This window comes from Elephas maximus, chromosome 19 (genome assembly GCF_024166365.1).
Source record: "Elephas maximus indicus isolate mEleMax1 chromosome 19, mEleMax1 primary haplotype, whole genome shotgun sequence".
NCBI classification, from domain to species: domain Eukaryota; kingdom Metazoa; phylum Chordata; class Mammalia; order Proboscidea; family Elephantidae; genus Elephas; species Elephas maximus.
Genome location: NC_064837.1, coordinates 2,454,899 through 2,511,611, shown reverse-complemented (window position 1 = coordinate 2,511,611; position 56,713 = coordinate 2,454,899). Strand labels below are relative to the sequence as shown.

The window sequence follows — 56,713 nt, the reverse complement described above, 5'->3', positions numbered from 1 at the left end:
TCTGTTCCGCAGTCGGCCCTTGGCCTTGTTCTGACTGATGATATTGAGCTTTCCCACTGTCTCTTCCCACAGATGTAGTCGATTTGAATCCTGTCCATCTGGCGAGGTTCGCCTGTATAGTCACCGTTTATGCTGGTTAAAAAAAAAATGTATTTGCAATGAAGTCGTTGGTCTTGCAAAATTCTATCATGCGATTTCTGGCATCATTTCTATCACCAAGGCCATATTTTCCAGCTACCAATCCTTCTTTGTTTCCAACTTTCACATTCCAATCTCCAGTAACTATCAGTGCATCCTGATTGCACATTCAATCAATTTCAGACCACAGAAGGTGGTAAAAATCTTCAATTTCTTCATCTTTGCCCTTAATGGTCAGTGTGTAAATTTGAATAACAGTTGTATTAACTGGACTTCCTTGTAGGCAAATGGATATTATACTATCACTGACAGTGTTGTACTTCAGGACAGACCTTGAAATGTTCTTTTTGATGATGAACCCAATGCCATTCCTCTTTAAGCTGTCATTCCTGGCATAGTAGACAATATGACTGTCCAATTCAAAATGGCCAATGCCAGTCCATTTCCGCTCACTAACGCCTAGGATATCAACGTTTATGCATTCCATTTCATTTTTGATGACTTCCAATTTTCCTGGATTCATACTTCATACATGCCATGTTCCAATTATTAATGGATGTTTGCAGCTGTTTCTTCTCATTTTGAGTCATGCTACATCAGCAAATGAAGGACGCAAAAGCTTGACACCATCCACGCCATTAAGGTTGACTCTACTTTGAGGAGATAGCTCTTCCTTTTGAGTGCCTTCCAACTTGAGGGGCTCATCTGCCGGCACTATATCAAACAATGTTCTGCTGCAGTTCATAAGGTTTTCACTGGCTAAATCTTTTCAGAAGTAGACTGCCAGGTCCTTCTTCCTAGTCTGTCTTAGTCTGGAAGCTCAGTTGGAACCTGTCTGCCATGGATGACCCTGCTGGTATTTGAATACCGGTGACATAGCTTCCAGCATCACAGCAATACGCAAGCCCCCACAGTACAACAAACTGACAGGCATGGGGGGGGGTATGTATACATATATGTGTGTGTATATATATGCCCACATACACACACACACACAGAGTGTAAATGTAATAAAATGTTAATAATTGGTAGCTGTGGGTGAAGAGTATATGAGTGTCTGTTGTTCTATTCTTTCAGTATTTCTATAGGTTTGAAATTTTGCAAAATAGCTAATTAAGGTATACTGCTAAATTGGAAAAAAAATGTTTAAGAGACTGTTACCTACAACAGCAACCCTACTTGCCACACACGGCAGCCAAAATGCCCATGCAAATGTCGGACAGCTTGGGAAAGAGTTTTGAAGACATACTGAAACAATCCTACCTCAGATAAGACTAAGTTCAAACACTGATTCTGATACTTAGGAGCTATAGGATCTTGAGCAAGCTACTTGGCCTCTCTGAGTCTCAATTCTCCATTTTACTGAAGAGGATGGAAGAGATAAGGTGGGTAATAAAGATAATAACACCCTTTCTAAGGTTAAGACAGCAGTCCTCAGGCTGCGGAAAATTCCCCTCCTCGAGCAACTTGCTTGGCAGGCCCTGTACCTTTAAGTTAACATCTTGGTTCCCTTACTTGACAAGCCCCATAGTTTTACATTAACATCCTCGCTCCCCTTTCCTTAACTGCTGCCCAGAACTAGAGGAAATCAGTGGAAACTGGTTTAGAAACCATGTTGACATTCTGGATAACCTTTTAGCTCATTAAGTACCTCTTACATAGTAACTTCCCTGCCTTCGGGTGGAGTTTAACGGCCATTTTCTGAACATGAAATGCATGAAGTTATATGTAAACCCCATCGCATGATTAAGAATGTTGCTGATGTAACTTGTATGAACTTCCTGCTTACCAATCCCATAAAAGTAACCTTCCCTCTCGCCCTTGCTGAGCAGTCTTGGCAGCAGCAGTCCCATCTGTTCCTTTCCATGCACGACACAAAAGCACCTTTCTGATCTCCGACCTCGATCTCTCGTTTATCGGCTGAGACGTGTCCCGCCGAGCAGAACCTAGGGTTTCCACCCAGCAACAGAGTTGTAGTGGAGCCCTGGTGGCACAGTGTTAAGATCTTGGCTGCTAACGGAAAGTTCAGCAGTTCAAATCCACCAGCTGCTCTATGGAAACCCATGCGGGCAGTTTTACTCTGTCCTATAGGGTTGCAATGCATCAGAATCGACTCGACAACAATGGGTTTGGTGAGGTTTTTTGTTGTTTTTTTTTAGGGTTGTTGTAAGATTAGATATAATGTATGAGACCAGTTGTCGCTGCTATTGTTATTGTTATAATTGTTACTACCCTAGAGGAAACCAAATGGTTTGTCATGCTGTGTGCATGTCTAGTGCCCCATCTGGAGACCAGGCCAAGTTAGAGAAAAGCAATGGATTGATCAGGGGGTTGGTTGGCAGAGGTAGTTGTACAAAGGGATTGGGAGCATGTTGAATCAGGTTTGAGGCATGAGATCAATTCTAACAACTCAACTTCTATCTGAAGAAGTATTTGGAGAAAAGGTGAGATGGGATTAACATCTAATCTCTCAGATAGGCCAGGCAAAGGAAAGTGGCAAGGAGGAGCATTTGTATATATAAGGGGGAACACTTTACCCCCACAAGTGCTCTAGGCTAAAATAGCTTGTTTTACAAAATCAGATAAATCAGGATATTAATCTTTGAGTCTGACATAGGTCAATGACATAATTTTTCCCACCCAACTCAGTCTTTATTCCACCTCGAAGGCAGACTATGTCACGCAGGGGAGGGAAAAGACTTGAGAGTCAGAAAGGCTAGCTCTAATCCCATGTCTACTTCTTAATAGTTGTGTAGTGTTGGACAATCTCCTCAAAACTTTCTGAGCCCCATACCCTACACAGTGTTGTAGTGTACAGATTACATTCATTAATATAGGTGAGCTCCCTCTCCTTCCCACTTCCACCACTGCCCTCCCACAGACACATGTATGCACACACTCGGCATCTCACCTGGGCCTTTGAGAGTAGTAAATAGACTGGACTACAGACATCATTCAGGGTTCATTTTCCAAGCCCTTCCCCCCACCCCCCGCAAGTGATCCCCCTCAAACAGCAGGGAGCCGTAGGATGTCTTTCCCATACCCAGCCCCTCCTTTTCTGTTGGCAAGGGGTAGTCTCCTGGAATAGAAGAGTGAGGAGTGCTCCAGAGGGGCCGAGAACAGCAGCTCTGACTCCTACCATCCCCGTGACCTCTTCACTGGAACTATGGGCTCGCGGAGGGCTGAGCCTTGTGCTAGACACAGCCTAGAAAGTTGAAACCATTGGAAATCTGGTGTTAGAGTTGTCCAGGTGGTGCAAATGGTTAACACACTGGGCTGCTAATGAGAGGGTTCAGTTTCAAGTCCATCCAGAGGTGGCTCAGAAGAAAGGTCTAGTAATCTACTTCCGAAAAATCAGCCACTGAAAGCCCTGCGGAGCCCAGTTCTACTCTGACACATGTGGAGTTACAATGGATTAGAGTTGACTTGGCCACAACTAGTTTGGTTTTAGAATGTGGCCTGGGTGGTGGGCAGGACACTGCGCAGAGGGTAAAAATGCCAGGTGGGACAGGCCAATGGGGAGAAGTGACCCTGGTGGTACCCAAAAAGGCAGGCAAGTCTTTCTGAGTGAGGGACGCAAGTCCAGTAGAGATAAACATCTCCCAGGGGAAGGCTTGGGGCAGAGATGTCTGGAGATTTCTTAAATATCCAGGCTACAAGTAGCCTGAGGCATTCATGCCAGTCCCCTAAGTTTGTTTCTGCCCTTTCCTGTTTTATTGACATCAAGGACATCATACAGGAAGAAAGCAAGAGGTCATTAAAAAGACAGGAAAGAAAGAAAAGACCAAAATGGATGTCAGACGAGACTCTGAAACTTGCTCTTGAAAATACAGTAGCTAAAGCAAATAGAAGAAATGATGAAGTAAAAGAGCTAAACAGAAAATTCCAAAGGGCGGCCCAAGAAGACAAAGTATTATAATGACACATGCAAAGAACTGGAGATAGAAAACCAAAGGGAAGAACACACTTGGCATTTCTCAAGCTGAAAGAACTGAAGAAAAAATTTGAGCCTCGAGTTGCAATATTAAAGATTCTATGGTCAAAACACCTAACAACTCAGGAAGCATCAAAAGAAGATGGAAGGAATACATATCACTGTATCAGAGAGATGTGGTCAACATTTAACCATTTAAGGAGGTACCATATGATCAAGAACCGATAGTACTGAAGGAAGAAGTACAAGCTACACTGAAGGCATTGGTGAAAAACAAGGCTCCAGGAATTGAAGGAATACCAACTGAGGTGTTTTCAACAAACGGATGCAACGCTGGAACCTCTCACTCATCTATGCCAAGAAATTTGAAATACAGCTACCTGGCCAACTGAATGGAAGAGATCCATATTTGTGTCCATTCCAAACAAAAATGATCCAACAGAATGCAGAAATTATTGAACAATATCATTAATATCACGCACCAGTAAAATTTTGCTGAAGACCATTCAAAAGCGGCTGCAGCGGTACATTTACTGGGAACTGCCAGAAATTCAAGCCAGATTCAGAAGAGGATGTGGAACAAGGGATATCATTGCTGATGTCAGATGGATCCTGGCTGAAAACAGACAGTATCAGAAAGATGTTTACCTGTGTTTTATTGAGTATGCAAAGGCATTTGACTGTGTGGATCATAATAAATTATGGATAACATAACAAGGGGATATTATGTGGTTTAAAATCAGGAAAGGTGTGCGTCAAGGTTGTATCCTTTCATCATACTTATTCAATATGTATGTTGAGCAAATAATCCAAAAGCTGGACTATATGAAGAATGTGGCATCAGGATTAGAGGAAGACTCATTAACAACCTGTGACATGCAGGAAGTGTGCACACCACCTTTTCTACAGGCTTCTGTCTGAGGCAAATGAGGCTGGAGTGGGGCTCTGGACTGTGAGGCTATAGAGAAGGTGAGCAATCAGAGATTGGTCTGTCAGTGATACCAGACAAGAGTCAGTCACTGAAGGTGACCCGAGAAAGAGTTAATTTAGAAGCAGCACACCAGGACATGGGAATAAGGAATCCATTTCAAGCACTGCCTCATCTATTATTGTTTTGAAAAGTAGATTCCTATTTAGCTCTTCACATGTGATTTTTTTCACTTGACCTTAAGTCAACTTTTTGTGGGTCACTATATCTTAGCACCTAGCAATAGTACATTACACATTATACCACATATTGAGTTGCTTCAATTTGAGGAGAGTCTTTCCAAAAACACGCGGGAGAGAGCAATAAGAGCTCTATGATTGGGCCAGTGTACATACCTATCTCATCATTTCATCATCAATCTTAGGAGAATGTGGGAATTTACTCAAATGTCTGCGAGAGAATCCAATATGTATTTGTATTTCAAAAAGTTGAGACAAGAATCAGTTAGGCAGTGGCTAAAATACATTTGGACTGTGCAGTCACAAACGGTCTAGGGATGGAATAAAACAGTCTGGCACCAGAGGGAGCTCTTGATGAGTTTTTTTTTTTTTTTTTCAAAATGAGTGTACACAATGGCAGAGGAGGTAAAAAATAAGGATGGGTAAATAAGGAAGAGAGGAGCACATTTACACAGCTTGGGGAATATGCCGGGGAATATAAAACGGACCTTTGTTCTCTTTTTCACTTTTCTTATTTTTTTGTATTTGTTTATTTAGGGTATTTTCAGTTTTCAAGCTAAGAAAAAGAAAAATATAGGCCCATTGCTTGAAGCAACAACTAAAGCAAAGCAAATATACCCAACTCTTATTTTGCTTCTCTCTTTTATATCTAGAACAAAGGTTTTGAAACTGGAAGATTAATGGACATAAAGAGCCAACAGGGACATGAAGTTCAAGATCAGTAAGGAGACACCTAATGAGTCTGTTTTATGAGTTCAAGTATTCTGCCCTAACAAATTACATCTTAGGACTTTGACACAATTTACCAATGTGACTGCAAGCCAGGCAGTGATCTTTGAGAAATTAGGGAGAATGGCAGAGGACAGGGAAGAGAAAGAACTATCTTGATTTTCAAAAAGAGAAGTAAGATATTCTGGAAACAACAAACTAGTAAACTTGACATTAACCCAAGGCGGAATTCTGTAATAGTTCATCAAACATCTCTTGAGCATTTAGAAAAGAACTTGTCCAGCACCCACACACGGGTTCAGTAAAACAAGGCAGGCCAAGTTGACCTCATTTTCTCTTTTGAGAGCATTATTAGACATTTAGATCAAGGACATGCAGACATAACGTATCTTGATTTCCACCACATACTGGCAAAGTCCTTCATCATGTCCTGTGGATAAAGGGACATTATTGTACAAATCTACCAATGCAGAAGGTTAAGTGCTCAGCTACTAACTGAAAGGTTGGCTGTTCAAATTCACCTAGAGGCACTGTCTTAGTCATCTAGTGCTGGTATAACACAAATACCACAAGTGGGTGGCTTTAACAGAAATTTATTTTCCCACAGTTTAGAAGGCTAGAAGTCCAAATTCAGGGTGCTGGCTCTAGGGGAAGGCTTGTTTTCTCTGCTGGATCTGGGGAAGATCCTTGTCTCCTTGAGCTTCTGCTCCTGTGCAATCTTCATGTGGCTTGGCATCTCTTTTCCCCCAACTCTACTAGCTTGCTTGCTTGTTTAATCTCTTTTATTTCTCAAAAGAGATTGACTCAAGACACATCCTACACTAATCCTGCCTCATTAACACAAAAAAGACGATCCATTCTCAAGTGAGATTATATCCTAGGCATAGAGGTTAAGAATTACAACAAATATTTTTGGCAGAAACAATTCAGTCCATAACAGGAAACTTCAAAGAAAGGCCTGGTGATCTACTTCCAAAAGGTCATAGCCATAAAAACCCTATGGAGCACAGTTCTACTCTGAAACACACAGAGTTACCCTGAGCTGAAATCAATTCAATGGCAACTGGCTTTACCAATGCAGAACTTACTGAATAATTAAACCCAAAGAGCTTAGGCTCTGTATTTGGTCCTAAACCAAAAACCAAACCCATTGACGTAGAGTTGATTTCAACTCACAACGACCCTATAGGACAGAGCAGAACTGGCCCACAGGTCTTCCAAGGCTGTAACTTTACAGAAACAGACTGCCACATCCTTCTTCTGCAGAGCAGCTGGTAGATTCAAACCACCAACTTTTCAGTTAGCAGCTGAACACTTAAACCAATGAGCCACCAGGGCTCCCTTCGGCAAAGTCTAATACAAAGTTTTCTGAGAGTTTTGCAGAGAAACTTGGTGGTCCCAAATAAAAACAGATATAACTGTGTATTTTGTGTATACTTAAAAGAAGCAAGTAAAATTAAAACCATTTCTCTTCACCTCATTCTCTTTTTAACCACTGCGCCACCAGGGCTCCTGTATTTGGCCCTACCCTACTCAGTATTTTTATCAAGAAGATTAAGATTTAAGAAGAACTTACTCCAGTTCTGCACATAACACCCAGCCTGTATGGACAGCTAATAAATTGGATGCAGAACTATGAGTCTAAACTCTCTCAGCAAGCAGCAATGATGGGATGAAATTAAGGTAAAAATACATTTAAATCCTACACTCTATGTCATCAGACAGGATGGGAACTCTGGAAGCAAGTCAAGTGATGCTAAAGAAACACACTATTGATGTAGGATTATCATACTGGCAGAAGAGGGACAGACAGGGCTGACACAGGTTGTAGGAAAAGATCTGGAAGTTGTATTTCTGCTGATGTCCCACCAGAAACTTCAGTTATGTCCTCAGGAACCCATTTAAAGACAGTTTGTATTTTGGTTTGTAATTTGACGAAACCTTGAAGAATCCTAGCTATTTATCTATCGAAAGAGAGTATGAAATGATCAGGGGACGAAAAGTCTGGAAATCATGAAAGAAAGTGGAAAATGGAGTGTGAAAAGAAGATAACCTCCAGGGAGGATGTGAGGGCTGCCCTCCAAGGCTTGAAGAGCTGTCCTGTGCAGGAGAAGCCAGACAAGTCCTCGCGGTCCTCGTGACTTCAGGAGAGAACTGAGGCCCCTCCCCAGAGGTCAAAGGGACTAAGATTGGAATCAGATAAGAAGTTTCTTATAGTCCTTGCTGTTCAAAAACAGAATGAGCTGATCTGTGCAGTAGTGAAAAGGTCCCTGGGTGGTGCAAGCGGTTTGCAATTGGCTACTAACCTAATGTCGGTGGTTTAAACCCACCCAGCAGCACTGCAGAAGAAAGGCCTGGTGATATGTTTCTGTAAAAATTACAGCCAAGAAAACCCTATGGAGCATTTCTACTCCGTAACACATGGGGTCGCCACGAGTCAGAATAGATGCCACAGCAAAGGGTTTGGTTTTGGGTTTGGGTGGTCATGAGCTCTCGGCCACTGCACAGAAGGATGGCTCTGTCAGACGAGGTGCAGGCACAGGGACTTGCAAGCCGTCAGAGGCAGGCTTGCGCTCCGTTTCTAAGACATATACTTTTCATGTGGTTCATTGCCTTACACACAATATCCACGACCGGACGGTAGTATGGCCAAGAGGTTCAACCCGAAGCCCAGATCTGCCATTAACTGACCACGTGACCTTAGTTTGCTACCAACCCTGGACCACGATTTCCCCTGCAAAATGGGGTGATGTAAGTGTCTACACATGGGGTTGCTGGGATGAGTAAACGAGCTGATGCATAGGAAGCCTTAAACAGTATCTGACACATAGGAGGTACCCAGTGAAGTCAGGAGTTTATTATGATTACTCTGAAAACTCTGGAGTCGTGCTGAAGATTCCTCACTACCAGTGCTGGGCACAGTGTGATGTCTACCTCGGCAGACAAGGGAATGTCACTGGAAGATGAGGAGGGGACTTCCTGGAGGAGGCGCCTGAGGCTAACTATGAAGGTACAGAGTAGTACTGCATGGAGCAGAAGGGAGCAGCTGAGACCCTTCTCTTGGTTCACAGACCCCTGTGGTTTGAAAAGCCAGCTCTCACTGCTGGCTGACTGATTAACACCCTTGGTTATTAATACCCTCAAGTCCCCTGTCAAATGCAAGCTGCTGCCCCATCTTGGTGGCTAGCAAAGGTATGGGACATGGATCCTGGAGTCTAGGGAGTGGCCTCCACTGAGGGTGGTGCCGCCTTCTCGGGTTCTTCTCCTAGATCCACAATCCGGATGCTGTTTTCCTTCTTGGAAAGCCAGAAGGCAGGGTAGACTGGCTCGGAAAAATTGCAGTCAAACTTGTGAACCAGAGTCATGGCACCAGGCTCTATGCCATAGAAGGAGAGGGTCTTTCCTGGGAAGTCGATGTACATCCCCAGCCTCTGGAATGGGCTGGCTTTGAGGGGGGTCTCTGTGTCACTGTGCCAGGCCTGGAACTCCTTCCCATTCCAACAGAGGCTCCAGGAGAAGCTGTTTCCAGAAATGCAGCTGTTGCGCTCCTCCCCTTTCCTGTCGATGCCTTTGTAGGTCAGGCCAACGTAGATGCCTGGCCCAGAGATCTCTACCTCGAAATAGTACCTGTGCAGGTACAGACTCTGTTCGGACAGCACCTGCCGCCAGTGCACGAACCTGCTGGGGTGGTCGGGGTAGGGCTGCTCCCAGGGCGTGGTGTTAGTGACCTTGCGGTTGTCCTCCTGGAGCCGGAGATACCTGTGTGCCGTCTCCGGGTCAAATGTGATGTTCCAGGCATCTGAGGAGATATAGAAGGCAGGGAGGGGGGTTAGGAACTGACTGCTGAATCACAGAGAACACTAGAAACCCAGCCATCTCCAAAGTGTGAGACAACACCAATTCTCCCTGTTCTCTGTTGGCCCAGGCTGTTGTTCCTTGTCCAAACCAGATGGGCAAAAACCAGAAAATGAAGAACAACGGTCACTCCACTTTCTTCCTTTCTGAAGCTCAAACTGCTTGGCAATAACTGCATTGTTTGCTGAACTGAATTAAGAAATAACATTCATCAATTCATCCAACAAATATGTATTGAAGGCCAGGCACTATTTTATCCAGTGTTGGGAAGGGTTTGGGGAAATAGGCACATATACACTCATGTCTGATGTATTCATTTTTTTAAATACTTGACGCATATTTAGCATGGTGTACTCTTGAACGTTCCCCCAAACATTTTTCTCTTCCGTGTTCCCTCATCCCAGAGAACAGCGCCTCCATACACTCAATTGCTTGAGTCAAAACAAGAAAGTCCTTTTGGCATCTCTTTTGGTTTTGTCCTCATCCTCACTCACCATCTCTCCCCACACACAGAAGCAACAGCAAGTCCTGCAGACTCCACCTACTCCTCTCCAGCCACATGGCTTCAACCCACTAAGTCCCCGCCAGATCTCACCCAGGCTAGAGCAAGAGGCTCCTTACTGGCCTTGCCCTATCTACCTAGCTATCTCTTGCCCCTTCTATACATTCTCCAGGACAGACCCACAGTGCTTGTCTAAAGGTGTAAGCTAAGGTGAGTCATGTCACCTCAACTTAAAATCCTCGTTCTGAAGATAAAACCGGGATCCTCTCACCCTGGTCTACAAGGCCCTGCATGCCTGGCCCTTGCCTGTGTCCCCAGCCTCATCTCCTGTCCTTCCCCCTTGGCCCCCACACTCCAGCCACAGTGACCACAGACCTACCCAACACTACAGCCACTCTGGGGCTTTAGCACAGACTATTCCCTCAATGACATAGTCTTTGCCCTACTCTTTGTCTGAGTGATTCCTCCTTATCCTTTTGGGTTGCAGTGGAGGGTTCGTGTCCTCACAGACTTTATGACTGCCCGATCTGAATCATATCCTTCCGCGTTTTATTCTTTCAGTACACTCTGGATTTTTAGACTTCCTGGCACTCATCACAATTTGTAATAATTTACTTGAGTGTGTGTTTAGTGCTGCTCTTCCTCCTCATCTATGAGCTCTATATTCTGTGTGGGACTCTATCCTGGGAAGGATGTTCAGATAAATTAATATGCCAAATCGTGGGGTAAACATTTACATTAGCACGAGTCAGCTAGGCTTTGTCCTCGGGGTTTCCGGGAGATAACTCTAAAACCTTGGAATTTCCTGAGTAACTGAGGTGCCTTTGTTATCCAGACCTCTAGACCACAGCTGGGGGTTTGTGCTAACAAGTGGGGGCTGGCCTGACCAGAAAGACCACTACCACTGCTTGGCCTGGTATCAGCTGACCTCACAGGACGGAGGGGGGCTGATGGAATCAGTCATGGCTATGTAATAAAGCCAATAAAGGATCTGGACACGGAAGTCCCACGGGTTTCTTGGTTGGTGAAAGACACAGGAGGGGAGTGCACCCCTTGGGACATGGAAGTTCTGAGTTGGGAACTGTCTCAGATCTTGCTCTATGCATCTCTTTGTTTATATCCTTTTTTTTGCTATATTAAGCTGTAATCATAAGTATAGCACTTTCCATGAGTTCTATGAGTTATTTCAGCAAATTACTGAACCCAAAGGACTTGTGGGAGCCAGAAGGTCAGAAGTGAGGGGCTGGGAACCCCTGAGTTTGCAGCTGGCATCCTGAAGGGGCAGAGGGAACCCCCAAATTTATAGCCAGCAGGTTAGAAGTGAGGGAGCCCAGGGGAGGCCTCCAAGTTTGCAGCTGGCACCATGAAGGCATATTGGGAAAACCCCAAATTTGTAGCCATTAGGTCAGAAGTGAGGGTGTCAGGTGGTCTCCCAAACTTGCAGCTGGCATCTGCCTATTTGGCAGTCTGAAGGACGGTGTCTTCTTAACTTGTGAGATGTGACAAAACTACAGGTAACTACAGTCAGAGAAAGAAGCTCTGCATGGGCAGCTGAACAGAGAAGCGAAAAAGTGGATATTTGATACTTTATATCTGATGGATCAATGTACAAATGGATTAGCATATTAAAGGCTATAAAAATCCTGTAATTAAAATTATTTTCATTTAACACAGAGTTTCCTTAACTTCTTTACGTTTATGTAAGAGAAATTCTTAGAGGTCAGTAAGACCACATCCTGGAAGAAAAGACGGACACAAGTTAAAAAGCAGAAATGAGCATGAGCTCAGGAGCTGCGAAGGCGTGTGCCCTGCAGCGCTGGGTAACTGGAAGTGTAGTGCCAGCACTGGCACTTTTGCCCTACCACCAACTCTTACATCAACCTTTAGCCAAGTTTTGAACAATAATATCCTTCTTCTCTAAGAGGATCCAGGTCTCCTTGGAGGGTAAGTGGTTCTATGTCTTGGGGCCAGAAAAAAATCAACAAGGGTCCAGAAGCTTTTTTTTTTTTTAGTGTCAAGAGAAACAATGCTTTTAAGAATGTCAAGGGCGATACTTAATGGAGAAAAAGGCCAGCCTGAAAGTGATTCTGACTGGCCAAGTTGACAATCTGAGCAGCAAAGCTTTGATAATTGAAACAAGCTGGGTATATAAAAGGCTAACAGTTCGTAATAATACTCAGAAAAGTTAATATTACGTGTCAGAAAAGACATTTGTAGTATAAAAGAAATGGGATTATAAAAGCATATGTTTAATTTTCATTTTAATGCTAAGAATGAGGAGTATTTGGCTTCTTGTATTAGTTATATCTGTTTATAAAAATATAAACATGCTTCTCTCAAAAGAATAAATACAGGAAACTGTGTGGAAGCCAAAAGGTTCTGGGTTAAAAATAGGAGCTGGGTGAAGAATAGGAGATAGTCATCAAAACCTTAGGTCCTAAATAATGACCAGGGAGAAAAGGGGTCCAGAAGTTATCCAGCCAATGGTTACCACCAGAAACCAAGCAGAAGCAGGATTCAACAGCATGTTCCAAAAAGATGAATTAGCCAAATGTCATAAACATGAGCACTGATTACACCATCATTCCCTTTTAGGAGATGAAACCTCATGGAATTGTTCATTATAATGAAGTATTTATTACAATCGGCCAATGAAAACTCTATGAATCAGAACTGTCTGATCCCATTGTATATGGGGTCACCATGAGTTGGGGGGGCTGACTCAAAGACAGCTATCAGCAACTCTTAGAAATACAGTGTTTTTAATAATGCTAACAGACCAGGCCAATAGTACATAAAAGCAAGGTAAATGGATTATGGCCAAGCCAGACTCAAAACTGTATCATTTAGTAACTAGACAGACTCTTCAAAAATATCAAGGTCTTGGGATACAAAGACAGACTGAGGGACTGCCCCAGCCTGGAGGAGATTAAGAAGACATGAAGACATCTGTAATCTAAATTGAAGTTTCAGCCAGAAAAAGGACATTGGTAGAAAACTGGTGAACAATTTGTGAAATTTGAAAAAAATTATGTATATATTAATTAATAGCATGCATTAATGGTAATTTCCTGTTTGTTTGTTTTTTTTAATCAGTGTACCGTGGCTACATAAGGTGTTAACGTTTGGAGAAGCTGCATGAAAGGGAATTCTTTGTCAAATTTTTTCAACTTGTTTGTAAGTCTAGAATTATTTAAAAATGAAAATTAAAAACATAACGAATTTTAAAAGCCTATCATTTAGGGACAGACAAGAGATTGCAAGAACCTGTCACCTACGTGAAAAATGGCAGTTATTGTTTCAGTAAAGCATTACAATGACCTCAGTGGTTGAAGAAGGAGAAGCTGTTCATATAACTTACACTGGAGGAACTCTTCTCTGCTGCTGGGCTCAGGTTTTGAGATCCAATATTTGGGTTGAGTGAAGGCAGACACTTGAGTTCTGATGTCATACTCCTCTAGAAAACCAAAGAGTTGTGAATGTACACCTGTCCAGGTGGTCAGGAGAACCTAAAGAGCAGGACTTGCCAGACGCCTTCTCAGGGTTTCCGGGGGAAGGAGGGGCCAGAGCTCAGTAACATCTCAGAGAACCATGCTCAATGGACCATGTTTCTCTCGCTGATGAAGCAAAATAAACTGAAAAAGATCCCAAACTCACTGACTTTCACTTAGAAGTACATGCATCAGCCACCTGAGAAGCTAGACTTACAAATGCTAGTCTCCTGCAGGATATACTGAATTCGCCTTCTCTGGGACTCAGGTGTAAAATAAGATCAAGATAAGTGTTCATTAGTAACATGGACTGGCCAAAGGATGGCTTTGAAAAATGAGATATTTGCCCTGATTTTGCCCTCCCTTCCCTTGCTCTCTCTAGTCTTCCCATCAACCACTCCAAGAAACACAACTGACACAGCTGATGGGCCAGAATGCTTCTCACCTTCCTTGGAAAATTCCTGGAGCTTTTCCTTATAGTTCTGCAGCAGCTGGACTAAGTGTACAGTGGAGTCCGTGATGACCTTGCGGATGCCAGAGAGTTTATCCTTCAGACTAATGTAAACACTCGGGAAGGCACTGTCCTCTGTGTTCTTAAACTTGCAGTATTCCTGCAGAAAAGGAAACATGGCAGAGCTGTTTTGGCTTCTGTGTTTCTTAAATTGGTTTTCTTTCCTCCTTATGTCAGTTTCTGCATCTATAAAATGGGATTTATAGTAATATATACTTCACAAAGAAAGTGTATGCCAAGTGTCCAGCTCAGCATCTGACAACCTAGAAAGCACTTATCTTTTAAACTGGAAAAGCAGGCTGTCAGAAACCAAGAGCTACCAGACACCCATGAACAGCTCTGTTACACAGCCCAGAGTGGGGACATGGAACAAGAACACATTTTACCAACACCCCAAATGGAAGTGGCATTATTTTTTTTTTATTGTCAAGTTGCTTTTTTAAAAAATTTGTATTGTGGTGAAATATATTAAACATAAACATACCATTTTCACCATTTTCGTGTGTACAGCTCATTAATTACAGTCACCAGGTTGTACAACCATCACCGCTACTTCCAAAACTTTTTCATTACCCCAAAAAGAACTTCAGATCCCTTAAGCAAAAACTCCACAACTCTCTCTCCCTCCCCAGCCTATGGCACCCTCTAATCTACTTTTATCTCTATGCACTTGCCTATTAGAGATATTTCATATAAATGAGACACAGATAACAGTCCCTTGGTACTTTGCTATTTTAAACACAAGCCACAGTAGGAACAGAGGAGCTGATTACAGCATTCTGAAGACCACAAGCAAGTCTTCTGACAAGAGCACTGCCTTTTCTTTATCAATTCAATGCTATAAGTAATTTTCTGTAATTCTTATACTCTGCCTTGGAGTTTGCAAAGGGTTTTCAAACAGATAAACACATTAAACCACTCAAGTTTTAAAGCAACGTGGTGATCAGGAAAAACTGCTTTCAGATGCTAAAATATAAAAATTCAAATATTGTTGAAGCATTGAAGAGCAAACTGGATAAAGTAGAAAACCTAGCTACGAAAACAGCTATACCAAAATGGTTAGACAGATCAATGAATCGGAAGGAAAAACAAACCAGAGAGTTGATACAGAAAAAGATAGATAAATATTTTAATACTGTATATAAATCGAGCACTATACACAATAAAAGCAGCATTTCAAATCAGTGGAGGAAAGGATGGATTATTTCAATGAGCAGTATTGGTTCAACTGACTAATGATTTGGGGGAAAAATAAATTCTCTTTCCCCAAAATTAATAAATAAATTATCTTTTGTTAAAATATGTCATACATATTAGTTTTTTTTATGTTAAAAATGAAGTTATAAAAGGAGAAAAGACAGCAAAAAAATTATATATATACTCTTTGGCTAGGCACTATTGGGAAAACCCACAACGAAGGAAGTCTAATGTTTCATTATTCATACTGTCTTTGGGTTTTGATACTGAAAAGCAAAGGAATGGACAGAAAGAGGGACATTCTGTCAGTATTTTTGTCCCTTTCTCAGTCTACTTCTCAAATTATGGTTATCTCTGAGTGGAAGGATTATGGGTAATTTTTTTTCCTTCATATTTTTCTGTATTTTCACAGTTTTCCACAATAAAGATTTAAGTTTGTTGTAGCTAGGAGGGAGTTTTTTCAAAAATAGAATCGAGAAAAATTATTTGTATGTATACATATTAGAAGGTGGAGGAGTCTTGGAAATTACTTGCTTCAACTTGCTCATTTCATAAAGGAATGATTTGATCCCCAAAGAGGTTAAGTGACTTTCTAAAAGCCACATGACTATTTAGTGACAGACAGCAATGATGGTTCAGTGGTAGAATTCTCACCTTCAATGTGGGAGACCTGGGTTTGACTCCCAGCCAATACACCACATACCTAGTCACCACCTGTCTGTCAGGGGAAATTTTCATGTTGCTATGATGCTGAACAGGTTTCAGCTGAGCTTCCAAACTAAGACAGAGACTAAGAAGAAAGGCTTGGTTATCTACTTTCAAAAATCAGCCAATGAAAACCCTATGGATCACAATGGTGTCATCCACAATGATCATGGGGATGGCAAAGGACAAGACCGAGTTTTGTTCCATTGTGCATAGGTCTCCATGAATGGGGAGACGATCTGATGGCAGCTAATAACACTCAGTGACAGGTCCAAGGTGATGGTACTCACACCCATAAATGTGCTCCTTCCCTGCAAGACTCCATGTTCTCTAGACGTGGTTCTAATAGGGCATCACTTACTGTATAATGGTACATTGTAATCAAAAAGTCCCACCTGCTCCAGGAACCTCCTTCAATCACCCTTGTACACACCGCTCTCTGAAAGGCGGAAGGTCTCCAGTCTAATCCTACCAGGCAGCCCTCCATACTACTGCCATCAGGGCTTATCAAACACAACTGATATGATCACATGATCACTGGCATAAAGATTTCATGGTAAAGAACAAGTTATTTTGGTCATCCACTACTCCCCTATTTGTTGTACTGTGGTGCCTTCCATGTTGCTGTGGTGCTAGAAGCTATGCCAAATACCATCAGGGTCACCCATGGTGGACAGGTTTCAGCAGAGTTTCCAGACTAAGACAGACTAGGAATACGGACCTGACAGTCTACTTCTGAAAGAACTGGTCAGTGAAAACCTTATAAATAGCAGTGGAACATTGTCTAATATATGCCGGGAGATGAGGCTATCTGGTTGGAAGACACTCAAAATGCAACTGGGGAAGAGTTGCCTCTTCAAGGTAGAGTCAACCTTAATGACATAGCTGGAGTAAAGCTTTCCGGACCTCCACTTCCTGATGTGGCAAGACTCAAAATGAGAAGAAACAGCTGCAAGCACCCATTAATAATCGGAATGTGGAACGTATGAAGCATGAATCTAGGAGAATTGGAAGTTGTCAAAAATGAAATGGATATCCTAGGCATTAGTGAGCTGAAATGGACTGGTATTGGCTATTTTGAATTGGACAATCATATGGTCTACTATGCCAGAAATCACAAATGGAAAAGGAATGGCATCACATTCATCATCAAAAAGAACATTTCAAGATCTATCCTGAAGAACAATGCTGCCAGTGATTGGATAATATCCATACACCTACAAGGAAGAACAGTTAATATGACTATTATTCAAATTTGTGCATCAACCACTAAGGCCAATGATGAAGAAATCAAGATTTTTACCAACTTCTGCAGTCTGAAATTGATCAAACATGCAATAAAGATGCACTGATAATTACTGATGACTGGAATGAGATAGTTGGAAACAAGAAGGATGGGTAGTTGGAAAATATGGCCTTGGTGATAGAAACGACGACAGAGATCACATAATAGAATGTTGTAAGAACAACAACTTATTCATTGCAAATACCTTTTTCCAACAACAAAAACAGCAAATACACACATGGACCTCGCCAGATGGAATACACAGGAATCAAATCAACTACATCCTTGGAAAGAGACAATGGAGAAGCTCAATATCCACAATCAGAACGAGACCAGGAACCGACTGTGGAACAGGTCATCAACTTCTCATACGCAAGTACAAGTTGAAGTTGAAGAAATTTAAAACACATCCACGAGATCCAAAGTACGACCTTGAGTATATCCCACCTGAATTTAGGGACCACCTCAACAAAAGGCTTGATGCATTGAACACTAATGGCCGAAGACCAGTCAAGATGTAGAATGACATCAAAGGTATCATATATGAAGAAAGCAAAAGGTCATTAAAAGGACAGGAAAGAAAGAAAAGACCAAACTGGATGTCAGAAGAAACTCTGAAACTCACTCTTGAACACAGAGTAGCTAAGACAAAAGGTAGAAATCAGAAAGTAGAAGAGCTGAACTGAAGATTCCAAAGGGCAGCTCCAGAAGACAAAGCAAAGCATTATAATGGCATGTGCAAAGACCTGGGGTTAGAAAACCAAAAGGGAAGAATATGCTTGGCATCTCAAGCTGAAAGATCAGGAGAAAAAAGCAAACCTCAAGTTGCAATATTGAAGGATTCTATGGGCAAAATATTGAACAAAGCAGGAAGCATCAAAAGAAGATGGAAAGAATACACACAGTCACTGTACCAAAAAGATCTGGTCCACATTCAACCATTTCAGAAGGTAGCATATGGTCAAGAACAGATGGTACTGAAGGAAGAAGTCCAAGCTGCACTGAAGGCACTGGCAAAGAACAAGCCTCCAGGAATTGAAAGAATACCAATTGAGATAGTTGAACAAATGGATGGAATGCTGAAACCACTTGTCTATGCCAAGAAATTTAGAAGACACCTACCCGGTCAACTGACTAGAAGAGATCCATATTTGTTCCCATTCCAAACAAAGGTGATTGAATAGAATGCAGAAATAATCAAACAATATCATTAATATCAAAAACAAGTAAAATTTTGCTGAACATAATTCAAAAATGGTTGCACCAGTACATCAACAGCGTGATGCCAGAATCTCAAGCTGGATACAGAAGGGATACCATTGCTGATGTCAAATGGATCTTGGCTGAAAGCAGGCAGCACCAGAAAGATGTTTACCTGTGTTTTATTGACTATGCGAAGGCATTTGACTGTGTGGATCATAACGCATTATGGATAACATTGTGAAATCTGAGAATTCCAGAACACTTAATTGTGCTCATGAGGAATCCTTACACAGACCAAGGGGCAGTTGTTCAAACACAACAAAGGGCTAATGCCTGTTTTAAAGTCAAGAAAGGTATGTGTCTGGGTTGTATTCTTTCACCATACTTGCTCAGTCTGTATGCTGAGCAAACAATCCAAAAATCTGTTCTATATGAAAGAGAACACGGCATCAGGATTACAGTAAGACTCATTAACAACCTGCAATATGCAGATGACATAGCCTTGCTTGCTGAAAGTGAAGAGGACTTACTGGTGAAGATCAAAGACCACAGCATTCATTATAGGTTACACCAAAACATAAAGAAAACAAAAATTGTCACAACTGGACCAATAAGCAACATCATGATAAATAGAGAAAATGTTGAAGTTGCCTAGGATTTCATTTTACTTGGATCAACAATAAACACCCATGGAAGCAGCAGTCAGGAAATCAAAAGACACCTTGCACTGGGTAAATCTGATGCAAAAGACCTCTCTGATGTGTTAAAAAGCAAAAATGTCACAGCAGCCTAAATCTAGGATGCAAGATCACACCAGCCAGATACCAACCTGGGAAATGAACTCTCAGGGACTATTCCTTAACAACAGGGAACCAGAGAGGTTAATCTGTAAATGACAACAAGGTGAGAACAATAAAAGGGGGAATAAATGGAGTAAGTATAGAACTTTCTAATGGAGAGGAAGGCAAGGTGATACCAAGTAATAATAGACTCCTTCAAACCTAGGAAGATGAGGGTAAATTGCAAGGTAATCACAAAGGCAACTTACAAACCTACTCATCAAAATAAAGAAGAAAAACATAGTCTCGGTAAAAACAAAATCTACAAAAACAAAAGAAATGAAAAAAAAAATACACAGACAAAAGGAATTCAGCACAGGAGAGTAAGAGGAACAAAGAAAACATCAGCACCACAAAAAAAAATTTTTTTGACAGCAATAAACTCGTACCTATTAGTATTTACACTGAATGTAAATGGACTAATTGCACCCATAAAGAGACAGAGTGACAGAATGGATTAAAAAACAGGATCCATCAATATGCTGTCCACAAGAGACACAACGTAAAAAAGAGATGTAAATTTATTTTAAAAATCAAAGGATATAAAAAAAATATCAAATAAACAGCTACCAGAAAAAAGCAGGAGTGGCAATACTAATCTCAGATAAAATAGGCTTTAAAACAAAATCCACCATAAAAGACAAAGAAAGGCACTACATAATGATTAAAAGGATGATCCATCATGAAGACATAACCATAATAAATACTTACACTCCCAATGGCAGGGCTCCAAAATACATAAAACAAACTCTAACGGCACTGAAAAGAGAAACAGACAGTGCCACAATAATAGTAGGAGATATCAACACACCACTCTCGGTAAAGGACAGAACATCCATCCACAAAGAAACTCAACAAAGATACAGAAGGTCTAAAGAACACAATCAACCAACTTGAACTCATAGACATATATAGAACACTCCAACCAACAGCTGCAAAGTACACATTCTTTTCTAACATACATTGAACATTCTCCAGAACAGACAACATCTTAGGCTACAAAGCAGCCCTCAACAAAATCCAAAACATTGAGATAATACAAAGTCTCTTCTCTGATCACAATGCCATCAAAGTAGAAATTAACAACTGGAAGAGCAAGGTAAAAAAATCAATAACATGGAAACTGAATAACACCCTGCTTGAAAACCACTTGGTAATATAGAAGAAATCAAAGATGGAATCAAAGAATTCCTAGAATCAAATGAGAATGAAAATGCATCATACCAAAACCTACAGGACACAGTAAAGACAGTGTTCTGAGGTTAATGTATAGTAATAGACGCACACATCAAAAAAGAAGAAAGGGACAAAATCAAAACATTAGCTACACAACTCAAACAAACAGAAAGAGAACAGCAAAAGAAGCCCACAGCCACCAGAAGAAAGGAAATAATAAAGATCAGAGCAGAAATAAATGAAATAGAGAAGAGAAAAACAATAACCAACAAAACCAAAAGTTGGTTCTTGAAAGGAGCAACAAAATCAACAAACCACTGGTGAAAGCAACAAAAGAAAAGAGGAGAGGATGCAAATAACCCAAATAAGAAACAAAATGGGGGACATTACAACAGACTCAACCAAAATAAAAAGGATCTTAACACAGTATTACGAAAAACTATACTCCAACGAATGTGAAAACCCAGAGGAAATGGACAAATTTCTAGAAACACACTACTTACCCAAACTAACACAAAATGATGTTGAAAATCTGAGCTGACCCATAACAAAAGAAGAGACTGAAAAAGTACTAAAAAAAAAAAAAAAAAAAAAACCAACAAAAAAATCCCTGGCCCAGATGGCTTCAGTGGAGAATTCTACCAAACATTTAGAGAAGAGCTTACACCAGTACTACTCAAACTATTTCAGAACATAGAAAATGAAGGGACACTTCCAAATTCATTCTATGAAGCCAGCATAACCCTGATACCAACACCAGGCAAAGACACCACAAAAAAAAGAAAATTACAGACCAATATCTCTCATGAATATAGATGCAAAAATTCTGAACAAAATCCTAACTAATAGAATTCAGCATCATATAAAAAATAAATAAATAAATAATTCAGCACGACCAAGTAGGATTCTACCAGGTACACAAGGATGGCTCAACATAAGAAAACCAATCAATGTAATCTACCACATAAATAAAAGAAAAAAATCACATGATCATGTTAATCAATGGAGAAAAGGCATTTGATGAAGTCCAACATCCATTCCTGATAAAAACTCTCAATAAAACATATATAGAAGGGAAATTCCTCAACATAATAAAGGGCATGTATACAAAACCCTGGTGCTGTTGTGGTTAAGTGCTACAGCTGCTAACCAAAAGGTCAGCAGTTTGAATCCACCAGGTGCTCCTTGAAAACTCTATGAGGCAGTTCTGCTCTGTCCTATAGAGTTGCTGAGTCAGGATCGACTCAACAGCAACGGGTTTCATTTTGGGTTTTTTGTACAAAACCAACAGCCAACATCATTCTTAATGGAGAGGGGCCGAAAACATTCCCCCTGAGAACAAGAACAAGACAAGTATGCCCTTTATCGCCACTCCTGTTTAACATTGTGCTGGAACTCCTAGCTAGAGCAATAAGGCAACAAAAAGAAATAAAGGGCATCCAAACTAGTAATGAAGAAGTAAAACAGTCCCTGTTTGTGAATGATGTGATACTATACATAGAAAACTCAAAAGACTCCACAAGAAAACTACTGGAACTAATAAAAAGACTCAGCAGAGTAGCACAATACAAGATGAACATACAAAAATCAGTTGGATTCTATACACAAATAAAGAGAACAATGAAAAGGAAACCAGGAAAACAATACCATTTATAATAGCCCTTAAAAAAATAAAATATGTAGGAATAAATCTAACCAGGGATGTAAAAGACCTATACAAAGAAAACTACAAAACACTACTGCAAGAAACCAAAAGAGACCTACATATATGAAAAAACATACCATGCTCATGGATAGGTAGACTCAACACTGTGTAAGCGATAATTCTACCTGAAGCAATTTACAAATACAATGTAATCCCAATCCAAATACCAACAACATTCTTTAAAGAGATGGAAAAACTAATAATTAACTTTATATGGAAAGAAAAGAGGCCCTGGATAAGTACAGCATTATTGAAGAAGAAGAAAGTAGGAGGACTTGCACTAGCTGACCTCAGAACTTACTATATAGCTATGGTAGTCAAAACAGCCTGGTACTGGTATAATGACAGATACATTGACCAATGGAATAGAATTGAGAACCCAGATGTATATCCATCTACCTGCAGTCACCTGATCTTTGACAAGGGCCCAAAATCCATCAAATAGGGAAAAGACAGCCTTTTCAACAAATGGTGCTGGCAAAACTGGATGTCCATCTGCAAAAAAAATGAAACAGGACCCATACCTCACACCACACACAAAAACTAATTCAAAATGGATCAGAGACCTAAATATAAATCTAAAAACTCTAAAGATCATAGAAGAAAAAATAGGATCAACCCCAGAGGCCCTAATACAAGGCATTAACAGGATGCAAACCATAACTAACAACACACAAACACCAGAAAATAAGCTAGATAACTGGGATCTTCCAAAAATTAAACACTTATGCTCGTCAAAGACTTCACCAAAAGAGTAACTAGAGAAGAATCTATAGACTGGGGGGAAAAATTTGGCCATTACAAATCAGACAAAGGTCTAATTTCTAAAATCTACAAGAAAATCCAAGACCTCTACACAAAAAGACAAATAATCCAATTTAAAAAAATGGGCAAAGGAAATGAACAGACACTTCACCAAAGAAGACATTCAAGCGGCTAACAGACATATGAGGAAATGCTCATGATCACTAGCCATTAGAGAAATGCAAATCAAAACCACAATGAGATACCATCTCACCCCAGCTTTACTGGCACAAATGAAAAAAAATAGAAAACAACAAATGTTGGAGAGGCTGCAAGGAGACTGGAACTCTTATGCACTGCTGGTGGAAATGCAAAATGCTACAGCCATTCTGGAAAATGATATGGAGCTTCCTTAAAAAGTTAGAAATAGAAATACCATGACCCAGCGATTCCACTCCTAGGAATATATCCTAGAGAAATAAGAGCCATCACACAAATAGATACATGTGCACCCATGTTCATTGCAGCACTGTTCACAATAGCAAAAAGAAAAGCAAAAAAAAAAAAAAAACAACCTAGATGTCCATCACCAGATGAATGGATAAACAAACTATGGTACATACACACAATGGAATGCTATACAACCATAAGGAACAATAATGAATTTGCAAAGCATCTCACAACACGGATGAGTCTGGAGGGCATTATGCCGAATGAAATAAGTCAATCACAAAAGGACAAATATTGTATGAGACCACTACCATAAAAACTCATGAAAAGGTTAACACACAGAAAGAAACAATCTTTGATGGCTAAGAGGGAGGGGAAGAGTGGGGATGGAAAAACACCACATAGACAATAGGTAAGTGGTAACTTTGGTGAAGGGCAAGACAATACACAATACTGGGGAAGCCTGCACAACTTGTCCAAGGCAAAGTCATGGAAGTTCCATAGACCCATCCAAACTCCCCGAGTGACCAAATTACTGGGCTGAGGGTTGTGGGGACCATGGACTTGGGGAACATCTAGCTCAATTGGCATAACACGGTTTATAAAGAAAATGTTCTACATTCTATTTTGGTAAGAATCATCTGGGTTCTTAAGAGCCTGTGAGCAGCCATCCGAGATACTCCACTGGTCTCACCCTTTTGGAAGCAAGGGTGAACAAAGAGTACTAAAGACACAAGGGAAAGATTAGTCCAGAGGACTAATGGACCACATCTACCATGGCCTCCACCGGAGTGCATCCAGTACAACTAGGTACTGACCCGCTACCACCACTGACTGCTCTGACAGTGATTGCAATAGAGGGTCCTGGACAGAGCCGGAGAAAAATGTAGAACAAAATTCTAACTCACAAAAAGGGCCAGACTTACTGGCCTGACAGAGATTGGAGAAACCCCGAGACGACTGCCCCTGGACAAACTTTTAGCTCAGTAATGAAGTCATTCCTGAGGTTCACCCTTCATCCAAAGATTTGACGAGCCCATAAAACAAAACAGGACTAAATGGGCACAGCAGCCCAGGGGCAAGGATGAGAAGGCAGGAAGGGACAGGAAAGCTGGTAATAAGGAACTCAGGCTGAGAAGTGGGAGTGTTGACATGTTGTGCGGTTGTTAACCAGTGCTATAAAACAATATGTGTACTAACTGTTTAATGAGATGCTAGTTTGTTCTGTAAACCTTCATCTAAAATACAATTTTTAAAAATTTGATTATTAACTTCAAAAAAGAAAAGAACAAAGATGTCATTTTGAGGTCAAGGTGTGCCTGACCTAAGCCATGGCATTTTCAATTGTCTCACGTGCATGCGAAAGCTGGACAATGAATTTAGAAGACCAAAAAAAAAAAAAATTAATGCATTTGAATTATGGTGTTGGCAAAGAATATTGAATATGCCATGTACTGCCAAAAGAATGAACAAATCTGTCTTGGAAGAAGTGCAGACAGACAGAATGCTCCTTAGAAGTAAGGATGGCTAGACTGTGTCACATGTACTTTAGGCATGTTATCAGAAAGGATTAGCCCCTGGAGAAGGACATCATGCCTGGTAAAGTAGAGGGTCAGTGAAAAAAAGGAAGATCCTCAAAGAGATGGACTGGCACAGTGGCTGCAACAATGGGCTCAAACATAGAAACAATTGTGAAGACGGCACAGGACCAGGCAGTGTTTCGTTCTCTTGTAAGTAGGGTCTCTATGAGTCATATGCGACTTATTGGCACCTAACAACAACAACAACATTCTGGTCATAAACTGTGGATGCCTGGCTGGTCCTGCAGCCTCACGTTCCAGCATTCTGTGCTCCACCCTTGCTGAAGTGCCTTCGTTTCCTAAATTAGCTATGCTTTTCCAAACCTCTCTGCCTTTGCAATGCTGTTCCCTCCACCTGGAATATCCTTCTTGAATCTTATTCATCTTCCAAGACTTGGTTCAAGTCTCCCTCTCCTTCATTTTGCTGACTCAGGACCTGCTTTTCTCTGTTCCCACAGCTCTCCAGGCACCCCGCTTATCCCAAACGATTCCATTGTTGCTTATAATCTGTCATCCCCACCCGGCTGTCTTTGACTCTACAGCCAAATTTCTAACACAGGTTGAGGTAAGCATGGCTACTCCTGGGGCCCTTCACACAGTTGCCTCCTCTGCTTGCCCTACCCGCCTTACCTCCAGGAACAGCACGGTGTTGCTGATGGCAGCCACCCTCTCTAGCTCCTGCCTGCTCTTCTCCATATCTGCACTCCTGTGCTCCAGGTGGGCCTTGATGCCGTTGGTCTGGCTCAGAGCAGCTTGCTCCTTCTCCTCCAAGAAGAGCATCACCTCAGCCTGGGCCTTCCTCACAGCAGCCTGGAGTTCCCCAAACTGTTCCTCAGCCACCACCTTCACCTCCGAGACCGACACCTGGTGGGGAGGGACAGAGAGAGCCAGGAACCTGTTAGCAAGGTGTCCAACTTTATTAGAACTCAACATAAGTGTCAGAAACACATAAATTGGAGACCAGTTTTCTACTGCAAAAGGAAGCTTTTATTCTCACATGAATTCTGGATTCCTTCAAAAAGAATTTATTCTCCAGGGTGTAACACACTTGGTTGCTACCCAAAAGGCTGAAGGTTTGAGTCTACCCATGGGTGCCTCAGAAGAAAGGCCTAGTGATATACTTCAAAAAAATTAGCTATTTGAAAACCCTATGGAGTACAGTTCTAGTCTGACACACATGGAGTCATCATGAGTTGGGGCTGGTCAGCAGCATCTGTTCTCTAGGGTGTAAGTACTCATTTACCAAGAGTTAACTTAGTCTCCTCATCCATCTGATGAGAGAGTGAATTGCATGATCTCTGAGATCCCTCCAGCTCTGGCAGGCTGGGGCTGTTATTCAGGTTCCTGACATCAGTTGTCCTACCAGGGAGATGTATTTACTCAGTTCAGTTGGTAGTTACCTTTCTCGCAGTAAATTGATACTTTGACTTCGTGTATACCAATCTGTATAGCACAAATTAGCTTTTTTAGTATTTCACTCTGCCTTCTTAAACTGAGCACTGGGTCCATCAGAGCTGAAAGCAGATCTCAACTGACAGTGTCTCTACCAGGTACAAAGTCCCCACAAATTACCCAGGGTGTGTGCAGATGGCCATGGCCCTCAGGAACTAGCCGATGCGCACACCTGTGCAGAGTGGGATGCCACATGCAGATACAACAAAAAAACAAAACCAGTATGACAAATATTAATGATTTGCATGATGACCCTTGTGTGTGGGGGGTGAGAATTTTTACAAAAGCCTTCAATAAAGATTACGCTTACAGAGTCAGACCACGCTAATGTGTTTCCTCTTCTCTTTAGTAATTCTTAAGTATTGATGCTGACAGCTGTCCCTGATAAGTAGTTCATCTGCATTACACAGACACTAACTATTTTGTTAAGCTTAATATAAAGGTCTTAGATACAATGTCCTTTGCTCATACCCCTTTTATCCCCACCTACAGCCCAGAGCCCAGTCTCTGCCTGCCTCAGTCTCCCTTACCGTCCCCACATACCCTCATTCCATGTGAGACATCTCTGAGCAGCCCAACCACGAGAAATCTGTTTTCTGCTTCTCCTTTCAAGAAGAGGGCCAGCCCTGAATATGCAGGGCTTGAAAGGAGCCAAAACCACAGACATCCTCAGGCTGAGGCTGCAGGTGCACTGCCCTCCCCTGGCAAGGAAGATGGGGAGGTAGGGAGAGAGAATGAGACCCAGACAAAAATGGAGACCTTGGTAAGATGAGGACTAGGGATGGAACTCTGGGCCCAGGGCACGTAGGAGCCTTGAGGCTTGAAGGGAGATAGGAAGAAGGAGTGAAGACACTGGAGAGGAGGAACAGTGCCTGGCTGGGGACCCTGGCTCAGGCCAGGGCTCCATAATGCAATCACACAAGGGTGCTTAGTGTCCAGTCAGATTTTGATCTGATGGTGGAGGAAGGAACGAGCAATGGGATGGAAGCAAGGGGCTCTCTTTCTGGGGGGAAGGTAGAAAGAAATGTAGAGCCTCTGTGTACCTTCACCACTATGCCAACTGCTCCATCACCTACTGGCTTCCTTGAAGTTCAGATAGCTGGACAGAGCTGGACGCAACTATGGTCATGGAATTAAGAAAGAGGGTGGATGGGAGATTTTCTCCAAATTCCTAAAGCCCAGACCGAGAAGAGCCCAAAGGCGGTGGTAGCGTTGAGTAGCGAAGGCAACAAAAGAGGTAGCTTGGCAGCCCCTTCCACAGTGTTTTGGATTTGGAATTCTTTCCCAAGTTATTTTTCCCAAGACTTGACCTTCTTTCCAAGGGCCCAGTAATCTCAAAGCTCCAAAAGAAAATGCAACCACACCAGCCTTCAAATCTTCAGATGTGGGTTTAGGGTAAGGTCTGAAGAACAAAGGCCTGAGAATGAGGCATCTTACCTGGATCTCATCTGGACCACCTGGGCAGCATACCTGCCACCAGGGACTCCACTGGGTATAGCCTCAGATACCCTCTGACATTCTGCCCCTCTCTCTCCTCCACCCACCTGGGAATTAGGACCCTCTGCTGCCTGGCTGGCCACTTTTAATTACATAAAATAATAATAAGAACAACCAACATGTGGTAAGTGCTTACATGTATCATCTCCTAGTACCCTAAGAGGTAGGTAATTATGATCCCATTTCTTAAAGAAACTGAAGCCAAAAAATTGAGCAAATTTGCCAAGATCAACAGCTAAGGTTTTGATTCAGTCTGTCTCCAGAGCCCTTCCTTTAACCACCATTCTGTATAGCCTCTCAGTAGGCACTGAGGTAGGGGATCCCAGATGGCTCCAGACACAGCTTCTCAGCAGGCACAGCCTGACCCTGTCCCCATGGACACTGGCACACTCATCAGAGCAATCAGGGGAGGTGAGTCAGTCAGCTGAGATTTCAGCCCATGGACTGCAGCTCAGGCTTTCAAACTGAAGCCCTCAAGTGCCACAGCCAGGACCACAGAAGGGACAGGAGTTAGGCCCTGATGGCTGTTAGCAAAGAGGCACCACCTACACCCAGAAGGGACTACATACACAGGGTGCTGCTGAGCAGGTGACCGAAAGAGAAAGATGTCATGCCTCCCCAGGAATTCCTGAGTCAGCTGTTAATAAGAGATGCTGCCTTGTCATTATAAAGGCTGGATTCTGAGACAACTAATCAAAACTGTGGAGTTCCTGGGTGGCACAAAGAGTTAATGCTCTCAGCTGCTAACTGAAAGGTTGGTGGTTCAAGGCCATCCAGAGGCACCTCAGAAGAAAGGTCTGGCAATCCACTTCTGAAAAATCAGCCACTGAAAACCCCATGAAGCACAGTTCTACTCTGACACACCTGGGGTCGCCATAAATCAGAATGGAATTGACAGCAATTGGTTTGGTTTTTGGTTTAATCAAAACTGTATCTAAATTATAAATTTCAAATTGCATTTCAATATTGCAAAAAAGTAAAAGCTAAGGAATCTGTCTCAGAAAACTGGCCAGTTTTGCTTATAACCTTTTTTAGGAGGATTGGTGTTTTGGGCAGGCTCTACGTTAGGTTACATGTTCTAGCTCTCTCGCCTACTCCTCGTCCCCATGGCCTTGGGGTCCAGATGGCCCTGCTGTGAGTCAGAGAGGCCCCTGGGTACTCCCTGGCCTGACCACCATCAGAAAGCAGGAGCAAGATGAAGCGTGGGGACCAACACAAGGGGTAACCCAGGAAAGGAGCAAAACTCACTGGTTCTCTAGGCTATGACACTTAGGTTCTATGAGGCTGAGACGCATGAGCCCAAAGACAAAACCCAGGGCCCAGGCTGGTAGGAAAGGAGGCTCCAGTGACGTTAGTGGGCTGACTCTTCCGCCTGTCAAATGTGGCTTCAAGTTCCTCACCCTCCCCATTGAGAAAGACTACTTCATTGCAGGTAAGTGGGATGTGCAAAGGATATCATTTACTGCCTGAAGGATGACAAGACAAAACTACAGAGAGGAGAGGCCGCTAACATATCAAAGTAGCCAAAAGTTCATGGTCTAAAAATGTTAAGGATGGAGCACGTGCCTGTCAATGCACTGAGTCCTTCCTTCTGAGGTCAGAAAACAACCACCCAGGCTCTCCCGCTCCATCGTGCCTCCAGGAGGCTCAGACAAGCCTGCACCCGTTCGTCTCCGGTTCCCTTGTGCACAGTGGTCACTGGGATAGTTACCTTCCCTAGTCACCAGCAGTTACAAGTTTGAGTAGGAATCAAAGTGAAGATTAAAGAGCTGGAAGTCAGGGTGCGCTATGTGATTCTCTAGATTATCCTAAGCCTGGAAAGCAACAATCTCTGAGAGTTTCTAAGGCTTCAAAAGAGCAAGTATTTTTCTTCCTTTCATAAGATTATGTGGGGAAGGAAAAAAAATTTTTTGTTGTTGAATTGATTCCAACTCATGGTGACCCCATGTGTTACAGAGTAGAACTGCTCCATAGAGTTTTCATGGCTATAATTTTTATAGAAACAGACTGCCAGGCCTTTCTTCCATAGCACAGATGGGTGGGTTTGAACCAGCAACCTCTAGGTTAGTAGTAGAGCGCAAACTGCTGGCGCCACCCAGAGACCTTGTGGGAAAGAAAGAGATGTTCATTTTTCAGTAACTAGTTAATAGCGAACACCCAGAAGAAGAAAATACATGTATTACATATGGAGGGATGGGAGGGATGGGAGGGATGGGAGGAAGGGAGGGAGGGAGGGAGGGATGGATGGAAATGATGGATGGACGGACGGATGGATGGATGGGTGGGTGGACAGATGGACGGATGGATGGACGGACAGACAGATGAATGGGTAGAAGAAATCATTCTTGGTATACAAAAATGATACCGCTGACTCATTGCCTTAGGGTAAGTGTTTTACATTCTCTTGACTGGTTATTGGTTTGCCACCAATGACAGGGATTTGTGGAACTGCTTGGGTCTACTTAGAGTTTATATGGAAAGTGGTCATCAACCAGGGAGACTAAAGCTAAGTGGCCAGGGACACCACTGACCTTATCAAAGACCATCCACTTAATCCAGCAGCACTCAGCTCTTTTTTCCCCCACTGGTGTAGCACAGTACTGGTGACACTTCCATGGTGGAAGATGCCAAGCATATGCATCTGACTAAACACCACCACCCTCCCCTCCCCACACACACCATTTTCTCCTTGTCAAGAATGCAAATGCAAACATAAAAACAAGAATGCTGCTGTTACAAGAGCAATCCTGGCACCACTCTACATTATTAAAAAGTAATCACTTACCAGCTTTGAAACAAACTATTTTCCTAACAAATCTCAACAGCAAGGTGAGGCAACCCTGTGCTGTAGCAGACCGTACCTACAATTCCCATTTGCTGAGAAACCCCAAGGAGCCATGGACATGGAGTGCTGGGCCTGCAGCCCCAGGGCCCCTGCCCCATAGGTCTGGCTGGCACTGCAGCAGCCAGCTGTGCAGAAGACTGACCAGGCACCCAGACCAAACTTACCAAAACAGATTTATGGTTTGCCTGGAGCCTGGCGATGGCATCTTCATTCAACTTGAGTTTCCGCTCCAGGTCCAACTGGGTGCACCGAAGCTCAGCCTGGAAAGAGGAATGAATGTTTAGGAGGAAGCAGCCCAGTGCACCAGAAGTTCCCCAAAGGCAACAAACAGCACTGTCCACCAGAGGTCTTGGCCCTTCTTCCATAAAAAAGAAAACCTGACCTCTGGAGCTGCTCTCAGGAGCCAGCCTCAAGCTAAACACAGGTGCAAAGTTTCCACTGGGTGCCAGCACCCTCCTGGGGCTGAACTCAGCAAGTATTGGCTACAGGGTGCTGGTCATCATTTTAAGCACTTTATGTGGATTGCCTCATAGCATCCATACAACAACGATATTAGGTAAATAGAGCTACTGTCTCCATCTCATAGATGATAAAATTGAGACACTCATCCAAGGCCACGTCGTTAGTCAATGAATTTGAACCCCAAAGAGTAATCAGGTGCTGTTGAGTGGATTCCTACTCATGGTGACCCGGCGTGTGTCAGAGTAGAACTGTGCTCCACAGGGTTTTCAATGGATGATTTTTCAGAAGTAATCGCCAGGCTTTTCTTCTGAGGTGCCGCAGGATAGACTCAAACCTCCAAGTTTTCAGTCAACAGCTGGGTGTGTTTACCGTTTGCACCACCCAGGGACTCCAGTCTGACCCTGAAGCCCACAAATCAGAAGATTGTGGCAGAAGATTCTAGAGCCCAACAGCCAGGTTAGAATCCCGGTTATTCTATTTAGCAGCTGAGACTTTGAACAAGTTTACTTAACATCTCTAAACTTCCATTTCTTCCCCTGTGAAATAGAGATAAATAAAGTACCTACTTCACAGGGCTGTTGTGAGAATTGAGTGAGATTATATGTGTTAAGTAAGAACTTGGTATAACGCCTGGCACACTGTAAAGGCTCCAGAAATGTCAGTGCTTGTCTTTGTTACTATTATCACTGCTAAGGCCTCCGTGACTGCGTTCATGAGGTGCTCTGTGATCAATCTCTGGCGGTGGGAACACAGAGCACCCCACCAGCCTAGCCAAGTACCTGTCTGAGTGCCCGGGCTGCCTACTGTGACCCCCCGACCAAGGCTGCAACTCGCTAAGCACTTTCTGCTGCCAAAATGTGTGCCAGGGCGCAAACTTAATCTTTTCCAAACTTCAAAGGCCCTGTCACTTTCCTGCTTTCATCCACAAGAGCATGGGACAGCAAAAAAAAAACAAAAAGATCAGCTTAAACTGTTTTTAACAGCTAATGTCTGCATTAGAAGCTGTGAGTCATTATGCTCTAATGAAATTCAGACGGCATAAATTAAATGTCTCTCCCTTCTCCCACTGAAGCCTGGGGGAATCCCAGGTCCCCTGGGGAGGAAAGTGGCTGGCAGGGGACTTGCCTCACAAAGACACACTTCAAAAGGCAGGTAAGGCTGACTCAGCTCTGGGTCACTGATCACAGGCAGCAGAGGGAGCCTCAGTGAGCACCCAGCCCTCAAAGTGATATCTGAGACCTAAGACCTGAGGCCCGGGAGTGGGGTGGGGGAGAGGGAGGGCTGGCCTGTTTGAGGCAGTGGTGGGGAACCATGGGCTGTGTGTCTAAAGGTAACGGAAGACACAACAGAACACATCGCAGCAATGGCTCCTGTAGGACGGCTCCTAAACAGCATGGATATAGAATGTGTTTTAAAGCTGTCTTTTTTACCCCATCAAGATCCAAAGCCGTGGGGAGACACCCAGAGACACCCAGTGATGAGGCTTCTCTCTCCTGTCTCCAGAACTGCCATAAAAGGAGAAAAGCACCTCTAAGGACCTAATGGGGTACCCTCTGAGTGAGTCACCCCAAGGAAAGGCACTCCCAATTACGACAAAAGGTGGGGCCACTGTGAGAGACAAGTATCTCCAGTTATTCCTGTTCCCGGAAAAGGATGGGGTGCCTCAGGCTCCGGCTTGAGGTTTCCCAAGTTGTTTGCCGCATACACATCTCAGGTCAGTGTTGGGCCTGCACAAAAGCAGGACAGTGGTGCCTATGGGCACAGACAGATAGATTAGGTAGATTAGATCGATAGATGATGGATGGATGGATGGATGGATGGACGGACGGACAGACGGACGGACGGACGGATGATAGAGAGATAGGTAGATAGATAGAATAGGTAGATAGATAGAATAGGTAGATAGATAGATAGATAGATAGATAGATAGATAGATAGATAGATAGATAGATAGATAGATAGATAGATAGATAGATAGATAGATAGATAGATAGATAGATAGATAGATAGATAGATAGATAGATAGATAGATAGATAGATAGATAGATAGATAGATAGATAGATAGATAGATAGATAGATAGATAGATAGATAGATAGATAGATAGATAGATAGATAGATAGATAGATAGAATAGGTAGATAGATAGATAGGTAGATAGGTAGGTAGGTAGGTAGGTAGGTAGGTAGGTAGGTAGGTAGGTAGGTAGGTAGGTAGGTAGGTAGGTAGATAGATAGATAGATAGATAGATAGATAGATAGATAGATAGATAGATAGATAGATAGATAGATAGATAGATAGATAGATAGATAGATAGATAGATAGATAGATGATAGATAGATGATAGATAGATAGATAGATAGATAGATAGATAGATAGATAGATAGATAGATAGATAGATAGATAGATAGATAGATAGATAGATAGATAGATAGATAGATAGATAGATAGATAGATAGATAGATAGATAGATAGATGAGAGAGAGAGAGAGACAGGCAGACAGAGGCAGACAGGCAGGCAGGCAGGCAGTTACATAGATAGACAGCTGCTGTGGCATCAACTCCAACCCATAGCAACCTTACATACAACAGAACGAAATGCTGCCTGGTGCCTGTCTTCCTCACAACCACCGGCATGTCTGAGTCGGTGGTTTCGGCTGTTGTGCCAATCCATCTCACCGAAGGTCTCCCTCACCCTTTCTGGCCTTCTAATTCACCAAACACAATGTCCTCCTCCAGCAATTGACTCCTCCTGATGACAGGTCCAAAGCAAGTGAGTCGGACAGTGTTTTGTTGTGACCCAGAGAGCTTCCACTGACTGATTTTCAGAAGCAGATCACCAGGCCTTTCTTCCTAATCTGTCTTAGTCTGGAAGATCCGCTGAAACCTGTCCACCATAGGTGACCCTTCTAGTATATGAAATACCGGTGACATATAGCACACAAACCACCGTAGTACGACAAAACTAAGAAACAGGTGGGTGGTGGCCATATAGGTATAAAACAGCCACATATCAAAGGGTATGGGGAGTCCTGCCTACTCCAACCAGGTAATAACTAACATTGTGCAAAAGATGCCATTTTGGGGTCAAAAGGCCCGCCACTTGCTGGCTATCCAACCTGAGGCAAATCATTTCGTGTCTCCTCCAGTGCTGGGCCACATGAATATGTTAATAGAATTGTTCCTTATTCTATCTACAGGACAAAAGCTGTACCCAGAGCTTGGTGGCCAGGAGTTGGGTTAGAAGTGCAAATAAAAACAGGAGAGGGAGGTAGCAGAGAGAAGAAAATTCCACACAGTATCAGCTCCTTTGTATTTTCAACCAAGCAGTATTAGCCTTTGTGGAGAGTTTGCATTCAGTAGGTGGGACCCTGGATGCTGACTTCATTCCTCAGTTGGGTTGGTCAGAACATATGACATGCCAGTCCAGTCAAATAAGACACAACCCCTGACGTTGACAGACTTCACAGCCTGGTAGAATATTTAAGAAAAAAAAAAAAGTTAAATAATGCTGACTCCAAGCCATTCTTTAGAATTTCTAGAAGAAATTATTTTCCTGAGTAGCTTCAAATTATCTACCTTCTGGCTTCCTGGGCTGTAAACAATGCAGGTTAACTGTTCCACAAGTAGGCACAAATACTTTTTGCTCTCAGACAGTTGGACTCTTACTCTACATACAGATTGTTCTAGGTCACATTCAGCCGAGAACTTCCTGGAACCAATGCTGATGCTGGGTGTTGTGTCCTGGCACTTGTGGATTTCCAAGATCTAAGAAAGTGCCCAGCTCAGGTCTTCCTTCCTCCAAGGACCCACCCGGCCTTTTCACCACCTGGACCTCTCCCTCCTCTGAACAGGCAGCAGCCGTGTTATTCAGCTCTCCGTGGAGCCTGATTAGAGTCCAAGCTCTCTGAGGGCAGACAGTATAGCCTAGCACTTATCCCAAGGTAGAACTCAATAATGTCTGATAAGCTTGAAGATCAGAGAAGAACTACAGGCATTTTATGGGTCAGAACAAAAAGAAAAATTGGGTCACAGAAAAATTCCCAATCTTACAACACACACACACACACACACACACACACACAAGGTCTCATTTTTAGGGAAGCCAGCCTGAGATTCCAAGAAAGGGAGAGGACCTAGCAGCCTCCAGGCAAGAGCAGCTGCTCTTAAAAGGGACGGGGCCTCAGGAAGCTGGCCTGAGACAGAGGGAAGTGCGGAGTTCTCCATTAGGAAGAGCTGGGTTCTAGAAGCTAGAACAAATAATTGATCAAACACCCATCTTTCAAAACCTAAAAAAGATTTTTTGCCCATTGGCATACCTAGGAACCCTGGGAGCTTCAGAAAGGGCTCGCTTGGTTAACTGAGAAATCAATAGCTTTGTGGACCCTAAGCAGGACCTCACTAAGCAGGACCTCACTTGCTTTGTGCCCTCATAGCTTTCCCTCATAGCTGCCATCTGCTGCTTCCTGTGCACACCATGGAGTTTCTGGGCGGTGCAAAGGGCTAATGCACTCTGCTGCTAACCGGAAGATTGGAGGTTCGATTCCACTCAGAGGTGCCTTGGAAGAAAGGCCAGGTGGTCTACTTCCAAAATATCAGCCAGCAAAAACCCTTTGGAGGAAGCCAGCACAACTTGTCCAAGGCAAGGTCATGGAAGTTCCATACACACAGCCAAACTCCCTGAGGGACCAAATTACTGGGTTGAGGGCTGTGGGGACCGTGGTCTCAGGGAACATCTAGCTCAATTGGCATAACAGAGTTTATAAAGAAAATGTGCTACATTCTACTTTGGTGAGTAGCGTCTGGGGTCTTAAAAGCCTGTGAGCAGCCATCTAAGGTATTCCATCGGTCTCACTCCATCTGAAGCAAGAGAGAATGAAGAACACCAAAGACACAAGTGAAAGATTAGTCCAAACAATTAATGATCTACAAGTGCTACAGCCTCCATCAGACTGAGTCCAGCACAACTAGCTGGTGCCTGGGTACCGCCACTGACTGCTCTGACAAGGGTCACAATACAGGGTCCCAGACAGAGCTGGAGAAAAATGTAGAACAAAATTCTACCTCACAAAAAAAAAAAAAAAAAAAAGGCAAGACTTACTGGCCTGACAAAGACTGGAGAAACCCCAGGAGTATGGCCCCCGGACAGCCTTTTAGCTCAGTAATGAAGCCACTCCTGAGGTTCCACCCTTCAGCCAAAGATTAGACAGGCCCATAATACAAAACTAAACTAAAAGTGCACACCAGCCCAGGGGCAAAGATGAGAAGGCAGGAGGGGACAGGAAAGCTGGTAATAGGGAACCCAAGGTCAAGAATGGGAGAGTGTTGACATGTCATGGGTCGGCAACAAATGTCACAAAACAACATGTACTAATTGTTTAACAGGAAGCTAGTTTGTTCTGTAAACCTTCACCTAAAGTACAACAAAATTTTTTTTTCTTAATGCTTTGGAGCTCATTTCTACTCTGACATACATGGAATCGCCATGAGTTGGAATCGATTTTATGGCAACTGGTATGTCCAACATGCCTGCCTGAGTAATTAGCCTTTGATACACTCCAGTGTGACCTTCAGCAAGTAACTCCAGCTAGCACAGGCTGGCTGAAGGGAGTCCTAGTTATGTGTGATAATATTTTCAAAATAATCCTGGTGGAGGTTGCAGTCCCATCATCTATGTCTTCTGAGCTGGATTCTCGGGCTCCTTGCAAGAAACCTTTTGTTCCCTGTTCACCTTATATCTGTGAGGTTAGGGACTGGCGGTGCTGTGGCGAGAATAAGGACCAGGCAATGTTTCCCTTTTGAGGTAAAAAAAAAAAACCTCTGGAGGCCACTTAAGGGTTAATTTACCGGTCTGAGCCCCACCTGGGGCCACCAAGTCTCAAGCAGCAAGAGCCCCACTTTGGGCACCAGAATTTGTTGCCACAAATCAAATCATGGATTCGAGCCTCCTGCTGCAAAGCCAATACTGAGACAGAAGGAGGTAAGCAGTTAGAGGGCTTTATTGAACACTGGTGTACAAGAGACAGAGGGGGTTAAATTTCTCCCAAATTCTGTCTAATTCTAAAGAACTAATGGGAGGGTTTTTAAGCGAGTAGCCCACAGATGGTCTTATACATCACAAAACCACCACAAGAAACTCTTTATTAAACTAAAGACATGCATGTTAGACATCCGGACTCTAATCTGTATGTTTGTAACAGGCTGGAAAAAAACTTACGTAAGAATCTCTTGGCTAGTGGAACTGTTCTGCCAAGTCCACTCTGACTAAGGAGCAAGAAAGAAAGCTGTCTATCAATAGAGTCAGGCAGCCTTTCTAGCTGCCCCCTTGCAGGCTGAAGGCCATTTCTCAAGAGCATGAAGAAGAAAAGAAAGACCAAGGCCACAGGAGCTGAGAGAGCTCCGCACCCCTTGGGAAGAGACCGATGCAGCTGGTGTAATAAAAAAAATGGTTTTAGAGATTACTTAGAGCATCGTTATGGCGTTAGTTATGTCAAGTTCTCAATCACCCATTGTGAATAGTAGAAAACATGTAAGGTATTAGGGTGCTTGTTATGTTTAAGAGTAGAACAGGCTGCTCGGCCATATCTTGAACAGAACCTGTGCCATTTTCCAAAGACTAATCACAGCTTATACAGCTATATTAAAACAAACTAGAAAATATATTCCCTCTACTTGAATATTAAAACACTAGAGAAAATGTATTTCTCTACTTGACTTCTGGCTCCTAAGCTTTGGAGGAACCACCTAGAGTGTAGCTACACTTACAGAGTAAATTGCTCTCTGAGCTGAAAACAAGGACTCAGGTTAAAAGGACACGAGCTCTCTTACGCCAACCAGGAAGCAGAGGGTCGTGAGTCACGGGCGTCACCAAAAATCTAGGGTAAATGGCTATAGCACTGACCCTGTAGCCATGATTGCTTTTCAACACTAGAAAGCTGCCCTTAGGGCCCCTTACCCAATTGTCACGATTTGACCTTACACAGTTCTCCTATAAGTTGTCTGAAATTTGGGATTCTGGGCGGGATCTGCACAACTATTTCCTATTCAGAGTGATGATTACCTAAAGTCTCTGTAATACGCCGGGTATCCTACGTCTAAAATTCTTATTTTATATATGCTGGTTTTTTTTTTTTTTTTTTTTTTTTGGTACAGGCATAGGACATTTCTGAAAGGAAGCCAAAGAAATTATAGGCAGTGTTTGCCTCTGAGGAGGGAGATGTGAGAATCTGGGACGGGAAGGAGACCCATTTCATGGTACAATCTATTGCAACGTTGGGTGGAGATTGTCTTTTAACATGTACCTGTTTTGTTCCTCCAGCTGTAAATTCAGATATTACACCCAAGAAGAAAAGCAGGACACTTTGTCTTAACATTTCCAGTATACGTGTGGCAGGTTTTTAGTGCCAAAAAAGAGAAGTTGGTTACAACACTGTGATTTGGGGGTTCTCTGGTAGGATGGCTTTCCATAAGCTTCCATTCCTTACTCCATGACTTAGTTGATGGTATGACCTTCCACAAATGTGGCAGAGATAATGATTTCCCACCTCATAGAGTTCTGTTAGGATTCCATGAGAAATCCACAGAAAGCATTTAGCACATCATAAAATCAAACGAAGCCTGCTGCCATCAAGCCAATTCTGATTCAGGGAAATCCCACGTGTGTCAGAGTAGAACTGCTCCATAGGGTCTTTTTGGCTGTAATTTTTACAGAAGCAGATTGCCAGGCCTTTCTTCCATGTCACCATTGGGTAGGTTCAAACCACCAACCTTTCAGTTAGCAGCCAAGGGCAAACCATTCACACCACTCAAAGACTTTTAAAGCATCATAATGCTCCATAAATACTATTTTCCTCAATTTTCTGGAGACTTTTCCTTTGATCTCTCTGTTGATAGGTACCCTCCTAATGGTTATAGATGTAGGGAAATGAAGGGCAGTGGCCTCCTGACAGGACATTCGCAGGCCCTAGAGAAGCTGGAAACAGTTGGCAAGGGGCTTCACAAGCCGAAAATGGTGACTCACTGGCATCTGGAATACGGAGCTTTCCAGGACGGCTCCCACTAACACTGGATACACTACATATCTAAGGATGAACGTGGAGGAGAGGCACTGGAGAGCAAACCCTTCAAAAGAATCTTCCTTCTCAGAGACCCCTTTCTTTTGCTGCCCAGGAATCTTGCAACAAGAAGTTGGGGTCGATCTGCTGGCAGAGGTCAGCACAAATAGGGAGCTGAGTGAGTATGAACATAAGGAATGTGGGACAGGAGTCAACTTCACTTGCCCACTGGAAAAAAAGTGCTCATGGGAAGTCAAGTATGAGAAACAAAGCACTTCCCTGGGGAAACATAAAAAGTGCTCAAGAGAAACAAACATATATGGCAGCTAAAGCAAACTTGCGAGAACTCCTCCAGGCTCTCAGCTTTAGGGCAAAGAAAACCCAGCTGTTCTAGAAGCAGGTCCATTATCTGATGGAAATAAAAATACAGTCTGGAAGCAAGGTGTTTCTCCACCCCTCCCAGGGCCGCTGGCGAGGAACATCTATGCTTCCCTAAATTAAGCCCTGTTTGACATTATACCTGGATGTACGTTTCAAATTCAACGTTATCTTAGCACTTTTCGAGCTCGAGTTTCACACTAGTATCTCTAGAGTGGCACTTTATACCGGTCACTTGTTTGGCTAAATAAAGGGAAAAAGAGAAACTGGGGGAAGGCTGAATTCTTTAATCTTGAATTTCTGCCAAAGTCCGCATTTTATGAATTGTGGATGGAAACACCATGCAGATGCTGTCTGAGCCTCGGACACCCGCACAGACGTCACCTAAAGCTATGTCAGAACAGACGAAAACTAGCAACATAAGGAGAAAGACACAGGTAGAGGTATCAGAGACAGCAACGGAGACGGGGACAGAGTGACCTACATGAGACAGGTTCCAGAGCCAAGGGCAACAGATATTTACTCTGGACTGATAACCAGGTGCTAAGACTAAAGTCCTTTTTTAAGTGAGCTGAGCACAGAAGTGAAGTGGGGAGACCCCAAAGCTGCCACAGTGGCCCCGGCTGCTTCCTGGGAACCCTGTCTCCCCCACCCTCCTCTCCTGGTAGACCAAGAGCTCACCTCCTTGTCCCTGCGGGCTGCATCCAGGGAGACAGCAGCGTGGCCCCTGTGCTCATTCTGGCTGCACTCCTCGCAGATGCACTGCTGGTCGGGGCAGCAGAAGGCGGCCAGCGAGCGGTGGTGGGCCGAGCAGGTGCGCAGGTCCCTGTCCGGCACTGGCTCAGCCAGCTGGTGGCTGTGCAGCTTGCTGTTCTCCTGGTGGGGCCGCAGGTGTTCCTCACAGTAATTCACCATGCACGTCAGGCAGGACTTCACTGCCCTCACCCTGCTGGCCCCCAGGCAGAAGTCACACAAGATTTCTTCCTCACCCTCTCCCTTGCACTTGCACTCTCCGACAGCGACTGCTGGCTCTGCAGAACTGCTGTCCTGCCCCTCAATCTGCCCCTCAGGCTCCCCCAGGCTCCCCCAGTCCTCTTCTATCGGGCTGGCTGCCCCAGAGTCTGGGCTGAGAGGTGCCAGGGTGTGGGCAGTGATCCCGGGCAGTGGCCCTGGAGCCATCAGATCAAGCTCAGCCATCCGGAGGCTCTGCCGCTGCCTCAGCTGTCCTTCCTCTGCCCCTTCCTCCCAGGAACTATGCAGCCCAAGTCAGACAGGAGAACCACGCCTAGATGACTGCAGCTGTCTCCTCCCTCCCAGAGGAAGCTCAGTTACTCATTATACTGCCCCAGGCTTGGGCCAGTGCCCAGCTGCAGTAACAACAGGCAGCTAGAAGACTGGGCTCTAGGAGAGGCCAGCTCTGGATGACTCCTCATGAGCTTCGGCCCCTCCTAGAGTCCAGCCCTAAAACTTCTATTCTTTTGTGAGTCATTCCTATCCCACAGGCTCTGCTAAGGACCATGTGTTTCTGTGGTGGCTCTGGAATGAACTGGAGATCCCTGAGCTCTTTCATAAGCCTGTGTTGCTTTATCGGGTTTGACAAGCTAAACGTTTTGTTTTTATTTTTTAAAGGGATCCAAAATGTAAAGACCTCAGGCATGGGGCAACCATTCAGCCCCTCCCACTCACAGAATTGCCATGAGGCCACTAGGAAAAGGACACACTTTTCTGACACTTGATCTTATCCACGTCACCTTCCTACACATTCCAGGAGACAGGCTTCGGAAGGGTATTCAGTGGGGGACTGTAGGTGGGGGAAGCCCTGTCTTCGTCTACACATCTCTTCCAGGCCACCCATCTTGCTCTGCAGTTCCCAGAGTGCTGTGTGCTGAGAAACAGCCCCGCTACCCACTTAATAAAGTCTTCCTGGACGCGGCCAGGGTATGCGACGTGAAGCATATAGCTCCTTAGAAGAAAGGAGCTCCTACGCGTGGCCAAATGGGCTGCACAGAGCGCTCAGGATTTGCCAGATGGGAACCAGAGAACCCAGGGTTATTCCAGGGTACCTGGACCCCCGACTTGTGCATCCTAGAGCTTTCTCCCAGGATTTCTTCTTTCTTCAGATACAGGTTTGGCCTCAAATGGATTTGGAAAGCTAACGGAACGGATGGGGACAGGGTAGGAAACAAGGGATCCAGCTAGCCCTAGAGATCAGGGGTTGGGGTAATTCCAAGCTGTTACACTCCCAGTGGTTCTGCACCCCTGTAGTGGGTCCTGCAGGATCTGGATTAAACCAGGTAAACACAGACTGCTTCTTGTCATTGACCAGGACATTTCAGAAATCCATAGGCTATTCAGAGGTGGAGGGCATGGAAGACTTTAAAAATCTATTTCACTGTACACCATTATGCAGGGCAGCATTATCAACAACAGCCAAAAAATGGAAACAGCCCAAGTATGCCTCAACAAATGAATGGATAAACAACATGTGGTACGTACATACAATAGAGTATTACTCAGCCATGGAGAAATGGAATTCTGATTCATGCTGCAGTAGGGATGAACCTTGGAAACATGATGCTGAGGAAGTCAGACACGAAAGGACAAATATTGTCTGATCCCGCTTATATGAAATATCTAGAATGGGCAAGCACATAAAAAAAACACAGTGACCAAAATTTAATAGTGATGACCAAGGTGGGAGAAAGGATGGGGAGTGCGGAGTTACAGCTGAAGAGGTACCGAGATTCTGCTCGGGGTAATGGAGAACATTTGAAAATGGACAGTGGTGACAGTTACAGAGCATGGAGAATGTAATTAATGTCACTGAATTGCACACTTAAAAATGATTAAAATGGCAAATGATTTGTCAGAGATATTTTACCACAATGAAATTTTTAAAAAATCTATCCCAGATACAGCCCTCTTCATTTTTGAACACGCATAAAATATGCATATATTTCTACGAGAAAAGCAGCCCCTTTTAGCTATCCTGACTACCCTCTTCCACTACCAAAGACCCCACAGAAAAGGTATCTTTGTATTTAATCTCAGGGTCCTTATATCTCCAGCCAGGAGGAAAAGGATCTGGCTTCTGTCACAGCAGGCTCTTTTCAGCACTTTCTCCCCAGTGGTTCCCTTATCAGCAAACTGCTTTGCTTTCTTTCTCTTCCCTTTTACACAATGACCTGGAAGGTGAACTGGTCCACCCACATGCCATGACGCCTCTGATCTTCCTGGGAGGGGGAAAGGAAGGTGTTTGCCCTGCCTGGCGGGTTCCATAGCCTCAAGGGCAGATTAGAAGGTGTTGGGCCTGCCTGGATTCCCTGTGGCCTCTCTCTTTTCCCTCATGCTTTCCCTCCCCCCGCCAAAAAAACAAAATTTCTTTTCCCCCTCACCATCTTGTTCCCACCCTTTCTTCTTTTCCTTTGTTATGGAGTGGCTCCATCCCCACTGCTGATCCATTAGGGCATCTATGCCTCACTGGACCCTGGGCTCAAAGACAGAACAATGGAGTAGGGACCAGAAAGTCTGAACTTTGGCCCCAGGCTGGCCTGGCCAAATCTTTTGTCCTCTCTTAACCTCAGTTTCCTCATCCACAAAATGAACATGTTGGCCCAAGTCTGGGCTGGGGAATAAATTCATGGTTTGACTCTCTGGAGAACTGTGTTGAAGAGGAGCTTAAGTTCATGTCTGGGCTTACTGGGAAAGGGTGCCATGCTCAGGTAGTGATAGTGGTATTTAGCATGGGTGTGGAGGAAACCTGGTGGCGTAGTTGTTAAGTGCTACGGCTGCTAACCAAAGGGTCAGCAGTTCAAATCCACCAGGTGCTCCTTGGAAACTCTATGGGGCAGTTCTACTCTGTCCTATAGGGTCGCTATGAGTCAGAATTGGCTCAGCGGCACTGGACTGGGTGGGGTTGGAGATGGTGGCCCCTGGAAGCCTGCTCTCATCCCTCTAGGGACCACAGAATTTACCACGGTATCTGAGTTTTCTCCACTGCCAAGTCTCTAAGCAGAGCCTTCAAGACCACATTTCTAGGTCCCAGCTGCTGTCCTACTTCCAGAGGCTGTAACACATCTCATCATGCCTAAAATTCCCTTCTTTAATACTTCAGTACCAGAATATTAAGGCAATAAAGTCACATGTATCTTCTAATCTCAAATTTCCTTTTGAACCAAGCTTCTGTCATTCCATGTGGCATGTGGCATCCCAATATTTTCTGAGAGAGTTTCCTGTGTCTTCTTGCCTTAACTGAAACTTCACCATCCCCTGAAGACCATTTCTCCTGCAACCCTCTCATCTGGGGCTGTCCCTTGCCTTGCCCTCCCAAATCTCAGAGCTGGAGGACGGGCAGATGTTTTCCTCACTCCCCATCCAACCCACTGCCACCTCACTCCCCATACCCCTCGCAAAATTCCTCTCCTTTGAAGCTCGTGTCACTCCACAATACAACCCTCTTCTCTCGTCCTTGCTGTCATCTACCAGCCTCTGCTTACTCCACCCCTCCTCCCTTTTTTATTTGTATTGTGTTTTAGGTGGAAGTTTACAGCGCACATTAGTTTTTCATTCAAAAGTTTACACACAAATTGTTTTGTGACATTGATTGCAGTCCCCACAACCTGTCAGCACTCTCCTCCTTTCCCTTTCTGTCCTGGGTTCTGTGTCTATTCATCCAGTTTTCCTGTTCCTTTCTGCCTTCTCATTTTTGCTTTTGACAAGTGTTGCCCATTTGGTCTCCCATACTTCATTCAACTAAGAAGCACGTTTCTCACGTGTGTTAATGTTTGTTTTATAGGCCTGTCTAATCTTTGGCGGAGGCTTGGTGGCCAATGGTTAAGAGCTCGGCTACTAACCAAAAGGTCAGCAACTCAAATCCACCAGCCACTCCTTGAAAACCCTATGGGGCAGTTCTACTCTCTCCTATAGGGTTGCTATGAGTCAGAATCAACTTGACAATAGGTTTGTGTCTTTGTTGTTTTGTAACCTTTGGCTGAAAGGTGGACTTTGGGAGTGGCTTCAGTTCTTAGTTAGCAGGGTGTCCAAGGGCTATAGTCTCAGAGGTCCCTTCAGGTCAGTAAGTCTGGTCTTTTTTTGTGAATTTGATGTTCTACATTTTTCTCCTGCTCTGTCCAGGACCCTCTATTGTGATCCCTGCCAGAGCAGTTAGTGTTGGTAGCTGAGCACTATCTACTTTTGGGCTCAGGCTGGTGGAGGATGTGGTTCATGTGGCCCATTATCCTTTGGACTAATATTATCCTTGTGTCTTTGTTTTTTTTTTTTTTTCATTTTCCTTTGCTCCAAACATGATGGGACCAATAGATGTATCTTGGATGGCCACATACAAGCTTTTAAAACCCAAGACTACTCACCAAAGTAGGATGTAGAACATTTTCTTTATAAACTTTGTTATGCCAATTGACCTAGATGTCACCCAAGACCATGGACCTAGCCCTCAGCCCCAGTAACTCAGTGTTTGGATGTGTCTAGGAAACTTCTACAACTTTGCCTTGGTCAAGTTATGCTGCCTTCCCCTATATTGTATCTTTCCCTTCACCAAAGTTAACATTTGTCTATTTAGTGATTTCCCCTCCCCTCCCTCATAACCATCAAAGATTGTTTTTTCTTCATGTAAACCTTTTCTTGGGTTTTTATAATAGTGGTCTCATACAATATTTGTCCTTTTGTTATTGACTTATTTCACTCAGCATAATGCCCTCCAGATTCATCCATGTTGTGACATGTTTCAAGGATTCATCATTGTTCTTTATTGTTGTATAGTATTCCATTGTGTGTAGGTACAATAATTTGTTTATCCATTTTTTGATGGGCACTTAGGTTGCTTCCGTCTATTTCCTATCGTGAATGCTGCTGCAATGAACGTGGTTGTGCATATGTCTATTAGTATGACGGCTTTTATTTCTCTAGGATATATTCCTAGCAGTGGGATTACTGGATCATATGATTTTTCTATTTTTGGCTTTTTAAGGAGGTGCCATATCATTTTCCATAGTGGTTGTACCATTTTACAGTCCCACCAGCAGTGCATAAGAGTTCTAATCTCCCCACAACGTCTCCAACATTTGTTATTTTCTGTTTTTTTTTAATTCATGCCAGTAATGTTGGGGTGAGATGGTATCTCATTGTAGTTTTGATTTGCATCTCTAATGGCTAATGATCACAAGCATTTCCTCCTGACTCTTTTATCTACCTGAATATCTTCTTTGGTGAAGTATCTGTTCATATTCTTTGCCCATTTTTTAATGGGATTATTTGTCTCTTTGTTGTTGAGGATTTGAGTATCTTATAGACTTTAGAGATGAGACCCTTGTCAAATACATCACGGCCAAAATTTTTCCCCAGTCTGTAGGTTCTCTTTTTACTCTTACGGTGGTCTTTTGATGAGTGTGTTTAATTTTAAGGCACTCCCTATTATCTACTTTATCTTCTGTTTTTGTTTTTTGCATTTTAGATATGGTTTGTATTTTATTTATGCCGTGTATCATTTTTTTTTTATTAGGCCCTTAGTGTTGTCCCTACTTTTTATCCCATGATCTTTATCATTTTAGGTTTTATGTTTAGATCTTCAATCCATTTTGAGTTAGTTTTTGTACTTGGTGTGAAGTATGGGTGTTGTTTCATTGATTTACAAATGGAAATCCAGTTTTGCCAGCACCATTTGTTAAAGAGACTGTCTTTTCCCCATTTAATGGACTTTAGTCCTTGGTCAAAGATCAGCTGATCATAGGTAGATGGATTTACATCTGGGTTCTTAATTCTGTTCATTGGTCTATGTGTCTGTCACTGTACCACTACCAGGCTGTTTTGACTACCGTGACCATATAGTAGGTTCTAAGATCAGGTAGTATCAGGCCTCCTACTTCATTCTTTTTCTTCGGTAATCCTTTGCTTGTCTGGGGCCTCTTTCCTTTCCATAGAAAGTTAGTGAGTAGCTTTTCCATCTTGTTAAAGAATGCTGTTGGTATCTGGATTGGGATTGCATTATATCTGTAGATCACTTTGGGTAGGATTAGACATTTTCACGATGTTGAATCTTCTTATCCATGAGCATGGTATGTTTTTCCATTTATGTAGGTCTTTTTTGGTTTCTTGCAATAATGTTCTGTAGTTTCCCTTGTCTAGGTCTTTGACATCCCTGGTTAGGTTTATTCCTAAGTATTTAATCTTTTTAGGGGCTTGTATAATTGGTATTGTTTTCCTGATTTCCTTTTCGAAGTTCTCTCTGTTGCTGTATAGAAATTCACCTGATTTTTGTACACTGATCTTGCATTCTGGTACTCTACTAAATCTTTCCATTAGTTCCAAGAGTTTTCTTGTGGAATCTTTGGGGTTCTCTATGTATAGAACCATATCATCTGCAAATAGGGATAATTTTACTTCTTCCTTTCCAATTTGACGCTCTTTCTTTTTCTTGCCTCGTTACTCTAGCTAGAACTTCCAGCACAATGTTAAATAGGAGTGGTAAAAAAGGGCATCCTTGTCTTGTTCCTGTTCTCGGGGGAATGCTTTCAGCCTCTCTCTATTGAAAATGTTGTTGGCCGTTGGTTTGATACAGATGCCCTTTACCATGTTGAGGAATTTCCCTTGTATTCCTATTTTTTTAAGAGCTTTTATCAGGAATGCGTGTTGGACTTTATCAAATGCCTTTTCTGCATGGACTGAGATGATCATGTGATTTTTTTCTTTTGTTCTATTTATATGGTGGATTATTTTGGTTGATTTTCTAATATTGAACCATCATTGCATACCTGGTATGAATCCCACTTGGCCATGGTGTATTATTATTTTGATATGAGGTTGAATTCTGTTGGCTACTATTTTGTTAAAAACTTTTGCATCTATATTTATGAGAGATATTGGTGTGTAATTTTCTTTTTGGGGGGATGTCTTTGCCCGGCTTTGTTACCAGGGTTATGCTGGCTTCATAAAATGAATTAGGGAGTATTACCTCCTTTTCCATGGTCTGAAATAGTTTGACTAGTACTGGCGTGAACTGTTCTCTGAATGTTTGGTAGAATTCTCCAGGGTTTTTGTTGTTGTCGTTGGATGGCCAGCTTTTGTCTTTCATGATATTTGGAACATTTTCTGCCAGCAAATCTTCAACAATCTTCTCTGTGTTTTCCATTTTCTCCTCCTGTTCTGAAACTCTGATCACATGCAATTTTTGCTCTTGATTTGTCCCACATAATTCTTAGGTTTTCATTTTTCTTCATTCTTTTCTCTGATTTTTCCTCAAATAAAGTAGTGTCCATGGATTTGTCTTTAATCTAGCTAATTCTGCCTCCCATTGTTTCAAGTTTGCTCCTAAAACCTTCTATTCAGTAGTCCATTTCTGAAATTTTGCTGTTTATCTTTTGGATTTCTAGCTGCTATTTTTGTATGCTTTCTAATTCTTTATTTTGACATTTTGTTCTTGTATTATTTTCCTGAATTCTTCTATTGCTTTGCCTATGTTTTCCTTGATTTTGGATATGTTTTAGTTTTTTTTTTTTTTTTTTGGTTTTGTCTGAGTTTTCCATGAATTTGTCTATTTTTTCCTTGTTTTGGTCTGTCTTCCTTGATCTCTTTCCTAATCTTTCAGAGAGCCATAAATATTAGTCTTTTCAATTCCATATCAGGTAGTTCCACTGCCTCTTCTTGTACCGGAAGATCGTTTGATTCTTTTTTCTGTTCATTTGCTGGAATCTTGTCCTTTTTTTTTTTTTTTTAATGTTTTGATATTGTCTGCTGTTTCTGAGACATTAAGGTACTATTTCCTTTATTATTGATCGTATGTTTATTTGTTTCATCCTGCTCCTTTATTTTATTTTGATATGTCAGGAATCTGGGCCAGGCACACGTTGCAGCTTGTTCATCTGTGGGCATGACAGCTCTCACCACCTTGGTCGGGTGGACAGGGCAGCAGCAGACAGGGCGAGCCTGTTTCACTGTACACTGGTTCAGTGAGGTGGCTGAGAGTGTCTGGGTGGGTGCTATCTCCCTCCTGATATTGGTCCAGTGGTGTGGGCGCATTCACAACCCCTGGCCAGATAGGCAGAATTGTTGGACAAGTCACATCCCCTTTGCAAATACCTAGATTTTGAAATCTCTATCTCTAAATTTTTTAATTAATGATCAACTCTTTATCTATGCCTGTAGTTTCCCTGCTTAAATGTTCCATGAGAAAAATTGTTCCGGTTAATCAGGCCTCTAATCTATTGATTCCCACCATTTGTTGTTTGTCATCATTCCACACCTGTCTCTCTTTCTTTCTTACCTTCTTTTAGATTCAGAGTCCACCATAACCTTCACACTCTTACAACTATCATCAGCTCCCTTGCTCATTTTATCTCCATCACACTCTCCTAAGCACGCCACATCCCTAAATGAGCCCAACTATCCCCCTTTCCTGAACCTACATCTTAAAACAAAGATATCAGGGGAAATCACCTAATCACACAGAGGGCAGTCACTATAAATTCATGACCATTGCCCTCAGACAGGTCCCAATGTTACACAGCCATCATGCTGCATTTCCCTAGAAAGCCTCTCTTCTCTCCCCAAGGACTATGTTCTTCACTCCTCAAGCCTCCTACTTCCCACTGTGAAAGAAAAAAAAAAATTAATAACAGACATCTTACTTTGATTTTAAGGGTTTTTTCTTACCCATGAAGCCAAAAATTAACCATAAAAAAGACTAAGTCAAACTGCAAAAGCATTGACTTTATTTTTCTTACCAAAAACTTCTCTACAGCATTGTAAATTTGTCTTTCCCTACTAGAAAAGGTAGTCAGTTACAAAACCATTACCTCATGATTTAATGAAAAAAAAAAACTCTGGGCTTCCTCAATTTAAATTTTAGGAGGTCTCATTTTTTTTTCCATGGCTGAAGGTGGGTAGAGGGCCAAATTCTTAACAGCTACTTTTTAATTTAACTCAGTAAGCATTAAGTCCTTAATTACTATAGAAACTTGTATTCATTAAGGAAAAAAATATTTAAAGTTTCTGTGAAATCTCCAGTCTTTGGGACCATTCTTTCCCATTTTCTAAATCATGGAGGGAACCTCTGGCTCCCCCGATTCACGAACTGTTTACTAAGTTATGAAACAATCAAATATTGTATTATTGTTTTGAGCTAATTCAAAGATTTATTTTTAACAATTGTAGCTAGTCTACTTTGAGCCACTTGTTTTTATAGGTAAAATGATTTTCCTGCATGCATACAGTATGAGTATGACAGCTTAGAATAAATCCTATGTTTCCGTTTCTTTGAGATTTGGTGATTTTTACCACCATCTTCACTTGATGCAGAGGATCTTTACTCTTACCTTACTGTGAAAACAGAAGCCACTAATTAGGAACTCCCCAATCTCCCCATGGCCAGATCTACAAAGGTTGCAGCCTCTGTAGCCTCCCCTTCACCTCCCCCCTATTGAAAAGGAACTTCCCTTTATTCAAGACTAGTCCCTTTTCATGTGCCCTGCCCTCCACCTTATTAGGGACTCTTCCCCTTCAGTCATCTCCCTCCTGAGCCATTACTCTGTCCTTCTCCGCTAGGTAGCTCCCATCAACATGCAAACATACTCTAGAATTTTCTGTCTTAAAAGAAAATTGCCTTGAACCTACATGCCAGTCCAGCCCAGATCCTCAGGCCTCAGTTTAAGTGTCCCTTCTTATTTCCTTTCCCAATGTTATCCAGCACCTATCACTTCAGATATGTATCTGTTGAGTGAATGAGTGAAGAACCATGTATAGCTCATTTGTTCCTATAGGCTTATCTGATCTGTATAAGGCCCTTTCTAACTGTAATCATTGAGAAGACTGTCTGCCTCGGCCTCTGCATCTCCCATCCAGGCTGCCTAAGTAGAAGCCTTGGGTCTGGAACATTCTCTGATAAGACAGGGTGGGAACTGGGTGTCTCTTTCTCCTACTTTCTTCTCTTTATCAGAAAAGTCTCCTTCCCTGTTCTAGGCACACAGTAACTTTCTCTGTCCAGCTCACATGTGAGCACCATATGGCACCTCACCAACCCCACTTCTATATCTGTTCCTGGAGGAGAGGGAACGGGTTCTCACTTGCAGCACAAGACAGGTACGCACATAACACCTGCCCTGCACCAGCCACAGGTGACTTGCTGGCCATGCGACACCACATCCACAGTTGAAGCTGACCCTGCTCTATCTCTCTCTATGTGAGTGTTGTTCCATCCAGTGCGTCTGTGTGATGTGTGTCTCTTTTTGGTTACCTCAAACCCTGGCACAACAGTAATGTTGACTATTTCTGGCTGTTGTCCATTACCTCCTCCTATTCCTGTGCCACAGTGAGGAGCTGGGATTCTGAGTGAAGACATTTACCTGCAGCAGCCACTTAGGGAGTGTCTTGCATGGCTGCTCCATCCAAAGGCCTGGCTTCCATTCTCCCACTTCCGGCTCTGGTCAGTCCTGCTTTGACCTCCTAGTCCTGTGAGGCATTCTGCAGTATACTGGTTCGCTTCCATGACAGCAAATTATAGTAGTCAAGCACTTCACTGAAATGAACCCAGTCTTAGCCCGTGGTGTTAACTGGACACCCTTGGCTTTATCCTCACCCCAGGCACTCAGCCTTAGATAAAATGGAGCCCCTCTCTCTTTTTCACAAAACAAATAGAATTTCGCCTATGCATTCCTTTTTCCTGAGTCAACTCTGCCACCAGGGATGTGGTTTGGTATTTCTTTTCAGAAATGAGGTAGGTGTCCCTACCCAGAATTTTGAGTCAGGTGGTACACAATCATCATTCTTTCATCCAGTTGAGTTTGTGAAAAATAAACTCAACAACTAAGAGGTACATAAACAATGGCTGTCCATAGGTCCCCTCCTATTTTAGGATTTTATCTCAATCACCTTGAAGGATCTGGAAGAATTCAGGTAAGAAGAGCTTTCTTAACCCAAAGACTCTATATGACAGTCCTTGGCTAAAGAAGTTCCCCGAATTTATCTCCTAAATGAACAGTCTTCATATGGTTTCTTCAAAAATATCATGGGGAGGCGGAGCCAAGATGGCAGAATAGCCAGATGCTTCCGGCAATCCCTCTTATAACAAAACCCCAAAAATTAAGTGAAAAAATTATATTTATGACAAGCTAGGAGCCCTGAACATCAAAGGCAAAGTTAGAAAATGGACTGAGCAGGAGAGGGAGAGAGAGGTGCTTCAGAAGCGGAGAGGAGTTGTCGGATCTGAATCGCCGGGATCCCTCAGGCAGCATTCCCGGGAGCGGCTGTGGCAGGATGGTAGTGGCGTTCGGCTGCACACAGTTTACTCACGGAGAAGCAGTCAGCTACACAGCCTACTCACACCACCAGAACCAGAGAAGAATGGTGATCTCAGCAAAGCTCAGTACTTGCGTATATTTTACCGCACCCCCCACCACCAAACCGTCTTCAGTGGCTGTTGATTTCCCTGGGCCTGAGGCCCATTTGAGCAATGTGAGCCATGCTCCTGGCCATGGAGAAGTAATAAATTCACATCGGGGGAAAAGATAATATGCCAGTTCCACGAGCCGGGGGAGCTCAGGACAGAAGTGGCTCCTGTCCAGGCATAAACAGTCCATAGATTTTGAATACCTTTCCCCCCTGCATGGACCTGTGTGGGCCTATTTCAGGAGAATAGGCCCTTGCTGGCAGACTGCAACTGTTTCAACTGTGTGGTGGAGAGGTGAGTGTTTGATATTTGACACTGCTTTGTCTATTAAACAGGGTCCGCACCTACCCACATCAGGGGCCTAAAGACTGGTGGCTCCACTCAGGTCACCCAGCCTCCCCTGACAGGGGTCTAAGAATAACTGGTGCCTCCCAGTCCTTACAATCAAAAGTGCTGGTGCCCATGGTGCATCTGCAGAATCCACCCACCTGTATGCTCTGGGAACAGGGACGCGCTTTCCTCAGAGACACTCGGGGGACGGTTCTCAGCCCCCTGCTGCAATAAGATACCGGTACCTATACCAAACACCCCTGCCCCTCTAGGTAGAGACTGTATCACACAATTGATGACCAGCTACCTGGACACTTGAGCTGAATCCACACAAGAAAATGAATGAACTCATAAGCTCATATACCTGATAACAGTTCTAGCCATCTGGTGACAGGACATCAGAGCTCCAAAGGCAAAAACAATCAAGCTAGCTCACTAAGGCAACCCATCTGGGCAAATCAAAACAAAATAAAGCAAGACACTAGGACACAGTAAGCAAACATAAAATAAACTAATAACTTATAGATGGGTCCAAGACAACAGTCAAAATCAAACCACATAAAGAAACAGACCATGATAGCTCAACAAGCTCTCAACACAGAGAATCAAAGGGTCTTCTGGATGAAGGTGCCTTCCTGGAATTACCAGATGCAGAATACAAAAGATTAATATACAGAACTCTTCAAGACATCAGAAAGAAGATCAGGCAATACACAGAACAAGCCAAGGAACATACAGATAAAAAAACACTTGAAGAAATTAAAAAGATTATTCAAGAACATTAAGAAAAATTTAATAAGCTACAAGAATCCACAGGGGCACAGCAATCAGAAATTCAGAAGACTTACAATAAAATTACAGAATTAGACAACTCAATAGAAAGTCAGAGGACCAAAATCAAGCAAGTGGAAGGCAGAATTAGTGACCTCAAAGATAAAGCATGTGGCACCAATATATTTGAAGAAAAACCAGAAAAAATAATTTAAAAAAATGAAGAAAGCTTAAGAATCACGTGGGATTCTATCAAGAGAAATAACCTACGGGTGACTGGAGTACCAGAACAGGGAGGGATAACAGGAAATACAGAGAGAATTGTTGAAGATTTGTTGGCAGAAAACTTCCTGGTATTGTGAAACATGAGAAGATATCTATCCAAGATGCTCATTGAACTCCACATAAGGTAGATCTTAAAAGAAAGTCACCAATTCATATTCTAAACAAACTTGCAAAACCAAAGAAAAAGAGAGAAATTATAACAGCAGCTAGGGATAAACGAAAAATCACCTACAAAGGAGAGTCAATAAGGATAAGCTCGGACTACTCGGCAGAAACCATGCAGGCAAGAGGGCAATGGGATGACTTATATAAAGCACTGAAGGAAAAAAAAGGCCATCCAGGAATCATATATCCAGCAAAACTATCTCTCAAACATGAAGGTGAAATTAGGACATTTCCAGATAAACAGAACTTTAGGGAATTCGTAAAAACCAAGCCAAAACTACAAGAAATACTAAAGGGAATTCTGTGGTTAGAAAATCAATAATATCAGGCATCAACCCAAGACTAGAACACCGGACAGAACAATCAGATGTTAACCCAAATAGGAAAACCACAAAAATAAATCAAGATTAAAAAATGCTCAAAACAGGGAAACAGAGATGTCATTACGTAAAAGAAGACAACATTAAAATAGTAAAGTGGGACTAAGAAATGTAGTCATAGATCTTTCATATGGAGAGGAAGACAAGGCAATATAAAGAAATAAAAGTTAGGTTTAAACTTAGAAATATAGGGGTAAATATTAAGGTAACCACAAAGGACACTAACTATTCTACTCATCAAAATAAAATACAAGAAAAAAACAGAGACTCAGTAGAAACAAAATCAATAACAACGAATAAGAGGAGCAGACAATATAAAAAGATAAACTACTCAGCACAAAAAATTAAGTGGGAAAAAGAAACTATAAACAACACACAAAAAAAGACATCAAAGTGATAGCACTAAATTCATACCTATCCATAAGTATGCTGAATGTAAATGGACTAAATGCACCAATAAAGAGACAGAAAGTGGCAAAATGGATAAAAAAAAACATGATCCATCTATATGCTGCCTACAAGAGACACACCTTAGACTTAGAGAAACAAACAAACTAAAACTCAAAGGATGGAAAAAAATGTATCAAGCAAACAACAATCAAAAAACAGCAAAAGTGGCAATATTAATTACTGACAAAATAGACTTCAAAGTTAAATCCACAACAAAGGATAAAGAACACATTACAGAATGATTAAAGGGACAATATACCAGGAAGATATAGCCATATTAAATATGTAGGCACCCAACAATAGGGCTGCAAGATACATAAAACGATCTCTAACAGCACTGAAACGTGAGATAGACAGCTCCACGATTATAGTACGAGACTTCAATATACCACTTTCAGTAAAGGACAGGACATCCAGAAAGAAGCTCAATAAAGACACGGAAGATCTAAATGCCACAATCAACCAAATTGACCTCATAGACATACACAGAACACTCCACCCAACAGTAGCCACGTATACTTTCTTTTCTAGTACACATGGAACATTTTCTAGAATAGACCACATATTAGATCATAAAGCAAGCCTTAGCAGAATCCAAAACATTGAAATATTACAAAGCATCTTCTCTGACCATAAAACCATCAAAGTAAAAACCAGTAACAGAAAAAGCAAGGAAAAGAAATCAAACACTTGGAAACTGAACAATACCCTGCTCAAAAAAGACTGGGTTATAGAAAACATTAAGGATGGAATAAAGAAATTCATAGCATCCAATGAGGATGAAAACACTTCCTATCAGAACCTTTAGGACAAAGCAAAAGCAGTGCTCAGAGGTCAATTATTTCAACGAGTGTACACATCCAAAAAGAAGAAAGGGCCCAAATCAAAGAATTATCCCTACAACTTGAACAAACAGAGAGCAACAAAAGAAACGCTCAGGCACTAGAAGAAAAATTTTTAAAAAACCAAACCCTTTGCCGTTGAATCAATTCAGACTCATAGCAATCCCACAGGACAGAGTGGAAGAAAGGAAATAATAAAAATTAGAGGAGAACTAAATGAAATAAAAAACAGAAAAACAATTGAAAGAGTTAAGAAGAACCAAAGCTGGTTCTTTGAAAAAATTAACAAAATTGATAAACCATTGGCCAAACTGACAAAAGAAAAACAGGAGAGGAAGCAAATAACCCAAATAAGAAAAGAAATGGATGATATTACAACAGACCCAATGGAAATTAGAAGAATCATACCAGATCGCTACAAAAATTGTACTCTAACAAATTCAAAAACCTAGAAGAAATGGATGAACTCCTAGAAACACACTACCTACCTAAACTAACACAAACACAGGTAGAACAACTAAATAGACCCATAAGAAAAGAAGAGATTGAAAAGGTCATTGAAAATCTTCTAACACAAAAAAGCCCTGGCCTGGACGGCTTCATGGCAGAGTTCTACCAAACCTTCAGAGAAGAGTTAACACCACTACTACTAAAGGTATTTCGGAACATAGAAAAAGATAGAATACTCCCAAACTCATTCTATGAAGCCAGCCTATCCCTGACACCAAAACCAGGTAAAGACACCACAGAAAAAGAAAATTACAGACCTATATCCCTCATGAACTTAGATGCAAAAATGCTCAACAAAATTCTAGCCAATAGAATTCAACAACATATCAAAAAAATAATTCACCATGACTAAGTGGGATTCATACTACGTATGCAGGAATGGTTCAACATTAGAAAAACAATTAAGGTAATCCATCATATAAATAAAACAAAAGACAAGAATCACATGATTTTATCAATCGATGCAGAAAAGTCATTTGACAAAGTTCAACACCCATTCATAATAAAAAACTCTCAGCAAAATAGGAATAGAAGGAAAACTCCTCAACATAATAGGGCATTTATACAAAGCCAACAGCCAACGTCATCCTAAATGGAGAGAGTCTGAAAGCATTCACCTTGAGATCGGGAACCAGACAAGTATGTCCTGTATCACCACTCTTATTCAGCATTGTGCTGGAAGTCCTAGC

At 42.6% G+C, this 56,713-nt stretch overlaps 1 protein-coding gene across 1 annotated transcript; it reads right to left on the bottom strand.

The window, feature by feature from the left end:
- Window positions 1-3,125: 3,125 nt before the first annotated feature.
- Window positions 3,126-41,780, bottom strand: TRIM16 (tripartite motif containing 16). Its single transcript, XM_049861551.1, has 6 exons — window positions 40,579-41,780; window positions 31,170-31,265; window positions 25,842-26,075; window positions 14,262-14,427; window positions 13,687-13,782; window positions 3,126-9,767 (listed from the first exon to the last, which is right to left on the bottom strand). Exons 1-6 carry the CDS (start codon window positions 41,092-41,094, stop codon window positions 9,184-9,186), a joined length of 1,692 nt encoding a protein of 563 aa, XP_049717508.1. The 5' UTR covers window positions 41,095-41,780; the 3' UTR covers window positions 3,126-9,183.
- Window positions 41,781-56,713: the final 14,933 nt, after the last annotated feature.

Excerpts from the sequence above, each read along its gene's own strand:
- TRIM16 (XM_049861551.1), bottom strand. The coding sequence starts at position 41,094 with ATGGCTGAGCTTGATCTGATGGCTCCAGGGCCACTGCCCGGGATCACT. Across the intron at positions 31,266-40,578 it reads CAGCCCGCAGGGACAAGGAG|GCTGAGCTTCGGTGCACCCA; the intron begins GTGAGCTCTTGG and ends TCCTCTTTCCAG. Across the intron at positions 13,783-14,261 it reads CCAGGAATTTTCCAAGGAAG|AGGAGTATGACATCAGAACT; the intron begins GTGAGAAGCATT and ends TTGGTTTTCTAG.